The sequence below is a fragment of the Mustela nivalis genome (genome assembly GCF_964662115.1).
Source record: "Mustela nivalis genome assembly, chromosome: 3".
NCBI lineage: Eukaryota > Metazoa > Chordata > Mammalia > Carnivora > Mustelidae > Mustela > Mustela nivalis.
In genome coordinates, this window is record NC_139022.1 from 95,199,689 (window position 1) to 95,271,777 (window position 72,089).

Here is a 72,089-nt window from a genome sequence, read left to right on the forward strand (position 1 = left end):
CAATTTTTAAAAAATGTTTATTTATTTGAGATAGAGTGAGATTGAGAGAGAGGGAGAGAGATAGCAGCAGAGGAAGAGGGAGAAGCAGGCTTTCCACTGAACAGGGAGCCGGATGGATAGTTTGATCCTGGGACCCTTGGATCATGATCTGAGCCAAAGGCAGATGCTTAATCAACTGAGTGACCCAGGCTGCCCTGGCAAGGCAATTTTTATTTTATTTTAAGATTTTATGTATTTATTTGACAAACAGAGATCACAAGTAAGCAGAGAGGCAGGCAGAGAGAGAGAGAGAGGGAAGCAGGCTCCCTGCCAAGCAGAGAGCCCGATGTGGGATTAGATGCCAGGACCCTGGGAAGGCAGAGGTTCTAACCCACTGAGTCACGCAGGCACCCCAAGGCAATTTTTAAAAATATAAGACATAATGAAGCAAATGAAAAGATTTTCCTCAATAGATAATGTATCGTTAAGTGTCAAATTTCCTAAAATTATTTTGTAAATTTAATTCGATACAATTTTTTTTCTTTTAATTAGATCCTAAAATTTGTATGGAAGAATAAATATAAGGAAATAGCCATAAAAAGCATTGAGAGAGAGAGAGAGAGAACTGTTTTTACATGTTACATGTCATGTCTGTCCAGGGACTGCCCAATGGGAAAACTCACCTACTCAATATTGGAATACATTACAAAGCTAACATGAAATTAAGTCCAAATTGTACCAGTGAAGGACAAAATTTAAAAATTTAGAAATAGATACAGTATAAATGAAAATTTAACACATGGCAAAGGTGATAATTTACCGAGGAAAGTCTGAATTTTTAAATAAATACTGTTGGTGTAATTGGGAAGAAAGTAGAATGATTTCTATATTTTATAATTAAAATAAATTCTGGTTGGATTAAAGACATAATTGTAAATGTTAAAATCTTATAAGAAGCTAATAATACATTATATGTTAATAAAAAAAATAAAATCTTATAAGAAAAGATAGGAGTTTACATGAGCCATTGAAGGGCATGAGGGACTTTAACCAAGCCCAGAAATGCAAAAATAACAACAGAAAAGGCAAACATATAAAAATAAAAAACATTCTGTAGCAAGAAGGTAGCATAAATAAATGAAAAAAATAGTAAATCTGGAAACATTTGTAAAACATCATAAATCCAAATAACCAACAAATAAAAACTTTTGATTCATTGATATGAATTGCAAATTAAACAACAATAAAGTATCACTATTCACTCATCTGATGAGTGAAACATTAAACATTAAAAGAATCAATAGTGTTCTTTACTTTCGGGAATTAGTGGATAACGTTTCATGCATGAAACATGAATTTCATACTCTGGACAACAATCTAGTAACATCTATCTTAACAAGTTGACTCAGAAAAAAAATTAAGTAGTGGGATTAGGTGAGTGGGAAGCTATGGACTTTGTGAAATAATATATAACATTAATACCTAAATTTAATAAGAACAGTGTATTGGCTTCCTATTGCTACTGTGATAAATTACCATAAACTTAGCAGCTGAGAACAACCAGACCTATTATCTTGTAGTTCTTAAGGTCCCAAATTTGAAATGGGTCTTGTGGATTTAATCAAGGCATTGGTTGGGCTGTGTTTTCTGGAAGCTCTAGGGGGAATCTATGATATAGTGTCATAATCTGAGGAGTATGACCAGTTCAATTCAGTATACTTGGAGTCACAGAAATATAAATACCTCATTCTTTGACACAGCAATCCCACTGTTAGTAATTTTTTAATAGAAACGAATGTATTGGGGCGCCTGGGTGGCTCAGTGGGTTAAGCTGCTGCCTTCGGCTCAGGTCATGATCTCAGGGTCCTGGGATCGAGTCCCGCATCGGGCTCTCTGCTCGGCGGGGAGCCTGCTTCCCTCTCTCTCTCTGCCTGCCTCTCCATCTACTTGTGATTTCTCTCTGTCAAATAAATAAATAAAATCTTTAAAAAAAAAAAAAAAAAAGAAACGAATGTATTAGTATAGAGGATCTATGAACAAGAATGTTTATTGAAGCATTTTTTTTTTTGTAGTAAAAAATTAGGACTTGACTTGTACATCTATCAACAGAATGGTTGAATAAATTACAATCTGTCCATTTGATGGAATATTATGCATCTATTGAGAAAATTAGAGTTATATTTACTGACCTGGAAATGCTGTCCCTGAAACATTAAGTGAAAAATGCAAGTTGCAAAGTCATGGGCGTTATCCCATTTATTGTAAAAAATACATACATAAATAAGGAAAATGAAAAAATTCCAACATATGACCATTTCTGTGTCCATGACTAGTAGGAAGAGAGAAATCGTATCAGATTTATGAAGTGGAGAAAACTAAATATAAAATAACGATGAACTGGGTATCAATCAGTTAACTAGAATGGGCCAACAGATAACGAAGAGAGAACTTGAAGATCTCTAAGTGAGAGGGTGTGATGAATCTGGTTCTGCAATGTTTCTGTTTCTAAACTGTTGAAAAAAACTGCAAGCCTTATTCAGCCACTGCCTGGGGTCACAGGTGCAGCTGCTGGAGTGAAAATGCTTTCCGGGGTGATGTGAGAGAACTGCATCCAGTCAGTTAGCAAACTGGAAACAACCAGGGTCCTAACAGGAAGCCAGAGAGCAAAGTTACAATCCCATCATCACAAAACAGGGAGCAGCCTGGAGCTAAGAGACAAGCAGATACTAACTAGCACCGTATGCACATAATTATGCGGATTTGAAGAAAAGCTTTGAATGGTTCAAATGAACTTGTTCATGTGAACAGCAGTCACCTCAGAATTAAGAAGAGATTGAGATCCTTCAAAAAAGAAAAAAATAGTAACGATTCCCATGTAGTGATTGATGGAATACAATGTGTGCATACTATTTACGTAATAATTTTTAAAGCTGCACAGAGCCGCACCTCTGGCTTGGGCTCTGCAGTCAACAGAGTTTGCTTAGGACTCTCTCTCCATCTGCACCCCCCCCCCCAACCCCTGGTCGCAAATGAAATAAATAAATCTTAGAAAACAAAAACAAGGGGGCGCCTGGGTGGCTCAGTGGGTTAAAGCCTCTGCTTTCGGCTCAGGTCATGATCCCAGGGTCCTGGGATCGAGCCCCGCATCGGGCTCTCTGCTCAGCAGGGAGTTTGCTTTCCTTCCTCTCTCTCTGCCTGCCTCTCTGCCTACTTGTGATCTCTGTCTGTCAAATAAATTAAAAAAAAAAAAAAAAAAAAAAAAAGAAAACAAAAACAAAAAAAACCCCTACAGAACCAATGAAGCATAAGAATAAAAAGTTTTTTTTTTTGACAATTTTATTTATTTATTTGACACAGAGAGAGACAGTGAGAGAGGGAACACAAGCAGAAGGAGTGGGGGCCAGAGAAGGAGGCTTCGGGCTGAGCAGGGAGCCCCATGAGGGGCTTGATCCCAGGACCCTGGTCATGACATGAGGCAAAGGCAGATGTTTAACTGACTTAGCCACCCAGGTGCCCCAAGAATAGAAAGTTTAAATCTTCTAGAAATAATTACCCTGAGGTGTGCCCTGGTGAGATAACAGCTCTGTCACTGTGCAGTGGTAGATGCCTGAGCTGTAGGGCCCTTGGACCTAAGAGGTAGCTGCTCAGGGGACCAGTTTGCACTGCTAAATATATAGCTAAATGTATGTATTTTTGTTTGTTTGTTTGTTTGTTTGTTTTGTTTTGCTTTTACCCTGAGTGCTCACAGCTTCACTTCAAAATTCCCTTCAGTGCTCACAGCTCATCAGTGAGGAAGCTGGGCAGTGGGTCAGGGCTGCATACTCCCCTAGCATGGGTATACTATGAGAGGCCCCCAGAGAAAGGCCCACCATCAATCCATCCCTGTGTGCTTTCGCTGGCTTTTAAAAGCATTTCTACGATTGTGACAGTTTCTTCTTCTTTTTTAAGATTTTATTTATTTATTTGACAGAGAGGGATCACAAGTAGGCAGAGAGGCAGGCAGAGAGAGAGGAGGAAGCAGGCTCCCTGCTGAGCAGAGAGCTCGAAGTGGGGCTCGATCCCAGGACCCTGAGCCGAAGGCAGAGGCTTAACCCACTAAGCCACTCAGCCGCCTCTGTGACAGCTTCTTGATGATTGTCAAATCAGAATGATGGGCACATGGCAATTCATTTTATTGTTCACTTTACTTTTGTGTAGTTGATTTTTTTTTTCACAATAAATACTAAAAAAAAAAAAAAGATTCTGTTATATTCATAGCTTATTTTACAACTGCAGCCATGAAAAGAAGAAAATAGATGTATTTTTCCTAACTCTGAGAGGATCTCACAATCCCTTTGTGTTTGTCTGGATTAATTGCAATAAGATTAGTTACAGTGTTGAAGAAGAAATTCAAATTGAACTTCCTGTAACAAACAATGAGGAAATAAAATTTCTCAAAACAAACAAGCAAAATAAGCATCATCGTTTCAAAATTAAGGGTAATATAACAATAGACCATTGTAGCTAAAGGTCAAGATGTAACTGTTGAACTTCTTAAATGCCCACTAGCCAGAAATCAATTTCATCATGATAAGAAACATAATCTGTCAAGAAGGACATTCACCCCAACCTGGCTAATGTTTACATTTTTAGTGTCCTCAACACATCTCAATGCTTAATGGAGTCCATCTTTGATCTTTATCTCTGTAACAAGCTGCAATGGCCAACTCAGAGTTTTAAAACCTTAAAATGTCTATGTCAACATCTCATCTGCCCAAGATTCCTATTATTAAAACACAAGACACCTCTGGTAGCAATATGGAATTCAATTTGATCAAGGCTGACTCAGATTTTACCTTTTATACATTTTTCTTTCTTTCTTTCTTTCTTTTTTTAAAGATTTATTTATTTGACAGAGATAGATCATGAGTAGGCAGAGAGGCAGGCAGAGAGAGAGAGGGAAGCAGGCTCCTTGCTGAGCAGAGAGCCCGACGTGGGGCTCAATCCCATGACCCTAGGATCATGACCTGAGCCGAAGGCAGATGCTTAACCCATTGAGCCACCCAGGTACCCCTGACCTTTTACACATTTTTCTATTTTCTCTGCTCTAAGTCTGTAACATGAAAAACCTAAGAGTGGGAAGGCTTGGAAGAGATTAATACTAGGTGAGGGAGGTTTCCCTGTCTTGAATATTCCACACAGCCCTTACAGGATCATCAGGAGAGCTGGCAGCAGTGAGATTTCGTGTCAATAATACATGTGCCAGTAAGAAGTGGGTTCTGATCAAACTCCAGAGCCATCTCTACTTGGGTGTGGAAGGCAGACTGTGAAATTCTCTAGGACTTTCAGACAATACAGGAATATGGAGGGAGTCTTCAAGAAAGAGGTACTGAAGTTCCTGCTAAGAAGGCGTATGGACTGTGGGCTCTGCAGTGCCCTGATGCCCCAAGTATGCAAAATGCATTTGTGAAATATAGTGAAGTTCTTCTGAGGTTCAAGAGACATCTGTATGGCAGGGGAATCAAGGAAAGTGGTAAAAGTTTGAAATAGCTTCTGTGAGGAATAGGAGAAAAATGTGACAAAGCATTTACCAAAGAACTGGGGCTATGAGGAAGAATAAGTTGAGGTTAGAGAATTTTGCCTGATATTCTCAGCAACTTGCATTCAAGGGCTGAGAGGATGAATGGAGGAAGACTAAGGGACGATGGGAGGCAAAGGGGCAAGGGTGCTGAGATCACTGATGAGACAGTGAGTGAACAGATAGAACACAGGATCTAGGCTGAGTTAAAAAAGGAGAGACGATGGAAGGGTAGGAAAGTTAGTGGGAAACACAGAGGCAGTCCCTGGGGGCTTAACTAGATCAAAGGTCAAGTGAAGGACTGAGATGTGGGAGAGCTAGAAGGTTTTGGCCAGTGAGCAATTTACTGGAATTCTGTGTATCAGAGGTGGAGCCACATAGACGTGCAAAGATCCCCAGGTGTGGCTCTGGGAGGAGGTAGTTGTTATGGGATAAAGGTCATTGTATGTATCAAGCCACCATGAAGCTAGAGTGTGGGATGACTAATCCATATGGTTGTTAACACTGATGACAGCAAAGAAAAAGACTGGCATGAATTTCGGAGAATACTGAAATGTTGACAGATGACTGGCTGCTTTTGTTTGGGAGTACGGGTCCCAGCCTCTACTCTCTACCTGTTGCATTCTGGCAACCTGTTCACCTGTTCTCTGAGTATTTCCCACCGCACCTACTCCCCCATACCCCACCCCATCCATAAGGAAAGTCCTCCCCCAAGAGGCCTATTGTCATTCTAAATTAGGAAAGAGCAATTGAAAGGACCTGATGTAAATCTTTCATATATTCAGAAGAGAAATAAGTGAAAATGACAATAATTTATAAGGAAGATGAATAGTTTATCATCATGAGTCAAGAAATCGGGACATTTATTGCAGGTTTACTTTGTGCTTAGCTTAGAGTTTAAATGTATGGGCTTTGCAGTTCAGCAGTCCAAAGACCAAACCTGCCACTTAATAGCCACATGAGCAGGACAAATATTACTTTACCTCACGAAACTTGAGATTGTTGTCTTAAAGTTAAGATAATACTTCCTACTGCACAGAGTGGCTGTGAAGATTAAACTAGAGGTTTCTTGTAAAGTATAAAGTACTGAGAATAATCAGTGCTCCCTTTTGGCTGGCTATTATGACCATTCTTCTCCTTCCTCTGCCCTGAAGCATTTTTCTCACAGGCTCCTCTTTCCTCATTCGAGAATGAAGAGAAATCCATCCACATCTAGTGCTTGCCAAGGCATGTGGTGGATCCAACTTATTCCAACACAGGCTTGTACGCTGCTTGTCCTCACTTGTGGTTCAGTGATGTTGATGGCTGAGATCCACCATCACAGGAGTGTTCATACCATGGCAATTGGCACATACTTACAGAGTGGTAGTGGTGGGGGTGTCAGACTCCATTTACCAGCACGCTACTGCCCTTGGTTGTCAACTCATGTTTTCCCTTCTCAGGTCTGCAGCTGATCTGCTGGGCAGCTCCTAGCCCATTCCCAGCTTCTTACAAGTTTTCATCTAGTGAGACTCCCCTGGCCTGAGAAGGTATTTTTCCTGGCCCCCACTATCTCTATCGCCCTCTGACTTTGGTGGGCTCTGTGAAAAACTACAATTGCCAGATGTCTATTTTCACAGCTCTTCCTGTCTTGGTGTCTCTACAGTGTTTACAGAGGAGACCATGAAACCTACAGTATTACCTCCAGTTCCTGCCTAGTTTTTATTGTGGAATTTGAATGTTTTTATTTAATTTTTGGAGGGAAGGGCAGCAAAAGCAATGTTTATGGAGAATACAAAACTCCCAAAGTTGGAAGCGGGGGGTGAACCAAGAGGGTTGCCCGGAATTTGAATGTTTTTAGAAAGAGAAGGAAGGCAGGACTAGGAGAGAAGATTCTGGCTTCCTTAACCCATGAAGCAGAAGGCTGGCTAAGGTTTCTTGTTGCTGCAGTCTTTTCTTTCTTCATTCAGGACACAAGGAAGAGTTTTTATTGCCTAACTTCTTGCCGACAAGTGACACTCTTTCCCTGGTGTCATAGGAGAAGGGAGCAATTGATTAAAATTTCCCGTTTTCAATGGACTTATACTTAGTGGAGTTTTCCCCTTGCTTCTGCCCATAGGTAAATTATCAGTTTCTTATTTTGGTCTTGGTATTCATCTTCTTTCTTCTTAAGTATTTCATTTGGAAGTTGAAAAAGTTTATGCCAGGATCTGCTAGTTAAATGCCATTTTATGTTGGAAATCATCCTAACAGAAACTCAGTTTTACTTACGAACTTTATTTTTGTTCCTTTTTCATGCCGCACCCAAAAACTGTTATTATATAGGATTGTTTTGTATTATTTTTCCTTATAGGAAGTACAGATGGTGAAGACAAAATCCAATTTAACCTAGAATTTCTAGGAATTTTTTGGAATGTATGATAGTGCCCTGAATAAAAAGATTCCTCTGACATGCCCAGGTAATTAATAGAATTATGAACTCTGCCTGGAAGGAGAGCTGAGAGCTAGGGAATACTCAGGATCTATTATAATTATGTTTTCAAAAATTACCTTTTTAATCAGAATAGATAAAATCTACTTCCAAATTGAAATTTAACATCCCCCCAACCACAAAAACTAATAGATTTAGGTAAGGAACAAAATCAAGTATTTTTTGGCTACCGTCTCCCAGAATAATTCCTGGCAGAGAAAAATATTATTAAAAGCTATGCCATAAAGACCTGTATTTTAGGGACACCTTTAGGAATGACTATTACACAATTGATTGTAAACTTTTTCTCAGTCAGACTCGTGATTAGATAGTGAACAGAGAAGGCAACCTTATTTAAAGATTGGTCTTGTGTTATGGAGTTCTGGGAACTATGTTTGGGAGCTGGAAACAATACGAGTGAGAGTCTACACTTCTCTCTGAATTTCTCAGCATTGAGCAGTCTAGGAAGATAAGTTATGTCAGTTTGGTTTCTTTACCATCATGCTGCCAGGTTGTGATTAGCTGTCAAGAAGAGGAACATTCCTCCCAGGGGTGAGTCACCAAGTTTAATTGTTCCTAAAGGAGTAACTAACCTTCCCTTTGATTGGGAGAGAGCCAGGTGAGTGTGAATGCTCAGCTTTGTTAAACAAATCCGAATCCTTTTATATGGCAGTAAGTGCCAGTTTGGGTTCATCAGGAGCTTGGCAGGCCAAAGTAAACTCATTTTCATCCTTCCAGGAGATTGGTAGAAGAGAGGGAAGCTATTGATAGTTATTTTTGGTTTAATGAGATGTGACAAAGATAATCACGATATTCTTCCAGATGAATCCAGGAAATGTGATGTGGAAAATAATACAGTGGATTATATGGGTTAGATTCTTATGTAATTTATTTATTTATTTAAATTTTATTTATTTATTTGACACACAGAGAGAGAGAGATCACAAGTAGGCAGAGAAGCAGGCAGAGAGAAGGGGGGGAAGCAGGCTCCCCACTGAGCAGAGAGCCTGATGAGGGACTCTATCCCAGGACCATGAGAGCATGACCTGAGCTCAAGGCAGAGGCTTAACCCACTGAGCCACCCAGGCACCCCAAATTCTTAGGTAATTTAATAACAGTGGTCAAACCTCTCTAATTAATCAACCCATGTTGGCTTGGAGGGGTGCTTTTTTGGGTTTTGTTTTTGATGAGGATTCATGAAATTCTCATATTTTTATTATCTACCTTCATGAAGACCTAGAAAAGAGGCTTACCAAATACAGACTAAAAGCTGGAGGAATGGATTACAGGTTGAATAATAGAATCAAGATCTCCACAGACTCCATGATAGACTCTTTTTCTTTTTTCTTTTTTTTTAGTAAAATATATTTTCTTATGGTGACAACAATATATACATACATTCACATGTAATATAAATTATATATATATATATACACACACATGAATGTATACACATACATGTATATATGAATGCATGTAGTATACATTATATATCATCATATTCATATTATATACCACATATAGCCTTTGTAGTTTGTTATAGATCACTATTGAATTTTTATTTTTTTCCTTTAAGAAACTAACATATAATGTATTATTTGCCTCAGGGGTACAGGTCTGTGAATCCATCAGCCTTATGCAATTCATAGCATTCACCATAACACGTACCCTCCCCAATGTCCATAACCAACCACCCTATCCCTACCCTCCACCCCCAGCAACCCTCAGTTTGTTTCCTGAGATTAAGAGCCTCTTATGGTTTACTCTCCCTCCTGGTCCCATCTTGTTTCATTTTTTCCTACCCACCACACCCCCTGACCCTGCCTCTCAAATTCCTCATATCAGAGAGATCATATGATAATTGTATTTCTCTGATTGACTAATTTTGCTTAGCATAATACCCTCTAATTCCATCCTGTTGTTGCAAGTGGCAAGATTTCGGGGGTTTTGATGGCTGCATAGTATTCTATTGTATAAATATGCCACATCTTCTTTATCCATTCATCTGTTGATGAACATCTAGGTTCTTTCCATAGTTTGGCTATTGTGGACATTGCTGCTGTAAACATTCGGGAGCATGTGTCCCTTTAGATCACTACAATGGTATCTTTAGGGTAAATACCCATTAGTGTGATTGCTGGGTCATAGAGTAGCTATATTTTCAATTGTTTGAGGAACCTACATACTGTTTTTTGGAGTGTCTACACCAGCTTGCATTTCCACCAAAAGTGTTGGAGGGTTCCCCTTTCTCCTCATCCTCGCCAACATCTGTGGTTTCCTGACTCATTAATTTAAGTCATTCTGACTAGTGTGTGGTGGTATCTCATTGTGGTTTTGATTAGCATTTCCTTGATGCCAAGTGATGTGGAGCACTTTTTCATGTAGGCCATTTGGATGTCTTCTTTGTAGAAATATCTGTTCATGTCTTCATTTCTTTTTTTTTTTTTAAAGATTTTATTTATTTATTTGACAGACAGAAATCACAAGTAGGCAGAGAGGCAGGCACAGAGAGAGAGGAGGAAGCAGGCTCCCCACTGAGCAGAGCGCCCGATGCGGGGCTCGATCCCAGAACCCTGGGATCATGACCTGAGCCAAAGGCAGAGGCTTTAACCCACTGAGCCACCCAGGCACCCCTTCTGCCCATTTCTTGATTGGATTATTTTTTCTTTGGCTGTTGAGTTTGATAAGTTCTTTATAGATTTTTGGATACTAGCCCTTTGTCTGATATGTCATTTGTGACATTTGTCAGGTGTCTTTTGGTTTTCTTGACTATTTCCTTTGTGTGCAAAAGCTTTTGATCTTGATGAAGTCCCAATAGTTCATTTTTGCCCTCGCTTCTCTTACCTTTGGCACTATTTCTAGGAAGAAGTTGCTGCGGCTGAGTCAAAGAAGTTCTGCCTGTGTTCTCCTCAAGGATTTGGATGGATTCCTCTCTCACATTGACGTCTTTCATCCATTTTGAGTTTATTTTTGTGTGTGGTCTAAGAAAATGGTCCAGTTTCATTCTTCTGCATGTGGCTGTCCAATTTTCCCAACACCATTTGTTGAAGAGACTGTCTTTTTTCCATTGGACATTCTTTCTTGCTTTGTTGAAGACTAGTTGACCACAGAGTTGAGGGTCTATTTCTGGGCTCTTTATCCTGTTCCATTGATCTATGTGTCTGTTTTTGTGCCAGTATGATACTTTCTTGATGATGACAGCTTTGTCATAGAGCTTGAAGTCTGGAATTGTGATGCCACCAACTTTGGCTTTCTTTTTCAACACTCCTCTGGCTATTCAAGGTCTTTTCTGGTTCCTTATAAATTTTAGGATTATTTGTTCCATTTTGTTGAATAAAATTGATGATATTTTGATAGGGATTGCAACACATGTGTAAATTGTTTTAGGTAGCATAGACATTTTCACAGTATTTGTTTTTCCAATCCATGAGCATGGAACGTTTTCCCATTTCTTTGTGTCTTCCTCAGTTTCTTTCATGAATAATTTATAGTTTTCTGAGTACAGATTCTTTGCCTCATTGGTTCCTAGGTATCTTATGGTTTTGGATACAATGGTAAATGGGATTGAGTTCTTAATTTCTCTTTCTTCTGTCTTGCTGTTGGTGTATAGAAATGCAACTGATTTCTGTGCATTGATTTTATATCCTGATACTTTACTGAAATCCTGTATGAGTTCTAGCAGTTTTGGAGTGGAGTCTTCTGGGTTTTCCACATAAAGTATCATATCATGCAAGGTGTGAGAATTTGACTTCTTCTTTGTTGATTGAGATGCCTTTTATTTCTTTTTGTTGTTTGATTGTTGAGGCTGGGACTTCTAATACTATGTTGAATAGTAGTGGTGATAGTGGACAGCCCTGCTGTGCTCCTGACCTTAGGAGAAAAGCTCTCAGTTTTTCCCCAATGAGAATGATATTCGTTGTGGGTTTTTCATAGGTGGCTTTGATGATATTGAGGTATGTGCCCTCTATACCTACACTGGGAAGAGTTTGATCAAGAAAAGATGCTGTACTTTGTCAAATGCTATTTCAGAATCTATTGAGAGTATCATATGATTCTTGTTTTCTCTATTATTATTATTATTATTATTATTATTATTGGCTTCCTTTTTTTTTTTAAGATTTTATTTATTTGACAGACAGAGATCACAAGTAGGCAGAGAGGCAGGCAGAGAGAGAGGAGGAAGCAGGCTCTCAGCCGAGCAGACAGCCCAATGCAGGGCTCGATCCCAGGACACCAGGATCATGACCTGAGCTGAAGGCAGAGGCTTAACCCATTGAGCCACCCAGGTGCCCCTTGTTTTCTCTATTATTAATGTATTGTATCACACTAAATGATTTGTGGATGTTGAGCCAACCTTGCAGCTCAGGAATAAATCCCACTTGGTCATGGTGCATAATCCTTTTAATGTACTGTTGGATCCTATTGGCTAGAATTTTGGTGAGAATTTTTGCATCCATGTTCATCAAGAATATTGGTCTGTAATTCTTTTTGATGGGGTCTTTGTCTGGTTTTGGTATCAAGGTAATGCTGGGCTCATAAAATGAATTTGGAAGCTTTCCATCCATTTCTATTTTTTGGAACAGTTTCAGGAGAAAAGATATTAATTCTTCTTTAAATGTTTGGTAGAATTTCCCTGGGAAGCCATCTGGCCCTGGGCTCTGGTTTGTTGGGGAATTTGATGACTGCTTCAATCTCCTTACTGGTTATGGGTCTGTTCAGGTTTTCTATGTCTTCTTGGTTCAGTTTTGGTAGTTTATACGTTTCTAGGAATGCATCCATTTCTTCCAGATTGTCAAATTTGCCGGTTTATAGTTGCTCATAATATGAGCAGAGGAGTTGAGAGCTTGGGGCCCCACTCTTCAGTGCACCCTCAGAGAAAAGCAGTCAATCCCTCCCATCTCCCTGATCTCCGGCGCACTCCGTGCTCACTTGACCTGTGACCAAGCATTTCTATCTCTGGTGCATGGCCCTGTTTGGAGTCTCCAAACCCAGCAGATTCCTGTAGTGTGCTCCCACACCTCTCCTCCTGAGGAGGAAGGAGGGTGTCTCCCCAGATCTGTCATTTGTGGAGTCCCAGCTCGAAGATCAGTGGCCTGACTGTGCCTCAGATCATGGTTTAAGGTAACTCTGAGCTGAGAGCTCACTCCTCAGCTCCATCTCTGCTGCCAGCTTCCCTGCTCTGATACCTGGGAGCTTTGCCACATTCAGGCAACCCTGGTCTTTCTGTGTCCCCACATGTCCTGAGACCACACTGTCCCTGTGAGGGCTCCACCCCGTGCTTAGCTCCTGGGGTAGCATCCCTCAGTGGAGCAGACTTCTAAAAGTTCTGGTTTTATGCTCTGCTGCTCTACTGCTTGCCAGGAGCTGGCCTCTCCCACTGTGGTCTATCTTCCCGTATATCACCTCAGATTCATTTCTCCGCATGTCCTACCTTCCAGCAAGCAGTCGCTTTTCTGTTTGTAGAATTGCTGCTCTTCTTCTCTTTGATCTCCTAAGTTTTTCTCATCTAAGTTTTTAGATGTTCAGAATTGTTTGATAACTATCTAGTGGAACTTCTGGGACCTGCTGATATTTAGGTCTCCTATTCCTCTGCCATGTTGATCCTCCCCTCCATTATAGACTCTTAAGAGAAAATTTGTCCTGGATAACAAGTCTACTTAAATTTTACAGATCAGCTTCACAAATAAAAGTCAAAGGAGACCTAGCATAGAAAAGAACCTTCTTAAAAAGTATGAAGGGATTTGTTGTTTTTTTGTTGTTTTTAAGATTTTATTTTTTATTTGACAGACAAAGATCACAAGTAGGCAGAGAGGCAGGCAGAGAGAGTGAGAGGGAAGCAGGCTCCCCGCCGAGCAGAGAGCCCCATGTGGGACTCGATCCCAGGATGCTGAGATTATGACCCAAGCCAAAGGCAGCAGCTTAAATCACTGAGCCACCCAGGTGCCCCATTTTTTTTTTTAAGATTTTATTTTTAAGTAATCTCCACACCCATCACGGGGCTTGAACCCACAACCCTGAAATCAAAAGTCACATGCTTCACCAAATGGGCCAGCCAGGTACCCCAATACAAAAGGGTTTTGCTGATTTTAAGTATATGTTACTTAGTAGTTTACCAATAAGAAAAATCAAGTGCAAACTTAGGTTCTGTTAATAAAAGGACAGCAAAAGAAGAGCCCAGTGTTTTCTGTAATGATCAGACCACAATCATTCATGACTATTTATTACCATGGATCAGGACATCATTTTAGAATTTACTGAAATTCAAAGATGGGTCAGTCTGGGTTGCTTGAGGATGTTTAGTCATTAGATAAGTCTTTGATCACTATAGCAGAAGGTAGGAAGTGTAGGTAAAGTCATGTGTAAATTTGGAGGAGCCAGGGATTACTTCTTGGAGTAGGGATCAAGAAATGCACATCGAGCAGAAGGAATTAGAGTAGAGAACATTGTCAGATCTCTTGTTTGGAATATGAGTCTTATAAGGATCTTGGTGTCTGTGGCCAGCAGATATTTGGCTCATGACTGCAGAGGACCAACTTAAAGTGTCAGATGCAAAACATTTGTAAAATACAAAAATTTTGAAATCCCAAGTACAGCAATGGTGCAGAAAGTTAAGTCTGATGAACTTTGTCAAGGGTAAGATGGGAAAGGTAAATTGGAGCCTGATAATTGTACTTTATTAATATCAGTGACAAAGGACTTCAGGATCTCAAAGAGGTCCTTCTCTTTGAAACAAGAGTTGCAGTTCTCAGTTTTGCCTCTGTTCTGTGACTGTCACAGTCCTAACCCTGGATCATTATTCTCCAACTCCAGCCACTGGGGATCTGATGTCTCCTGCTAGCAGATCTCTGTATGACCCTGATTTCCCTTATCTCTGCTTTTTAAAATTTTTATTTTTTAAAAGATTTTATTTATTTATTTGACAGAGATCACAGGTAGGCAGAGAGGCAGGCAGAGAGAAGGGAAGGGAAGCAGGCTCCCCACTGAGCAGAGAGCCTGATGTGGGGCTCAATCCCAGGACACTGGGATCATGACTTGAGCTGAAGGCAGAGGCTTTAACCCACTGAGCCATCCAGGCGCCCCTCTGCTTTTTTAAAAAAGTATTTATTTACTTGAGAGAGAAAGAGCACAAGTAGGAGAGAGAGAGCACAAGCAGCAGGGAGGGGCAGAGAGAGAAGGAGAGAGACAAGCAGACTCCCTGCTGAGCAGGGAGCTCAACAGGAAGCCCAATCCTAGGACCCTGGACCATAACCTGAACTGAAGGCACACACTTATCTGACCGAGCCACCCAGGCGCCCCTCTTATCTCTGCTTTTGCATCACACCTATAGTCTCTCCAAAGCCCAATGCCAATCCATTTATGTCTTATTAATACTTGTAACAACTACACCTTATGCACAAGGTGTCACATGCCAAGCAAAGGTGTTTATATTTTATAGGATATACACAGAAGTGATTCAAACAATGTTATCAGCCATGAAGGGTAGATAGAGTGGAAAGAAGATTAAGGCACAGAGAGAGGTAATGAAAGTCAGATTTAGAATTGTACTTAGAGGAATATGGAGGAGAGAGAACTTGGAAAAGATGTACGTATTTCTCTCTAAAGCAGGATATCACTGGCGAAACACGGTAGACACTCTTGCTCTTCACAACAAATTAACTCTGTGAGGCTTTAGCCTACGTAAACACTTGGTGGAAAACAATTAGAAGATTAAAAATGGAAACGGAAGAGGCACAAGTGCCGTTCTTCCCAGATGTGATAGTTAACTTGGGAAAAAAAAAAAGAAAGAAAGAAAGAAAAAGCCCTCCAAAATTGAAAGTAAAGTGACACAGTTCAATCTAAGTGTGTACCAAATTGGTGATACAACCAAAAAGAAGAAAAAAATATTTCACTTGTCTTTACAAGATAGGAGTATACCTGTATAGTCTTAGGACAATAGATCATAAGAGTTGAAAAAAAAAAAAGGCAAATCCTGTGCTTTACTTAGTAGCAACTTTGGTATTGAGAACATAATTTTGAAAACATTGCATCTACATCACAGCATAAAACAACAACAACAAAAAATCATCTTCACATGATTAGGTATCAGTGTTTGTTGCACAAGAGAAGGGATACAAATACAAGAATCAAAGAAGCTGAGAGAAGCTTATGTCATTCAGGAAAAACTAGAAAGGGATCTTCATCAGTTTGGTAAGGAGCACACCCAAAACACCAATAACAACAACAGGTAATGTCACTTCAATGGTGAACTATTTGAATGCTTCTCCACTAAGTTAGGAACAAGACAATGATATCTATTCTACGACTTCTATTCACAGTGTACTGGGGAACCTAGCCAGTGTAATGAAATGATAAAAGGAAATAAAAGGCATACAGTTGGAAAAGAAGAAATAGAAAATTTATTTTATTCACAAGTGACTTGATTTTATAGTTAGAAAATCCAATTGAGTCTACAGTTAAGTTTCTAGAATAATAAGTTGAATTTAGCAATGGTATCTAGATATAAGATCAATAGGAAATATATTTTTATATATTAACAACAGTAAACTAGAAAATAAAAATGTTAAAACTGCATTTATAAGAGCACAGAATGGCATCAGATACCGCAGAATGAATTAAAAGTTATATAAGACTTCTATCATGAGACCTACCAAACATTGCCAAGAAAAGTTGAAGACTTAATTAAAAAGAGAGATATACATCATTTCAGGATTTGGAAGACTTGATTTGGTTAAGATGTTTAGTTTCCCAGAAATGACCTATAAATTTAATTAATTCCTTAAAAATCTTAGCAGATTTTTAAAAATTGAAACTAATGAGCTGATTTTAAAAGTTATGTGGAAAAAAATAAAAGCTCTGTTATAGTAAATCTTGAGAAGAATGGATTTGAAGGACTAACCTACCGATACCAAGAATTAATTTTTAAACAGTCTAAAACAATAATTAAGGGGCGCCTGGGTGGCTCAGTGGGTTAAAGCCTCTGCCTTTGGCTCAGGTCATGGACCCGGGGTCCTGGGATAGAGTCCTGTATTGGGCTCTCTACTCGGTGGGGAGCCTGCTTCTTCCTCTCTCTCTGCCTGCCTCTCTGCCTACTTGTGATCTTTGTCAAATAAATAAATAAAAATCTTAAAAAAAAAAAAAGAGTAATTAAAACACTTTTCTGTTAGCATAAGCACAGACAAACAGATCACTGAGTCCAGAAATAGACCCATACCTACATGGTTCCTTGATGTACAACCAAGTCACCAATGCAATTCATTGGGAAAATAATGACATTTTTCAATGAATGGTATTGGAAAAATTTAATATTGATATGGAATAAAAAGACTGTAGTAATATGCTTCACCTTATAACATGCACAAATATTAATTTGAGATTAAATCATAGATTTAAATGTGAAAGACAAAACTATTATACTTACAGAAAATTACATAACAGCTTTGCGCAGTGGCAGTATCGTAGCCAATGAGGTTTATCCGAGGCGCGATTATTGCTAATTGAGAAAATTACATAACATAATATATTCATGGAATTAGGGTAGGTAAAAAATTCATAACTAGGAAACAAATGAATTAACCATTTAAAAAGTCCACAAATAATACTTCATCAAAATCAAAAACTTCTGTTCATCAAGAGCACCATTAAGAGAGCAAAATAAAATTATTTATCTACAAAGAGAGTTGTACTACAATATTTATAGCAATTTTACTCCTGGTAGCCAAAATGGAAAGGTCCCAAGTGTCCATCAACAGAAGAATGGATGAACTGTGTGTGTTTGGATGATCCTGGACAATCCTTTAAACTTTTCTACATTTTGAAATTTTTTATAATAAGATTTTTGGTCAGGAAGGTACAACAGAGAAACACAGTGAAGTACCAAATATGCTGTTTAATTATCCCTGGGTGTTTAGATTTGGAATGAATTTATAAACTTTCATTTCTATTTTATGTTTTATATAGCATATCTGGGTATTTTTACACTTAGTGTATGTATTCTAATAAATCATGAATCTTATTTTGTCAATATGGTGTAAAAGAAAAAAGAAACATATGTACATCCTGTTATTACAGCTGCACCTATAATGATCCTATGCCAACACGATGTTTGCAATGAGATTTTTAGAGGTATACAGAATTGCCTGACTTTCTCATAATTTCTCTTTGAGTGCCTGTCACCAAATAAGATAGCTGTTTTAAAAACATGGAAAATATAGAAATAACTACAGTCAGCAGTAATTGGGATATACTTCTTTGCTATTTAAGTTGGAAAAATTTTTAAAAGATTTTATTTATTTTAGAGAGAGAGAGATGGCAAGAGAGAGCATGAGCAAGGGGTGTGGAGAGAGGAAGTAGACTCCCCACTGAGCAAGAAGCCCAACACGGGGCTCGATCCCAAGACCCTAGAATCATGACCCAAGCTGAAGGCAGGGGCTTAACTGACTGAGGCATCCAGGCACCCCACCCCCAATTTTTTTTAAAAAGATAATAATATGAATTGGTGGGTGCCTGGGTGGTTCAGTCAGTTGAATGTCCAACTCTTGATTTCAGCTCAGGTCATGATCTCAGGAATGTGAGATCAAGCCCGGAATAAGGCTTGGTACTGGTCATGGAATCTGTTTAAGATTCTCTCTTCTTCTCCCTCCCTTGCCCCATCCCCAACCTAAAAAAAAAAAAAAAAAGATTACGAATCATCCTTAGGGGATAAGACACCAATAGAGTCAAAGATAGTACCGAGCTTTTAATTTCTTTTTATTTATTTGTTTATTTGTCCAAGGGAGAGAGAGAGAAAGAGCACAAGCAGAGGGAGCAGCAGGCAGAGGGAGAAACAGGCTCCACAGTGAACAAGGAGCCCAATGCAGGACTCGATCCCAGGACCCTGGGATCATGGCATGAGCCAAAGACAGACGCTTAACAGACTGAGCCACCCAAGCATCCTGAGATAGTGCCACGCTTTAAGCCTGAGTGAACAAATGTACACGTCATGGACCATTGCTCACAGTGCTAGCTTTACCCCCATGTCCCTCTGATATCAGAGTTCCTTCCCTGAACCCCCACAGAGGGGAGCAGCCCCCAAAGGGGTGCTCTTGACTCAAGGGACTACAATAAGTTGTCTCAGAGGGCTTGTGCTGTTTTTCCTGGACCAATCAGAATCTCTATCGTGGGGATTTTGGCATGTTTCAAGAGGTAGCTGGGCAGCTGGAAGATCGTAGTAGAAGCCAAATTCACACAGGATGAAACAACATGCAGATGCCCTAAGGGAGTGGAAGCCGTGAGTAGGCCAAAGACATCAGTGAGCAGAAAGGACGAGCAAGAGAAACGAGCGCACGTAGTTGGTTGACAGGAGAGGGAAGAAGCAGAAATGAATTTGAGCTCTGTTGATAATGCTTATGTAATGCTTCCTGCTTGCCTGGCAATGTCCTAAGTGTTTCACAAGCACTAACTCATCTAATCATCCTTTTAAGGTAGATCGTTTTATTATTCTCAGTTTTAAAGACAAGGAAACTAAGGCAGAAAAGCAGTAAGTGTCTTGGCAGTCTGGTTCCAGGGCTCTGCTTTCTGCCACCATGCTGTGTTGCCCTAGTAGATGGCCCTGCAGGAGAGCGCGGCCGGGCTGCTCAGGCAATTCCTATGCTGGGTGGCAGAGGGGTCAGGCCCAGCTCCAAGGCTGGTCCTATTTTTCCCCTTAATGTCTGCTTGTGCAACTTGTCCTGGTTTCTGTTTTGTGTTGTTTTTGTTTTTTAAAGATTTTATTTATTTATTTGACAGAGAGAGATCACAAGTAGGCAGAGAGGCAGGCAGAGAGAGAGGGAGAAGCAGGCTCCCTGCTGAGCAGAGAGCCCCACGTGGGTGGGGCTCCATCCCAGGACCCTGAGATGATGACCTGAGCCGAAGGCAGAGGCTTAACCCACTGAGCCTCCCAGGCGTCCCTTGTTTCTTCTTCTTCTTTTTTTTTTTTTTGCTTTGTTTTTTTGTTTTTTGTTCTTTGTTTTTTTTTTTTTAATTTTTAAATTTTTTTAAAAAGGTTTATTTATTTATTTATTTGACAGAGAGAGAGAGAGAGAGATCACAAGTAGGCAGAGAGTCAGGCAGAGAGAGAGGAGGAAGTAGGCTCCCCGCCGAGCAGAGAGCCCAGTGCGGTACTCGATCCCAAGACTCTGAGATCAGGACCTGAGCCGAAGGCAGAGGCTTCAACCCACTGAGCCACCCAGGTGCCCCTGTTCTTTGTTTTTAAAGGTTTTATTTATTTACTTGAGAGAGAGAGAGAGCATGAATGGGGAGGAAAAGGAGAAGCAAACTCCCCGCGGAGCAGGGAGCCGGATGTGGGACTGGATGCCACTACCGTGGATTTCTGACCTGAGCCTAAGGCAGACACTTAACTGACTGAGCCACCCAGGTGCCCCTGTTGGGCTTTTGTTTGTTTGTTTGTTTGTTTTGTTTTGTTTTTTAATGAAGTCTGGCTCTAGGCCTGAAGATCCTATCTCCTATCAAACACAGACAGTGGATAAAGAATTTCCACCAGGAAACCAAGGGGAGGAGTAGTGAGTTGAAACTTTACAAGCAAGCAGGGACCTCATCAGAAAGGGCCTTTAAGCCATGTTAAGGTGTAAGATCTTTTCCTAAAAGCAGGGGGTATCATTGAGGTGTCATAAGCAGGGAGAGCAGGGGGAGGATCAAGATGAGAACCACATGTTTATTTTTAAGTAATCTCTCTGCCCAACTTGGGGCTCAAACTCACAACCTCAAGATCATGTATCCCATATCCTAACTACTGAGCCAGCCAGACGCCCTGATATCCATGTTTTTAGGATAATTATCCTGGCTGCCTTTGTGGGGGAGTGAGATAAGACCCAGTGTGAGTGGTGGGAGGCCAAAGCAGACTTGGGTGAGCAGTGATGATAGCCTGAGACAGGGAGGTGAGCAGCGGGGATAAAGGGGTGTGGACAAGTCTGAGAGATATTTAAGTAGGAGAATTCAAGATGAGGGAAGGCAACATCTACAGTGATAATCCGTGAAACTGGGTCAGTGTGGCCAGTTATTGAAACATAGGACAGTAGGAAAGAGTTCATCAGGTAGGTAGATCAGCTTCAGAGCTGTGTGACACTCGGGCCCTGTGATCAGAAGGGCCCCATGACCGCTGCCTTCGGCTCAGGTCATGATCTCAGGGTCCTGGGATCGAGTCCCGCATCAGGCTCTCTGCTCAGCAGAGAGCCTGCTTCCTCCTCTCTCTCTCTGCCCGCCTCTCTGCCTACTTGTGATCTCTGTCTGTCAAATAAATAAATAAAATCTTAAAAAAAAAAAAAAAGAAGGGCCCCATGATTGGCCTAATGCTCTGCTAATGTTGCTCCCAATAATTTTTTTTTTTTAAGATTTTTTGTTTATTTATTTTTGGAGGGCAGAGGGAAAGCACAAGTGGGGGGTGGGGTGGGGGGAGGAACAGAGGGAGAAGCAGATGTCCCATTGAGCAGGGGAGCCTGACTCCAGGCTCGATCCCAGGACCTTGAGATCATGACCTGAGCTGGAAGGCAGACACTTAACCGACTGAGTCACCCAGGTGTCCCTGCTCCTAATAATTTTTGAACAAGGAACTCCACACTTTAGTTTTATACTAGGCCCCACAAAATATGTAGTTGGTTCAGCCATCAAGCATTTGGAAATGCAGCAATGGGGCTCAGAGAAATAAACATTTGAGTAGTGTTCCCAAAGTGTGTTTCCCAAGTGTGCTAAAAGGTATGTGTGGGGAAAATGTAGGGTCCGTGAAATGGGGCTTCATGGCCAAGTAAACTGAGGAAATACCAGGTGAAGCAAGTTAAATCTCTTTTTAAAGTACAGAATATCCCAGAATTATTAATATGTTAACTACGGTGTAATACAGAATATCTGGTCTTTGTCCCCAGTCCTGGTGCAGATCTTCATCAACCTTTGGAATTTCCTGAGTTGTAGGAGTATCCTGGTTATGCTAATGACATAATCTGGATGTGGAGATACCCAGCTGGCCTCAGGACGGGGGCTGAATGATCACCAGAAAGACCAAACATGTTATTAGAGAGCTGGAAATTTCAGGCCCATGACTTCTGAAGAGGAGAGAGGGGCCTAGAGATGAGGTTTGATCGCGTGGCTAGTGATTGAATCCATCACATAATGAAACCCCAGTGACAACCGGGAGGGTCTATAGAGCTTCCTGGTCAGTGAACACACTAATGTACTGGAAGGATATCATGCTCAGATTCCACAAGGAGAGGGCATGGGAGTTCTGTTCGCCACCTCCCTCCCCCAACACCCTCTACCTTACTTTGTGTGTTTCTTCCTTTGGCTCTTCCTGAGTTCTGTCTTTGAGAATAAAACTATAATCATAAGCATAGCATGCTTAGTGAGTTCTGTGAGTTGTTCAAGTGAATTATTGAAACTGAAGGGATCATGGGAACTCCTAAATTTATAGTCAGTCAGAAGTACAGGTAGTCCCTGAGATTTGCAACTGGTGTCTAAGGGGGAGACAGTCTTTTTTTTTTTTTTTTTTAATTAACATATAATGTATTATTTGCTTCAGGGGTACAGGTTGTGAATCATCAGTGTTAACAGCATTTGGTGAAGCATTCGGTATTACAGAAATTACTCGTGTAATTTCCTGGCACTTACCATAGCACATACCCTCCTCAATGTCCATAACCCAACCTAACCCAACCCAACCACCCACCCCTACCTACCCCCCCACACTTTGGGAACATTACTCAAATGTTTATTTCTCTGAGCCCCATTGCTGCATTTCCAAATGCTTGATGGCTGAACCAACTACATATTTTGTGGGGCCTAGTATAAAACTGAAGTGTAGAGTTCCTTGTTCAAAAATTATTAGGAACAGGGACACCTGGGTTTCCTGAGATGAAGAGTCTCTTATAGTTTGTCTCCCTCCCTGGTCCCATCTTGTTTCATTTTTTCCTTCCCTACCTCCCACTACCCCCTACACTGCCTCTCAAATTCCTCATGTCAGAGAGATCATATGATAATTGTTTTTCTCTGATTGACTTATTTCACTCCGCATAATACCCTCTAGTTCCATCCACATCATTGCAAATGGCAAGATTTCATTTCTTTTGATGGCTGCATAGTATTCCATTGTATATATATACCACATCTTCTTTATCCATTCATCTGTTGATGGACATCTGGGCTCTTTCCATAGCTTGGCTATTGTGGACATTGCTGCTATAAACATTTGGGTGCATGTGTCCCTTAGGATCACTACATTGGTATCTTTAGGGTAAATACTCAGTAGTGTGATTGCTGGGTTGTTGAGTAGCTCTATTTTAAACTTTTTGAGGAACCTCCATACTGTTTTCCGGAGTGGTTGCACCAGCTTGCATTCCCACCAACAGTGTAGGAGGGTTCCCCTTTCTCCGCATCCTTGCCAACATTTGTCGTTTCCTGACTCGTTGATTTTAGTCATTCTGACTGGTGTGAGGTGGTATACCACTGTGGTTTTAATATGTATTTGAAGGGGAGACAGTCTTGAGGAGGACTGTAAATTGTGGGGTCTTCACTAACTTCAGCTTGTTAGTACTGGATTCAAATCTAACTGTAGGACACTCAAGCGGTGTCAGAGAATTTGTGTCAAATAGTTGAACTGTAGTAGATACTTGGTTGTACCATCCAGCCCAGGGTCCCCCTTCAGCACTGAAGTGCTCATTCTTGCAGCTGAAGGATCAAAACAGCCAATTGCTGATGGCTTACGCCTCTCTCCCTCCCTGAGAGATGTCCTCTGGCAGAAGAGAGATGACTTGCCCATGGTTATTCTTCTTCATTCTTGACACACCCTGCATCCAATGACTAGAGAAGCCTGACCTCTCTTGCCCCAATGCACGACAACTCTGACCCGGTATCCCAGCTCCAAAGCTCCCTGTGGCATCAGCCATAGGCTCTATGGCCAGTGTACTGCAGTGAAACTTCTCCTTCCACCCAGTCTTACTTCCCTCACTCCCTCACAGGTGATATTTCAAAAAGGCACCCCAACTACAATACCTGTACACAAATTTCCATTTCAGTCTGTTTCCTAGGGAACTGGATTGAGGATAGAGCCACTGTGAACCTCTAAAAAGGAGATTAAATATGCAGCCTTTTACCAAATTTATTTGACCATGGAATACTTTTCCTAGAGAATCATGTGGAGTGGGAGTGTTCCTGATTGGCTGGCTTTCAGAAGTGTGGGGCTGGCACTGATTGATTGGCTTGCAGAAGTGCATTTGCTGAGGCAAGTTGTCTTTGATTCATTAAACTTGTAGAAATATGATAATCATGGCAACACAATTCTATGGCTACAGAAAAATCAGGGTTTTCCCCCTGCCAGGACTGTAGAAAGTTATTTTTATAATCTCAAGGAGATACTCTTTTTACCATCATTGAACAGAATAAGAAAACTAAAAATAGAAGTTTAGTAACTTGTCCAAGGTCAAAGTAGCAGGGACAAGATTCACATTTCCAGATTTTAAAACTTGTTACAAAGCTACAGGTAATCAAGGCAGTATGGTACTGGCCAAGGGAAAACGTATAGATCAATGTAACAGAATGGACAGTCAAAAATATACCCTTAGTTTTGGCTCATGATCTCAGGGTCCTGGAATGGAGTCCTATGTCAGGCTCCATGCTCAGCATGGAGTCTGCTTGAGATTCTCTCTCCCTCTGCCCTTTTCACTCATACTCTCTCTCTCAAATAATAAACAAACCTTTTTTTTTTTTTTAAAGAAGAAAACTTAAGGATAAATCTTTATGGATTCAGATTAGGCAAAGCCTTCTGAGCTGTAACACCAACCACCTGTAACAAAAGAAAAAAAAACAGCTTTCATTGGGCTAAATTGGATTTCATCCAGATTAATAGATTTTGTGCTGAAAATTATATCATCAAGAAAGTGAAAAGACAACCCAAAGAATGATGGATAAATACTTGCAAATCATATATTTGATAAGGAACTTGTATCAAGAATGGATAAAGAACTCTTATAATTCAAGTATTAGAAGGCAAATGACCCTATTGAAAACATGGACGAAGGACTCAAAGAGGCATGTCTCTAAAGAAGATGTACAAATGGTGAACACATGAAAAGATGCTAAGCATCGTTAGCCTTCGGGGGAGGATCCAATGAAAGTGGAGGCAAATCCACATAGGAGAATTTACAATTAATGAGGCAAAGTTTTGAGAGAAAGAAGGATTTTGAAACAAGGACATGAATGGAGGATTTGCTTTGGGGAAGCAGGCAGGATATTTCTTTAAGACAATAGGAAAAGCCAATCCATTATGCAAACATGTTTGCAGGTGATACAAGAAAACCTGATGGATTCCTCTTCCCATGGTTCCTACCTTCACAATAAGTCATGAAGCAAGGTGACCCAAAAGAAGTGAAAAATTGAATATTTCATTTACCTCTGAATAATGAAGATTTTTAAATGAGATCAAAGTTTTAGTGGAGTATATAGAATTCTTTTTTTTAACCTTCTAATTAAAAAGTTATATAGCCCCTTTATAGAAAAATTTAAGGCAATTAAAGAAGAAAAAAGTACTTGTGGTCTTATGACCTTAATGTAACCACCATTAGCATTTTGATGAATTTTCTTCTGGTCATTGTAATGCATTAAAAAGAAATCTCAAGTGCTTGAAGTATACAAGTAATTAGTATCTTAAAGTTTTGGTTTTAGGTTTTTCTTTTCTCATGAGTTCCCCACCCCTTCCTTCTGCCCTGCCACCCCATATGGCATCTAACCTTAATATAGCAGCCATTGGGGGGGCTGCATAAACTTGATAAATAAACTTATTATAATTAAACAGTAGGTTCCCACCAACTGAACTTCATTACAATTTTCCAGCATTATAATAACTCCAGAAAAAATATTTTTATACCTAGAATGGATTATTTCTTGAGAATAAGTTAACAAATAGAATTGTTTGGTCAGTAACTATAAATAATTTTATACCTATGATAAATAGTGTTGATTCAAATACATACGTGAGAAACCATTTCAGCTCAGCAATAATTAAAATGAAAACAAGGTATCATTTTTGGCCTACCATCAGTTTGGCCTACCACATTAGCCCCAAAAAATTAATAAATGAAAACATTTACATTATTAAGTTGTTATAAAGTTTTTCATAAAGTAATTTGACAGAGAGTATCAATGATAATAAATATTTTTACACCCTGATTGTAATATGTTTTAAGGACATTGCCAAATTAGAGCATCTTCTGCAGAGGTATTCAAGATTTCTAAGTTTGGAAAGAGGTGGTCTGCTCAAAATTTTGAAAGTCAAAAATAAAAAAAAATAAGTAGCCTTCAGTTGGGTATGACCACATGAATTTAGCAAACAGGATATTACAATATAATTCTATTTTAATTAAATATCAGAAAAAATTAAAATGAGCAAGAAACTTATTCTCATCAAAAATGCAACTTGAACAAATAGATGAAATTTCTGCAACTTCAACTTTTGTAACAAATGGAGATTTTAACTATTGACCTAAAAAATGAAAATAAAGGTAGACTCCATTTGTACTCTTGCCCTAGTCTCTGCAGATGTCAGGGATGGGCCTGTGAGGGCAGAGAAGGTGTGTTGAAAGGAAGACATTAACCAGCGGGTCAGCATTTCAGTGGTGGAGGATCTGTTTTTTTAATTTACTAAGCTCTACTTTTGCATTTTTCATTTCTAAATCAAATATAACAATATTCAAGGAGCACAAACCTTAAATATATTTATAAAAATATAAATTAATATAAATTTTAAAACATATTTTTTGTATTTTATACAAATTTATGTATTTTATGTATAAAAATAACGGTTTGTCTTAATGTGTCAGCTTAGCTAGGTTATACTACTCAGTTATTCAATCACACTAATCTAGGTGGGGCTCTGGATGTATTTTGTGAATGTAATTAACCCTTATCATCAGTTGACTTTAAATAGAGATTACCATTGAAAGGCTTTCAGAGCAAAAACTAGGGTTTCCCCAACAAGAAAAATTTCTGCCTCAAGAACACATCAATTCCTGCCCATGAACTTCTAGCCTTGCTGGTCTGTCCAGCAGATTTCACTTACCAGCCTCAACAATCACCCAATCCATTTCATTAAAGTTAAGTCTCTCTTTCTCTCTAATCCTAACTAATATATTGTGTTTGAAAAGTAAGATATTTTTCCTTCTAAAATATTCAAGATTGTTTATTAAAATTAAAATGTCCAATATACATCATAATTCATTAACATAAAAATTAAAACTCAAAGTGTTTAAATAAATTGTACTTCAGTTTTTGAAAGTTTATTTAAATTCCAGCACTCGATGTCCATCCAATTGCCTTGTAAAGAATTGTTATGCTTCATTCCAATCTATTGTGTTGGTTAGGGTCAGTTAGGAAAAGAGAAACCACACCAATTGAATTTAACAGCAAATATTTAAGGAGTTGGTCAAACCAGTATCAGAGAACTAAAACACTGAAAGAGGTCAGAGAGGTAGCATTGAAGATAGTATTGGTAGAAGATACCATGCCTAGGGCGGGGAGAAAGAAGAAGAATCTAGAAGTTTGGAGGAGGGCAGTACAGAACTGGGTGGAAACTTCTGGACAGGGAGAGCTTCCTGGCTAGTGGATGCTGTGATTCTGGTTCTGGGGCCACCACAAAAAGCTGGACACAAACCAGGTATCACTGCCAAGCTGACAGGGACACCCAGCAAACAGGAAGGAAGAGCAAGCCCCCCATCTCCAGGCTTGCAGCTGCACCCCTCTCCCCATAGTGTTCCCTATTGGCAGAAAATAGAAATGTAGTTTGCAGGAATTTAGTAACTGCCTCAGAGCAAAATACAGAAGGTGGTTTAGTATCTGAGAGTCAATACAAATTTAAGAGTACAACAATTTGTGTGATGTTATAAATGTTCCTTTGCTACCATATGCAACTGTTGTGAATACAACCTCTATTTGTCGCTTCCTCTGGAGCCACGAACTGGAACACAAAAACAAGCAAGAATGCTTGGCACTACTGGGAAATACTTCACTGTGAAAGAATCTGTTGCCTTCCTGCTTTCTGAGAAGAATTTGACAAGTTAACAAATTTGTCTTTTTCTAACCTAAGCACTTCTGCTTTTCAAATCTGCCCTCAACTCCAAAAGGGTGTTGGCCTCCAGTATTGGCGGCGGAACAACCCACAAATTTTCATGGCGTTTTGACACAGTTGCCTTTTGTTTTGAGGATATAGGGCAAGCCATGAGAAGAAGGATTCCCCTGGGGTCCGAACAGGAGCAGATGTTTAGGGTTACAGGTTGTGCTGTGCCGGGGCTGATGGTAGGATCCCAAGTGGCAGACACGATCTCTAATATTTGGGTGTGTGTGTGTGTGTGTGTGTGTGTGTGTGTGTGTGAAGCAGGGTTTGTGTTATGCAGGGCAAGTCAAGAGCCTCAAGTCCAAGGCAGAAGTTCTTCTTTTCTGGATTTAAGAATAGAACTCCTCAAGGGTACGCTGGCAATGTGGGGGAACTAATGCCTCACAGGGAGAAATTTTGACCACTGAAAGATGGGAACCTATGGATAAATCCTTCCCTTTCCCCCCCTGCCTTTCCCAAGATGATGCTGAGATGACATTTATGTGGTTTCTCAGGGGCACAATCTCATGGTTTTGAGTGATCAGTTATTGGTGGCCAGCTTGCTAGATCTTCTTCATGTTGGTTCTTTCTCTTTCTCTGCCTCGCTGTCTTTGAGGCTCACTCCTGCTCCCTGGGACTGAATTCCCTGGTAAAATGCCCACAAATAAATCTGTGGCCTCAGGCTCTTTTTTCTGGGAACCTTGACTAGGACACTGTTAGCTCTCCGTGCATGCAAGCCATCATTGGAGAGTATTTGGGTTCTGGTAAGGAAGAGTGAGATGAGTTCTGTCAAGGAGAGCTGGGTCTAGGGTGAGGCATTCACTTCCAGGGGACACCCAGGTGGGCTGGCCTCAACAAGAAGAGTCTCTTCTTTGTGTCCCAGGAGATTCTCTTCATCATATCCACCTGGCCTTGCTGGTGGAGGTTAGAGCAGAGCCATCTGTCCCTCCTGCATTAGGGGGTCCCAGTCAGTTGGATGAAGCTAAAGAAACAGCAGAAGCCTTCCTAGCAGCTGGCCAGTGTCCAGGAACTCCAAAATATAGAGGTTTGAGCAGATTGTGTTGGAGTATGTGGAACTTGCATTGTTACTGATGTTTTTCTCAATTCTTTTGTATAAGTAGATGAACAAGTTCACCATTGTTTACTAGCCAAAATGATTTTCCTATGATTAGATTTCAAATGCAGAGAACCAAGTTAATCATTCTCCATGTGCAGCTCACTATCACTGTTGGTTGTAGGACTCTTTTAGGCATTGATGCTTAGCTTTCTTTTAAATGACATTTTATTTTATTATTATGTTCCTTTTCAAGTTTTCATGTAAATTCTACTCAGTTAACATATAGTGTAATATTGGTTCCAGGAGTAGAATTTAGTGAGTCATCACTTCTGTACAACACCCAGGGCTTATCACAAGTGCCCTCCTTAATGCCCATCCCCCATCTAGCCCATCCCCAGCCCATCTTCCCTCCAACAACCCTCAGTTTGTTCTCTATAGTCAAGAGTCCTTTAAAATGTCATTTGAAGGGACTCCTGAGCCTTTCAGCTCAGGGCATGATCCCAGGATCCTAGAATTGAGCCCCGTATTGGGCTCGATGCTCAGCAGGAGGCCTTTGCTTCTCCCTCTTATACTCCCCTTGTTTGTGTTCCCTCCCTCAATGTCTATCAAAGAAATAAATAAGATCTTTTTAAAAATGTCATTTTCAAAACACTTTTTCATTTACCAGTTAATTCCTTTTAGGGGCACCTGGGTGGCTCAGTGAGTTAGGCATTGGACTCATGATTTCGGCCCAGGTTGTGAGACTGAGCCCCACATGGGGCTCTGTGCTTAGTGGGGATCTGCGGGAGATTCTCTCCCCTTTGCCCCTCCCCCCAGCTCACTCTCTCTCTAAAAACAAAAAGCAATTTTGTTTAATTATAGAAAATTTAGGAATTTTAGTAAAATAGAAAAATATCCAGGATGCTGGTTGGCTCAGTTGGTTAAGCATCTACCTTCAGCTCAGGTCATGATCCCAGGGTCTTGGGATAGAATCCCACACCAATCTCCTTACTCAGTGAGGAGCCTGTTTCTCCCTCTGCCTGCTGCTCCCCCTGCTTGTGCTCTCTCTCTCTCTGAGACAAGTAAATAAATAAAATCTTTTTTTTTAAAAAAAAAAGGAAAAATATCCATAGCCGTACACCTAAGTGGTACCATTGTTAACATTTTGATAAATGTTCTAGACCTTTCTCTATGCATTTTACTTTTTAGGATACATTGTGAGTATACTTTTAAATTTTCTATCATGCTTTTTTACTTAAGATTATACCATGATCATTTTGCAATGCCATTAAAAACTTTTTGTAAAACAGTAATCTGAGAATAATAAATAATAAACTATATAGGCACCCAATGCTATGTCCATTTTAATATTATGATATATCGATACCATAATTTATTTCAGTAATTCCCTAGCCGTAAACACTTATTTTCTACTATGCAAAAGCCCTTGGGACACCTGGGTGGCTCAGTCAGTTAAGCATCTGCCTTCAGGTCATGGCTTCAGAGTCCTGGGATGGAGCCCCCATCAGGCTCCCTGCTCAGCAGGGCGTCTTCTCCTCTTCCCTCATGCTCTCTCTCTCTTCTCTCAAATAAATAAAATCTTTTTTTTTTTAAAGTCCTCAGTAACATCCTATAGTTGCATTTTTGCAAATTTGTGCTACTATTTCCTTCGATTAAGTTTTTAGAATTATTATTATTTTAGAAGATTTTGTTTTTAAGAAATCTCTATACCCCACACGGGGCTCAAACTCGTAACTCTGAGATCAAGAGTCACGTACTCTATCGAATGAGCCAGCCAGGTGCCCCTGGAATTACTGGGGTCAGAAGCCATGTATATTTTTAAGGATATTAACATGTTGCTAAACTGCCCTCTGGAAAGCGGACACCACATTGCCGATTCTGTTCTTTATTGTCCCCATTATGGATTTCAGTTCTGCTGTTTCAGAGTTGTTTCACCCCCTCCTTTTCCTTTTCATTCCATTGTTTCTCCATCTTAATCCATCCTATGTTTTTCTGAATCTGTTTCAAAGAGGTCAGTTACTGGGGCGCCTAGGTGGCTCAGTGGGTTAAGCCTCTCCTTCAGCTCAGGTCATGATCTCAAGGTCCTGGGATCGAGCCCCGCATAGAGCCCCGCATCGGGCTCTCTGCTCAGAGGGGAGCCTGCTTCCTCCTCTCTCTCTGCCTGCCTCTCTGCCTACTTGAGATCTCTGTCTGTCACAAAAAAAAAAAAAAAAAAAAAAAAAAAGTCAGTTACTTTGCATTCTTTTGAGGAGGTAAAACTTCCCAAACTGTTTTTGTTTTCTTCTCTGATTCCTGTGGATTATCTTCATCTGAGATGATACCCCTTCTTTTGTTTGAATATTTTTTCATGGGCTTTATTTTATTATTTGTTGATTATTCTCAATATCCTCTGGGGAATAAGAGATCTCAGAGATCTCACTTGGTGTGTTTTTTTGCCCTCATGCTGCTCTCTCTTCACCCAGAGTCAGACCTACAGTGAATGGCTGGTGCATGCATGCTGCTCTGGCCAGTTCAAGGAGTCTTCCCCCAAATGTGTCTGCTAGAAGGTGGCAGGATCTTCCATTTGTTGGCCATCACACCTTCTGAACAGATGTGGTTCTTCAAAGATTATCATCTCAAGCATGCAGTTCTCAAAGGCTCCTGCTCTCGCTCTGCCCTCACCTTAGAACTATCCTTGAGGGGCTGTCACATCACAGCTTAGCTGAGCTTTATGTCAAATGGATCTCTAATTAGGTCATCATATAAAGACATTTGCATTGGATTGCCTGGGTGGCTCAGTCAGTTAAGTGTTGGACTCTTGGTTCCAGTTAGGGTCATGATCTTAGGGGCCTGGGATTCAGCCCCACGTTGGGCTCTGTGCTGGATATGGAACCTGCTTGGGATTCTCCCTCCCCCCTCCCTGTGCCCCGCTCACCCTCTCCCCCCACCCACATGCACATACACTCTCTCTCAAAAATGAAGTGAAGTAAAATGAAATGAAATAAAATAAAGACATCTGAATTAAAAAGTGATGGAAAAGATGCCCCTCTGTCTTTCTAGGGCCCAGTGTCTGCTGGGACTTGACAACCCATTTGTGCTTGCTCTCCAGCATCACTCCCCATCCTAAGCTCTTGGCCAGCATTCCCTACTGTCCTCCAAAAAAACTTTACAAGGCAGCTAGAAGTCAGATTTTCCTGTCCCTGAACTTCATGGGGAAACAGAGGCATGGAGGGACATGACGATTCATCTGCCTAGTTAATGAGCGTCTATGGTTCCTTTACTTCTCCTCCAGTGCTTTCTGCCATGGCATTATGCTGCCAGTTTTGCCCATCCCTTGAGGTTAGTTGGGCTGCTGTGGAAGGTCAGTTTAGATGAATCAAATATTTGAATTGCCTTGCTACTGCTTAGAAAGTGCCCAGAATGTAGGCTTCCCTACTGAGCATTTGAGGTGTGGTACAGAATAAAACTGCGCACACCTAGCGCCCCCCCCACCCCGAAGCTCTGAATCATGTGTTTACCATTCAGGCTCCATCAGTCTTAATCCACTCCATCCTCAGTGACAGCTTAGTCAGTATGAAGTGCTTCTAATAATAGCAGCAGAGGAACATACACAATACCTGTAATCTTGAAGGTGCTTTAGAAAATTATGCTCTGCCATTTCTGTGTCTGGTCATAATGTTAACATTACATCTGGAACTTCATTCGCATGGTGACATAGACAGACATATTTAGTAACTGGGAAGTCATGGGGTTATACTTGAGGGGTCTAGCGCAGAGTTTAACCAGCCCCAGCTAACCACCTTGGACACCTCACCTGTCATGAACTTGCACTTCTAGGAGAATGGAAACCAGCATTTACTAAGCATCCTTTAAGAATCTTTTGGTTTCCATGGAATTTAGAACTATAATGGTCCAGCAGGTGTAGAGGGGAGCCAGCTGTGAAAGGGTTAATAGGTCAGGTGGCCTAAGGGCTAATATTAGAAACTCTGAAGGTGATCATCTGTTGGACTTACAGAAATAGAAGCTGGTAGGAAAAAGAAAGAAGGAAAGAACGAGAGGCAGTGAGATAGAAAAAAAATCTCATTGACATGTTTCAGGAAAGGGGCCATTTAAAGTATTGATTGAAGAGATCCTGAGGCTGGTGGGTTCCCAGGGGGTGAGGAGAGTAAATAAGACAATTTGCTGGCAAAAGAAAATGCAGCTACACTGTTGTAGGATACAGAAGGACTGGGAAGCTAGCTTTAGCCCTTCACCTCATTCTGCTGTTGAGATGTGGTCCTTTGTCCAGAGCTACCTTTCAAGTATGAAAGGCTGAGACAGACACAGTGGGGTTTGGAGAAGGAGGATGATGACAGGGAGAGAGGAAGAGAGAATCTGAGATGGGCTAATTTCTTCAAGTTCCTGAAACAGAAGTACACATGAACAAATACACTTAAACATCTGTGACCCTTTCAGGAGAAAATTGTGATTCCATGATTTCACTCCATGAATAAATCCACTTTGTCATTTATTTTGATGAATAAAATGTTATTCATGGACTCAAATTTATTTAGAAACCTTTTACTATTTTACAATCTCATGGATTTGAAGACAACATAAAACCTGTTCTCTGTAGAAGCTTCTCATTTTGATCTCCACATGATGACAGTTCAGTTGCTAGTCAATCATGCAAAGAGGGAAAATCTTTTGAGAATGTGCCTAAACCATCGTAACATTTAGTATACTGGTCGTACTTCTGCAGGGGAATATACTCAGCATCAAAAGAATTGCAGAGGGCAGGGCAGTTTTGGGTTTTACTTCCATCTTCTTCAGCCATAATTTTCGAGTAGTGCCATGCTAAGTCATAAAATCATAATTATACACTAAATTGTACTCACAGACTTGGTTATGATTACAGAGGTTTCTGGAGTGACTAAATATTTTCACTAAGTGGCTAAATTGTGTATTCCTTTTTTTCCCTTCACATTTATATTATAAAAATTTGCAAACATCAGAAAAGATGAAGGACTCCTCCAATAAACACTCATATATCTGCTTTTTAGATTCAGTAATAGTTAATATTTTGCTTTATTTGCTTTTTCTTTCTCTGGACATTAGATATATTTATAACCTTTGAAATTAAGTTTTAGTTATCATGATATTTTGCTTCTAAATACTTCACCAAGCTTGACACTTTGTCATGCCATTAGAGAATGAGATTTTTTTTTTTATTTTCAGCATAACAGTATTCATTATTTTTTCACCACACCCAGGGCTCCATGCAATCCGTGCCCTCTATAATACCTACCACCTGGTACCCCAACCTTCCACCCCCCTCACCCCCCCGCCACTTCAAACCCCTCAGATTGTTTTTCAGAATCCATAGTCTCTCATGATTCACCTCCCCTTCCAATTTCCCTCAACTCCCTTCTCCTCCCTAACTCCCTGTGTCTTCCACGCTATTTGTTATGCTCCACAAATAAGTGAAACCATATGATAATTGACTCTCTCTGCTTGACTTATTTCACTCAGCATAATCTCTTCCAGTCCCGTCCATGTTGCTACAAAAGTTGGGTATTCGTCCTTTCTGATGGAGGCATAATACTCCATAGTGTATATGGATCACATCTTCCTTATCCATTCATCCATTGAAGGGCATCTTGGTTCTTTCCACAGTTTGGCGACCGTGGCCATTGCTGCTATAAACATTGGGGTACAGATGGCCCTTCTTTTCATGACATCTGTATCTTTGGGGTAAATACCCAGGAGTGCAATTGCAGGGTCATAGGGAAGTTCTATTTTTAATTTCTTGAGGAAAAGCCAAGTTTTGTTTAGAAAAGGTAGGCAAGAGGAATTGTCAGCATAACTTTTGGTAATGGAGGTTTCTAGCACTTAGCTAATTCTCACATTGATTTTCTCGTACATGGTGCCATTTTATGAACCATGCATAATAAATTCCATCTTGGTAGTTCTGGTTTCAATAATTTCAAGAGACAAAGCAAATCCACTTTAATTCTGTACCTTTATGTCCATTTTCTTCATTGTTTCCTTCAAAAACACACCTCGGTTACAATGTTCTCTTGCACACACTAGAAGACAGAACTTGCTTTTTTCCTCCCAATATAGGAAGTACTAGAATTATTTTGTAATATGTATTTGGGTGTGCTAAGGAGAAAGTTAGAGATTTCTTTAACAGAGTTAATATCTCCTTTGAGATTTTTCCTTATTTTTCCTGGGACTCAAATCACCTTGCAAGGTGGAGGATGTTAAACATCACATTAATACTTGCTGGTGATTATGAGACATTAATGTATATGCTACTTCACAATACTTTACAACCTTCTGCAGAAAAATAATTATATTCCTTTAATGTATTCATAATATCTCTGCAATTTCTTTTAAAAAATATTTATTTATTTATTTCACAGAGAGAGAGAGAGATCACAAGCAGGCAGAGAGACAGGCAGAGAGAGAAGGGGAAGCAAGCCCCCTGCTGAGCAGAGAGTCTGATGTAGGGCTCGATCCCAGGACCCTGAGATCATGACCTGAACTGAAGGGAGAGGCTTAATCCCCTGAACCACCCAGGTGCCCCATCTCTACAATTTTTAACTGCTGTTTTGTTCCCAGCCTATCTTGTACACAAATGGAAATCTTCATACCAGTTAATCAGTGGCTAGATTATAGATTATAGAAATTATTCATTAGAAAGCTATAGATGTCCTGCATTTGTTTCAGAACAAACCAGAGAATTTAATTCAAAGTTCTAAAAAAAAAATAGTTATAAAAAATTTTTGACAGTTGAGACACCTGGATGGCTCAGTCGTGGGCATCTGCCTTTGGCTCAGGTCTTAATCCTGGGGTCCTGGGATCAAGCCCCACCAGGCTCCCTGCTTGGTAGGAGGCCTGCTTTCCCTCTCCTGGTTCCCCTGCTCGTGTTCCTACTATCGCTGTGTCTCTCTCTCTGTCAAATAAATAAATAAAATGTTTTTAAAAATTTTTTAAAAATTTAGACAGATAGATGGCATATGAACGTAATGAACCGGCTAGAAACAACACTCTTGAATATGTCAAAGTACTCTCTGGCACTTTTCCTTCTTTTTATCAACCTCCTCTCCTTCACAACAGATCAATGTGTGGCACCCATGACAAAGCCTCAACAATATTGGTCTAAAATTGGACAAAAGCTATTGTAATTGGATAATAATGATCTATAAAACAGTGAGAGCTAGCTGTTTTAGGTGAAAAATAGTTAAACTATGTGTCAAGTCCCCGGAACCTGTGTGTCCTGCTGCCATTTCACGTAGGCAGCCGTTCTAGTCCAGTGGTTCTCAAAGCTCAGGATGCCCAAGGTTGACAGGGTGCCTGCAAACATGTTTATTTCTTGATCCTGATCTTAGAGGCTCTGATTTGGCAGATCAGGAATGGAGCCCAGGAACCTACATTCTGTTCCGTTCCCTATGTGATTCTGATGCAGGCCATGATGGAACCTGCTTTGACTTATATTGTTACTGGCACCTAACATGCCAAGAGGATGGGTCACAGCTAAGCCCAAGCCATTGTGTGTAAGCTGACTTAATACTTGTCTTCGCTGGTTGACCAGGGCTAATGGTCCCCATTGCATCCCAGATCAGTCACTGCTCAGAAGGAACAAAGGACTGGAATGCTGTAAATAACAGTCATTGTGTGGACTGACTCTGAAAAGGAGGCTTTGTTCCCCTGTCAGCTCTGAAACAAACTTATATGACAGGACACCTGGGCAGTAGTGTTTAAACAAAACTGTATGTGTGTGTATGCACACGTGCATGGACATCGCTATTAGACCCAAGGTTAGTATTTCAAGGGACTACCCCACACTTCTGATAAAGTTCAGCTACAATGTGACATATGCACTCACAAAAATCATCATGCTATGCACAACAGTGCAAGAAAAACCACAGGGTTTATGGGAAAAGATGGGATCAGAGAGACAATACTCCAAAACTTTAACAGTGACACATTAAAGAAAAAGGTATAGGAACCTAATAAAAATTCTAGCACAGTTTTACACGTGTTAAATGATCAAGAAATTCATAAGTAGCCTCATAACTTAAGAAATTCATAAGCAACCAGAAAAAAAGGTATAGAATTGGAGAAAAAGAAGGTTCCTGCTTTGCCAGAAATCATTAAGATGAAGAAAAGGAATATTGTAGAGCTGAAGATCAAGCACCTGAGAAATTTTCCCGAAAGATGCCTCAAAATGCAAGAGGAAGCTTATCTATGAAAAAGCTAAGCACCATAATAGGGAAAATTGGAGAATTCACAGAAGAAAGATTTGAATTGTGAGGATGGCAAGAAAAGTGAGCAACGTCTTTTTTTCTTTTTTCTTTTTTTTTTTTTAAGATACTATTTATGGGATGCCTGGGTGGCTCATTTGGTTAAGTGTCTGCCTTCAGCTCTAGTTATGATCTCGGGGTCCTGGGATCAAGCCCCACTGTTCAGCAGGGAGCCTGCTTCTCCCTCTGCCCCTCCCCCTGTTTGCACTTTCTCTCAAGGAGAAAGAGAAAGAGAGTGAGCAGGGAGTGGGCAGAGGGAGAGGGAGAAGCAGACTCCCCACTGAGCAGGGAGCCAAGATTATGACCTGAGCCTCGGGCAGATGTTAACTGACTGAGCCACCCAGGTGCCCTGTAAAGTGAGCAACTTCTGTGTAACTGTGGGACCCAAATGGGCATTTCTTTTCAGGATCAGAGGTATCAATGGTGTGAGCCCAAAGATCCAAAAGTTCTTCACCTGCGTCAGCTCTTCAGGGGCACCTCTGTGAAGCTCAGTAATGCTTCTGTTAACATGTTTAGGATGGCTGAGCCTTAACTTGCATGGGGTAGCCAAGCCTGAAATCAGTAAATGAGTTCCCTCCTAGCATGGTCACAGCAAAATCAATGAAATAGTCAATTGTCCTGACAGATAACACTCTGATTGCTCTAAATAGGGCACCACCTGCATGGAGGATCTTATTCATGACATCTGTACTGCTGGACAATGCTTCAGAGAGGGAAAGAACCTTCTGCGGCCCTTCTAATTATCTTCTTCATGAGGTAGAATGAAGAGAAAGATTACAGATTTTGTAGAAGGTGGAGATGCTGCCAGCAGGGAAGACCAGATCAATTGTCTTGTTAGAAGGTTGAGCTAAGATGTCTGCCATGACTATAATCTGATCAGTTAATAAACAGTGACCAATTTCACGTTAAAAAAAAAAAAAAGGAAATTCACAAGTAACCCAATAAACATGGCCTTAAAAATACTTCCAATTTGAAAGGGTTGCAGCTTGTGATTCACTGTTAAGTGGTGGGAAGGTGGGTTATCTAAGCTCAGAGGAAAGAGTATAAGAGCAGATGTGGATGGGCACGACGTAACACCTGCATGAACTGAGATACATGGTAGGTACTTGGGGTGGTGTGTGTGCATGCAAGTGCGTTTTGGGTATCCCAGGCCACTTAGTTCAGCTGAGTGCAGTGTTCTGCTTTCATCCAGTTTCTCACTTATAAGAGCTCATCTCACACAGCAAAGGTAAATGTGCTCCGTACTCATATTGTTTCCTAACATATCAGTCACTACTGGGCCAAATTTGTGTTTTTAGTATAAGCATTACTGCAGAATGGACACTGCCTGTAAGAAATTCACCTCAGAGGTAATAGTTTCAAGTTGCCTGACTTTGAGGGTAGCCAGGAGGACATTACTGGCCTACAAGGAATGGTGTCTGTCTAAGAAGGGTTAGGGACTGAAAATATGAGGGTAGAGGTTGTGCTGTTCCCTGCTACCTTCTCCGCTGTCCCCATGACCACGAAAGATTCTCATAGGTATTATCTCAGAGTCTCATAGTTGTTACGTTTTCCCATATTTTCTTAGACTAACTTAGATTAACAAATACCCAAGGGTTTAGGATATCTCGGTATAGAAAACAAAACAAAAAACACCAGCATTAGGGTAGGCTTCAGAGGGCTCATATTTTATGCTTAGCTCTGCAAGCTATGTGACTTAACGCAAGGCCCTTCATTTCTCTTGGATTCATTTCCTCATCTGAAAAGTACAAAAACTTAACTGCATTTTCTTTCTCTAAGATTTTTCCTGGCTTCAGTATCTTTTGACTTTGAGGCCTTCTATGTTGATTAGATGTAGATAAAATGAACACTTTTTGACCTCTTCAAAACTTTTCACATTGCTCAGCAATATATATATTTTTTTCATCACACATTGTCTCCCTTGGTCATTTCCTAAAGTGAAAATTCCATATTGTTATGCCCCTCAATCTCTGCCTCCACTAACAGATGGAATTCACTGAGGCAGATCAAGTCTGAGCTTATAAAACTCCTTTATTTATTTTGTTAACAGCTTTATTGAAGTGAAATTGACATACAATAAACTGTATATATTTAAAGTAACAATTTGATAAGTTTTGACATATGCATACACCCATGAAACCACCCCACCAAGATAAGGAATATATCCAACACCCCCTGATGTTTGCTCATGCCCCTTTATAATTAATTCCTTCCTCTCCTATTCCACCTTGTTCTTTCTTTCCATGCCCAGGCAACCACCAGTCTGCTTTCTGTCATTGTAGACTACTTTGTAATTTCTAGTATGGTGTGTAAATGAAATAATACAATATGTACTATCATTTTGTCTGCTGCCTTTCACTAAGCGTAATTATTGTGAGAGCTATCCATGTTCCTTTTGTTAATAAAAAGGAATAATAAAAGGAGGGAGGTAACAGTCTATCACATGGATATACCACATTTGTTTATACATTTATTTGTTGATGGACATTTGAGTTGTTTCCAGGGTTTTAGCCATTACAGATAAAATTGTTATGAATATTATTTTATAGGTTTTTGTATGGTCATATGCTTTCATTTCTTTCGTGTAAATACGTAGAAGTTGAAAGGCTGGATCATATATGGTAAATGGATATTTCCCTTCTTTGGAAACTACCCAACTGTTTTCTGAAGCAGTTGTACCGTTTACGTTCCCATCAGCATTATATGAATAATCCAAATTTTCCATATCCTTGCCAGAAGTTAGTACGGTCAGCATTTTAAATTTTTGTCATCTAATAGGTATGTAGTGATCTCTCATTGTGGTTTTAATTTGCATTTCCCCAGTGACTAACAATGTTGAACATCTTTTCATACGTTTATTTTCCATCTGTGTATCTCCTTTGGGGAATGTGCATTCAAACATTTTGCCCAGTTAAAAAAACTGGTTTTTCCTCTATTTATTGAGTTTGCTTAAAATTGTGATAAAATACATTTAATACAAATTTCATCATCTTAACCGCTTTTTTAGTTTAAAATTCAATGACATTAAGTAGTGTTGTGTTACTCTCGCCACCATCCTTTTCCAGAACCCTTTCATCTTGATAAAGTGGAACTCTGTATCTTTTAGACAATTAACTGTTAATTTTCCCTCACCCCCAGCTATGGCAACTACCATTCTATATTCTGTCCCTATGAATTTGACTACACTCAGGTATCTCATTATCAGTGGAATCACATGGTATTAGTTTGTTTGTGACTGGCTCATTTCATTTAGCATCATTTCCTCAAGATTCTGCCAACCTGTAGTTTACTGAAATCAATGAAACAGTCAAGAAAGGATTTCTTTCCTTTTTAAGGCCAAATATTTCATTGTGTGCATATAACACTTTTAAAAATTTTTTAATTTTTTAAAAAAGATTTTTATTTTTATTTTTATTTATTTGACAGACAGAGATCACAAGTAGGCAGAGAGGCAGGCAGAGAGAGAGAGGAGGAAGCAGGCTCCTTGCTGAGCAGAGAGCCCTATGTGAAGCTCGATCCCAGGACCCTGGGATCATGATCTGAGCCGAAGGAAGAGGCTTTAACCCACTGAGCCACCCAGGTGCCCCAACACATTTTTTTAATCCATTCTTCCATAAATGGGTTGCTTTCACCCTTCAGTTTATTGTGAATAATGCTGCAATGAATAAGAGTGCATAAACATCTGAGTCCCTGCTTTCATTTTATTTATCTTTGAGACAGAAAGAGAGAGAGCATGAGCACAAGCAGGGGGAGTGATAGAGGGAGAAGCAGACTCCCCACTGAGCAGGGAGCCCAACATGGAACTTGATCCCAGGACCCCGGGATCATAACCGGAGCTGAAGGCAGGCATTTAACCAACTGAGCCACCCAGGTGTCCTTGAGTCCCTGATTTTAATCTCATTACTGGGTTCTGAGAGTTCTTTATAGTAATCAATATAAGACATTTATCAGGAATAGGTTTCACAAACATTTTCTCCCAGTCTGTGACTTTTCTTTCTTCTTTCTTTCTTTCTTTCTTTCTTTCTTTCTTTCTTTCTTTCTTTCTTTCTTTCTTTCTTTCTTTCTTCTTCTTTCTTCTTCTTCTTCTTCTTCTTCTTCTTCTTCTTCTTCTTCTTCTTCTTCTTCTTCTTCTTCTTCTTCAAGATTTTATTTTTATCCACAACCAATGTGGGGGTTGAACTCACAACCCTGAGATCAAGAGTTGTGTGTTCCCTCAAATGAGCCAGCCAGGGGCCCCATCTGTGGCTTTCTATCTTCATTTACTGAAAAATATCTTTTGGAGACCAGAAATTTTTAATTTTGGTTTAATATAATTTATCTATATTTTTTTCTTCTTGGTTTTATATCTAAGAAATTTTGCTTAACCTGAGGTCACAACAATTTGGGAATTTTTCCTATTAGCATATAAATTTTATCATTTTAGGTTTTACAATTCTATCTACAATCCATTTTGAGTTAATTTATTATTGACCCAAGATACTGATCAGAATTAATTTTGCAGTATATGAATATCCACTTGCACCAGCACTACTTGTGAAAAAAAGCTCTTTTCTCCACTACATTGTTTTTGCACCAAAAATAAGAAATCAGCTGTTCATATATATATGTGTAGTTCCTTTCTGGATTTTATAGTATGACTCCTCGATCTATTTGTCTCTCTCAGTGCCACACTATCTTGATTATTGTAGCTTTACAAAAAGTCTTGACATGAGGGGACACCTGGGTGGCTCAGTTGGTTGGACGACTGCGTTCGGCTCAGGTCATGATCCCGGAGTCCCAGGATTGAGTCCCACATCAGGCTCCCAGCTCCATGGGGAGTCTGCTTCGCTCTCTGACCTTCTCCTCGCTCATGCTCTCTCTCACTGTCTCTCTCTCAAATAAATAAATAAAATCTTTAAAAAAAAAAATGTCTTGACACGAGGTAGTGTAAGTCTTCGCTTCTTTTTAAGGGTTTCTGGCACGGCAGGAACCTTCTTTTTCTTCTCCTCTGCACCCTCCATGGTTCCAGCTGGAAAAAGAGGCGCTTTATGTTTATTTTGAAGTTCTGTTACTGCATAAATGTTGAAGACTGTTGTGTCTTTTGGTAGGCTGATGATTGTTAATTGTTACAATTTTTCTTCCTCTACTGTGGCTTCCATAACAAAGTGACATAGACTGGGTGGCTTAAATGACAGAAATTTGTTTTTCACAGTTCTGAAAACTGAGACGTCCAAGACCAAGGACCCAGTCTATTCAGTCTCTGGTGAGGGCCCTCTTCCTGACTTGCAGATGTTGCCTTCTTGCTTTTTTGGGTGCAGCCACACACACACACACACACACACACACACACACACACACACTCTCTCTCTCTCTCTCTCTCTCACACACACACACACACACACACACACACACACACACAGGGAGAGAGAAAGATAGTGACAGATATTTCCTCTTCCTCTCTTTATAAGGTCACAGTTCTATTGAACTAGAGTCCCACCCATATGACCTCATTTAACCTTAATTAGCTCTTAAGAACCTATCTCCAGATATAGTCACTCTGGATTAGCACTTTAACAAAGGAATTTGGGGGAGGGGGACAAAATTCTGTCCATAATACAACTGATGAGCCAAAATTGATACATTATCATCTCTGTCTTTTAATTAAGGTGTTTAACCCATTTACAATTATGATTATTGATATAGTTAGATTTAAATTTATCATCTTGCTAGTTGTTTTGTATTTGTCTTGTATGTCTTTTGTTTCCTCTTTGCTCTTTTATCTGAATAATGTTGTGGGGGTTTTTTTGAGCCTAAAAAAATTTACTGGGTTTTGCCCTATTTTCAGTGACCAGCCTTGGGTCTGGAGTATGACTCTCTAGCTCTAATCCATTCCTCATCTCAGTTACCCACTTTTCTCCCCCCCCCAGCTCACACAGGTGGTGGTTCAATATGTCCTGGCTTTAACAGTGACAGAAATCTGACAAGAATAATGCAAGCATTTTGGAATGTCAATTTAAGGTTTTTCTTTATTTTGTTTTGTTTTAGCACATGGTTCTATCTACTTATCCACCTTAATTTCCCAAAACCACCTTCAGATATTCTCCCTATTTTATCTTCAACCTTACACGTAATGGTGCTCATATCCCAATTAGTTTATCTTCAGGCTTAGCTTCCTCCTACCATACATTTGATCATGTCTCTTCCTTTAAATACAATTCTTGTCCTCTGTCCTTTGTATGATGAAATCTTACTGACCTTTAAAAACTCAGTTCATGTTTTGTTAGTTCCTTGTGAAGCCTGACCTGGACCACGGCTCCACTCAAGAGGGAAAAGATACCCCCCACTGGGTGCTCAGAGTGCTTTGTAGGTGTGTCTGTTACAACACCTCCCGTGTTATTTATAGTCAGGTCTCTATGTGAATGTTTTTCCCACCAGGTGCCAAAGTCTTGAGGCTCTGGAACCTATATATTATTTTAAAGTATCTTTCAGCTTCTTCCTTTTTTTTTTTTTTTTTTTTTAATATTTACTTGTTTATTTTAGAGAGAGAGAGAGAGCTCATGCGCATGTGGGGGGAGCAGCAGAGGGAGAGAGAATATTAAGCAGACTTCCTCCTGAGCACAGAACCCCATGTGGGGCTTGATCCCATGATCCCAAGATCACTACCAGAGTGGAAACCCAGAGTCTGTCGCTCAACCAACTGAGCCACCCAGGTGCCCCTCTTTCAGACTGTTCTTATATACGTCAGGGTTCTTGGTTGTAACCAACAGAAATGGATTCAGGTTTTGCTTGTTGGTTTGTTTGTTTTTACTTCCCCTCCCTCACCCTCAGCTTTATGGTATAACTGACAAGCAAAATTTTAATGTATTTAAAGTGTACAATGTGATTCCTTTTTAAAAGATTTTATTTATTTATTTGTCAGAGAGAGAGAGAGAACACAAACAGGGGGAGTGGCAGGCAGAGGGAGAAGCAGGCTCCTGGATGAGTAAGGAGCTGAATTCGGAACTTAATCCCAGTATGCTGGGATCATGACCTGACCAGAAGGCAGATGCTTAACCAACTGAGCCACCCAGGCATCTGTGCAACATGGTGTTTGATATATGTGATCCTCACAATCATATTATGTAACATATCCATCCCATCACATAGTTAGCGTTTTGGAGTGTAATGAGAATATTTAAGGTCTCTCTGGTTCTATACCTCATACTTAGATTTCAGAAGTGGTCCCACTATTATTGATAGTGATCAGAGTGGCTCTCTCTGCTTAAATTATACAATTGGGTTTATGATAAACGCTTATTTTCCTTTTCCTTTCGAGAGTCTGGGATCTGTGTATTAGATAGGCAGAGGATAACTTCCTGACCAAGTGCCTGATTAATATCCTAGACTCTGAGTCTCTAATGAGCTTCCCTGGTACACAATATTTCACATTCTTCCCTGGTACACAACATTTCACATCCTTTCTGGGGGAAGTAAGTGTGTTCTATGTGACTTTACTGGGAGGAGACTCTTGGAGAATTGTAGCTAGTATCCTGTGAATTTTCCCCATGTTATGCTTTGCCAGTTGTGCTTTGTATCCTTTCAGGGTAATAAATCCTAGCCATGAAAGTGAGTATATGCTAAGTCCTGTGTATCCTCCTAGGAAATCATTGAACCTGGGCATGGTGTTGGGGATTCTCAACATGGAAGAAATCTCTTCAAGATAGCTTTATGATGCCTCTTCTAGAGCCCTCATTGGTTCTGGAAAAGTTTCCAGATTAATCTTTTGGCTTGGTGTTCACACTTCCACAGGATAGTCTGAATTTGTAGCCTCCCACACTCATGACACAAATTTGGGGCCCAGGTTTCTGATAGATGCCACTTTCTGTTAGTGGATTAATAGCTTCATTGACCCTTTCCTGGACAGCAGGCAATGTCCTTGCATTTCTTCATCACAAACAGAGCAGTCTTGTGAGCCTGGTTTTTGTGGGAAGCCCAAATCCTCACTTCTCATCTCAGAACATTGAGGCTAATATTGACTTATCAATATTTTGACAAGAGGTTGGCTCCAATTCCTGTCTTGTGTCCCTACACCTGGGACTTTCCTTCACTTTCTTTCAAGTTTAGTTATGTATTACAATTTCTTGTTAGATTTTTTTTTTTTTTAACCAGCACTATTGTTGTTTGAGGGTGATCTTTTCATTTCAGCTCAATTCAACCTATTGCTTAGAAATTGGAGCTACATCCTTTTCACATTGAGTCTTCTTTAGCATGCAACCCAAAAAAGTATGCAGAAGAGGTGAACAAATGTTGCACGTCTGAATAAAATGGGTTGTAAAGAACTCTGGTGATCCCCTCATCCCAAGTTTTGCTTCTCCACATCTTTGGTCATACCAGGTCTCCTTGTTCATGATCTAACAGGAAATGAGAAATTAATATAAAAATCAAGAACTTTCCCAGTTTGTGGGCATTGTCTTAGCTGGTCAAGATTAGAGATACTGATGAGTAAATATGCCTGAGCAGTACCAGTTCTTCTAACCCCCAAGAGACAGCAGACACAGAATCTGGCTGTGAGCATTTCACATGAAGTATCATCTCACAGAGGCTATCGTGACACTCCCAAGAGAGGGCTCTTCGAGGGGTGAGCCATGGATTACTCTTACTTAATGTGGGGCCTCTCACACTGCAATGTGTGGAGAATGCAGATTCTGTTTTAGAATGATAGGAATCTGAAGAATTTTGTCTGGGATCATCCACAGTGATAATTTTTCTGATTAGCTCTGTCCAAACTAGGATACTATGCAGAAAATAAATGTTGGTTTTTCCAAATTTTGGATGCATAAAAGTGACACAAGTGCAATGATTGCCAGAACTCTGGAGAAGGGAAAGCTGAAATACATAAAACTGACATAATGAGTAAAAGGAAGAGTGAAACAAGCTGGGGACTAACAGTAGAGGTATATATTGAAAGTCTGGAGGCCAATAGGTGAGTTGGGTTTGGACTCCTGTTATACAATCTCAGACTACACTGTGTGCATCTCCTTTGTAGTGACTGTTTCCACCACAGCAGGGTAATCATCTGTACAATGATTTGTTACTTATTTCCTTTACTGAACAATAAATTCTATGAGGAGAACAACTATGTCTTATTTACCCGAGACCTACAGTGCCAGACATTTAGTAACTACTTGTTTAATAAATGAATTAGTCATGCAGTCATCCTATGTGGAGTGTTCTTTCACAATCCTTTCCTGAATCTGGATTGAATTCTGGATGGAATCTCCAAACACACTCACAATTCCATTAATAAAGGGCTTCCCCACACTTATTTCACCTCTGTGTTTATATAGTTCTGATCTGCTGCCAAGTCAAAGTAAAGGAGGTAAGCTCTCTGTTTTATTTTTCTATTTTCATTTTGGTTTGACTTGGTCTTATAATTTGCAAACAAAAGGGGCAGGAAACATTCAAGATACAGAGAAAAATGAAAGCAAACACTACTTTATTTATAATTTGGCAACATTGCTGTCTAACATAAGGTGACCACAGAAAATTCCAAAACTTAATCCTTCTTCCTTTTTTTTTTTTGTTTTTTAAAAATTTAAATTCAATTAATTAACATATAATGTATTATTTGTTTCAGGGGTACAGGTCTGTGATTCAACAGTCTTACATAACACCCAGAACTCACTGCAACGCATACCTTCCCCAATGTCCATCACTCAGCCACCCCATTCCCCCACCCCTTCTCTCCAGCAACCCTCAGTTTCTTTCCTAAGATTAAGAGACTTATGGTTTGTCTCCTGATCTGGTTTCATCTTGTTTCACTTTTTCTCCTCTCTTCCCTATGATCCTCTGCCTTGTTTCTTAAATTCTGCATGTCAGTGAGATCATATGATAATTGTCTTTCTCTGACTGAGTTATTTCACTTAGCATAACACCCTCTAGTTCCATCCATGTCACTGTAAATGGAAGATTTTATTTCTGATGGCTGAATAGTATTTCATTGTAGATATATGCCACATCATCTTTATCCATTTATCTGTCAATGAACATTTGGGCTCTTCCTATAGTTTTGCTGTTGTGGACATCAGGTGCCCCTTTGGATCACTACATTTGTCTCCTTGGGGTAAACCCCTAGTCGTGCAATTGCTGGTTCATAGGGTAGCTCTATTTTCGACTTTTTGAGGAACCTCCATTTCGTTTGCTAGAGTGGCTACACAAGCTCATATTTCCTACTTTTTGACCACATAACATTGTGCCAATCAATCACTCCAGGCCTTCAGATTTTGACCTGAGAGGTAAAGGAACCTGTGTCCAACCTGTTGAAAAATACTTGGTTTTTGGAAATTTCTATCTAAAATTTACTGCTGTGTATTTACAATACAGTATTTATCTCCTGGCTACCATCAACAGTATTGATCCTTATGTAATATTTGTTATAAGTTAATAGACATTCTTAATTTTAGCTTTTGAGGGCAGGGTGTTATCTATGTAAAACATAGTTTCATTGGTATTCAATTCATTGTTAAGGTAAGCAACATTTTTAGTTGAGGAGACTTAGTGTGGTCATCCATTCCTTTGAAAGATTCATAATCTATAAACCTGAAAAAGAGACTACTGTTTGGGATAACAGAATTTGTGGCAAGCTCTGCCCCTAGTTGGAAGCATTGTTCAGGGTTAATGTACTTTATAGATTTGGCTGGAAAAATTTCTTAGATGGGTTTTGTTTATATATTTATTGAATATCTACTATGAATCAGGTACTATTCTCTACACAATAGGTGATGCAAAGATTGTTATCTATTACTATAAATACCATATATGACAAAAATCTATAGCAGAGTCCTAATATCGTGTGTCAAAAGAGAAATGTGTCAGAGAAAGCTGAGAAGTAATTAAGGAAAACTTGTGGTAGAGGTGACCTGAATAATGAAGAGTATTTCAGCAGATAAAGATAGGAGCAGAGCCAAGAGGCATATCAGCAGAGCCATGAAATGATCAAGGCAGTTCAATGGGATTGCTGTGTTGGATACATAGAAGAGAAAGGAAGACATGTCTGGAAAAAATGGGATAGGGACAGAGAACCTGCGGTACTGAATGCTAGTCTAAGGAATCTGAACTTAATTTTCCAAAGGTTATAAATAGCCATTGAGTAATTTTGGGCATGAAACAAACAGGAAAGTTTTGAGCAAAGCATAACACAATTAATATTCCATATTTAAGTAATTGCTACCCAAATCAGGGGATCTTTAAAATCACCTTGGGGATCATATTTTAAAATACAAGTTTATAGGTCACACTTCTGGAGGTCCTGAATCATTAGGAGCTTTCATTCTGATTCATCCTGTTCTCAGAAGAGACAGCTTCTCTAGTGATATGGACAGCAGTGACAGCCCTCAGGGCTCAGTGGTAGCTGAGCTATTGGCAGAGTTCAGTTTATAGCAGTGGTAGCTGCAGCAGCAATGGCACAACCAGGTTGGCATGACCTTGGCAGTGGGCCTAGCTGTTTGGCCCACCATGGTTCACGTTCCTTTTCTGAGCTAGATTCTTCAAGTTTCCTGGTGATAAATTCCTATTACGCTTAATTACCCCAAATCTTCATCATGTAAAACCAAACCCTCTGTCCAGTACAAAACCCAAAGATTTTTGGAATGTTCAGTCCCTGTTCATTCTTCATCACCTGCCTCTAACAGAGAGAAGAAAACACAGAGTTTATCTCATTGTCGCCTGGGAGAGAGTCTAATGGCCTGATAGAAGAGTCTGCACTTGGCCTTGAAATATCCTGGAAAAGGTCTTCAAGTGCTAGGATGTAAAAGTATATCCATTCCCCTTTCCCAAAGCCATTGCATTGCTCCCCTTTTTGTTTGTTTGTTTGTTTGTTTGTTTTTAAAAGATTTTATTTATTTATTTGAGAGAGAGAGGAGAGAGGTCAGTGGGAGAAGCAGTCTCCCTGCTGAGCAGGGAGCCTGATGTGGAACTTGATCCCAGGACTCCAGGATCATGACCCAAGTCGAAGGTAGTTGCTTTACCAACTGAGCTACCCAGGTGCCCTGCTCCCCTGTCTTGACATAGATTTATTTAGTGTGAATTACTTGCCTAGTCAATCAAAATTCCTCTCAACTTTCTAATGCTTTGGTATTTTAAAGTCTTGATTCTTTAGCCCCCAACTTTCTTTCTGAATCTGATTCCTCAGATTTCAGAAAACTTGCAGCTGTGATCCTGCCAAGACATTTCGGGAAGCAAGCAGCTGTCTAGTGCGGGTTTTAATTCTTTCTATTTGATACCAGAGGAAACCTATGTGTCTTTTTTAAATCCCTGTTTGCCTTAAATAGATTTTTAGGAGGAAATGCTCTCCCCTCGCTTAGCTGTGAACCTTTACTCCTAGACAAGAATGTGTGATTACATGGAGTCCAGAGCTTTTGTTTTGACAGGGCACTTTCTTCTCATTCTTTACCATTTGCAGGAGACAGAACTGTAACAATAGGAGTTTTATTTCAAAGTCAGAACATCTGTACTTTTCAAAAGACCTTCATTTTGACCATAAGACTCTCAACTCCGTGTTTTCCCTCCATATGAAACTGCATGGGTCACCAGGTACATCTGGAGAGGTGAGCAGAGATGAAGGTGTTAGGCACACAGGAAGCGGGAGGGTATGTGTTCCAATAGGCAGGGTGTCCTATGAAATAGCAGGAGCCAGGCTTCATGGGAAGATGTTTGCCTAGAAAAGCTCAAGGACTTTTCTGTCCTACCACTGACACCGCATGGTCACTTAGAGGTGACCTTGGGATATTAATTTAGATTGATAGGGAAAGATGCCAAATTTTACCTAAATAAGTATTTTAGTGTGTATCGGAATTAGCTCATTGCTAGAAATATAGATTTCTAGGCACCCCACTAGACCTGCAGAGGACGAGTATTTAATATCTAGGTAAATGTGTGAACACATATGAGTATATGTATGTGGGGTGAAGGTAGGGAGCTTGGTTATACTTTTAGCTCAGTAAATTGATTTTAATAAAGGCATAGCAGGTAAATTCAAAGTAACTAATGGTCAATACTGGTAAATTTTTCCATCATTGAACAATTGGTGAATTTTAACTAGTACTTTTCCATTATTAAATTAAACTTTTTATTTTGAGATTAGAGATCTACATACAGTTGTAAGAAATAATGCAGAAATTCCATAATCCTTTAACCCAATATTCCCTACTGGTAATATCTTATAAAACTATTACTACCAGGATATGGACATTGATACAGTCAAGATACAGAAAAAAACATTTCCATCACCACAAAGATCTCTCATGTTGCTCTTGAGTAGCCAAACTGACCTACCCTCTATCCTGTTCCTCGACTCCTGCCTACCACTATTCTTTGTTTCGCGAATTTGTCTTTCAAAAATGTTAGATAAATGGAAGCACCTATTCTGTAACCTTTTGGATTGTTGTTTCCACTCAGCATAATTTCCCAGAAACGTATCCAAGTCGTGTGCATCACTAGTTTGCTTCCTTTTGTTGTAGAGTGGTATTATATGATATGGAGGTACCACAGTTTGTTTAACAATTTACTCTTTGAAGGACATTTGAACTATTTCCAGTTTGGGGCTATTATGGATAAAACTACTGTAAACATTTGTTGTACACATTTTATGTGAACATCATTTTTCATTTCTCTGGTGTACATACCCAGGACTGCAACTGCTGGGTAGCAGGGTGGTTGCATCTTTTGTTTTTATTTTATTTTATTTTTTTAAGATTGTTTGTTTTAAAGAAAGAGCGACAGAGAAAGAGAGTTCACAAGTGCATGCATAAATGGAGGTTGGGGGGGTTGGAGGAGGAGGGAGGAGCAGAGGGAGAGGAACAAGCAGACTCCATGCTGATGGTGGAGCCGAGAGGGGATTGAAATACCCCTGCCCCCTGAGATCAGGATCCAAGCTAAACCAACAGTTGGTCACCCAACTGACTGAGCCACTTTAAAAATGTTTCATTTTTAAAGAAACTGCCAGACTCTTTTCCAGAATGGTTATACCATTTTACATTTTCCACCAGTATTGTTTGACTGATTGGGTTTCTCCATATCCTTGACAACATTTGGTACTGTCAGTGTTTTGGATTTTAGCTGTGTGTAGTGATATTTCATTGTGGTTTTAATTTGCATTTCTCTAATGGCTAATGATGTTGAACATCTTTTCTTGTGCTTATTTTCCATCTGTGTATTTTTCTCAGGGAAATGTCTCTTTATGTCTTTTGCTCATTTTTTAAATTGGATTGTTTGTTTTCACTGATGAGTTTTGAGATCTCCTTATATATCCTAGATATTTTTCATTTGTAAAGCTTGAAAATATTTTATCCTACTCCACAGAACCTGGGAACTGTGCAAATAAATCAGTCTACTGCTCTTCTAATTACATTAAGATCAAAAACTTGATCTGTGTAAAAGAGCCCATTTCTGTTACCTGTATCTGACCGCTTCAGTTCTGGTGGCTAGAGAGACCTGAGTGCCCCTAGAGGCCATGCCTGGTAGTGCCAGCAGCTCTCTGGCCTGCCAAAGGTTTAAGTTCAGGTGGCCCTAAGGAAGTTATGTTGGTGAGAGATTGCAGGGTTTGAATCAGGGACAGCTGCAATGGTTGGCCCATTCCTGCTTGGATATGTGTTTCTCAAGGACAGAGCAGAAGAATATTGGAAACCAGAATAGTCAACAGATTAGCTTGGCAGGTGATAATAGGATTGAGACAACTCTTACCTCAGCTTCTCACAGAGGAACCCAGATACAAAGTTAAAAAAATGTAAAATGAGAAAGAAGAAAGGCTGTGAAAGTAGGGCTCTAGTCATCTGGAAGCAGTAGAGAAAGCCCTTCAGAATCACTGCTTAAGAATTTAGAACAATCGGGGGGCACCTGGGTGGCTCAGTGGGTTAAGCCTCTGCCTTCGGCTCAGGTCATGATCCCAGGGTCCTGGGATCGAGCCCCACATCGGGCTTTCTGCTCTGCAGGGAGCCTGCTTCCTCCTCTCTCTCTGCCTGCCTCTCTGCCTACTTGTGATCTCTGTCAGATAAATAAAGAAAAAATCTTTAAAAAAAAAAAAAAAAAGAATGTAGAACAATCGGGGCGCCTGGGTGGCTCAGTGGGTTAAGCCTCTGCCTTCAGCTCAGGTCATGATCTCAGGGTCCTGGGATCGATCCCCACATCGGGCTCTCTGCTCAGCGGGGAGCCTGCTTCTCCCTCTCTCTGCTGGCCTCTCTGCCTACTTGTGATCTCCCTCTCTGTCAAATAAGTAAATAAAATCTTATTTTTTAAAAAAAGGAATTTAGAACAATCATATCAGCCATCATCTCTGACTTACAAAATAAGTACTGTGTAAGTGCTTTTTTTGGTGCCAGGATTTGTGTCACGCATTATAAATACATTATTGCTAATCTTTGTGTAACAGTAAAATATCGTGAGCATATTGAACCAATGTATTTTTGTCCCAGGTAATGTACGGGGCTAACTCACTTTATGGACCCCATTTCCAGTCAGATGCTCAGTCAGTGGAGCATCTGATTCTTGACCTTAGCTCAGGTCTTGATTTCAGGGTGGTGGGTTCAAGCTCTACATGCTGGGCATGGAGCCTTCTTTTAAAAAAAAAGCAAATATGTTTTTTAAAAGAGAGAGAAATAGTTTTTTTTCTCTTTTCTCCTCAAAGCTGACACTTGGGATAGGATTACAAACATCCAGTGAGTATTAAGAATATCCAGTGATCCAAAGAATATCAGGCTTGGTGAGCTCCTTCCCAGGCACTTTCTTGGGCTGGGATTCTTTCCTCACACCTGGGAAAGATTGTGGGATCAGAAGGGGTGATTGAAAGAAGCTGTGGCTCACTGGACACAGAACCAGCGAGTAAGGTCACCCTCACTCTCCTATCTCCCTCCGATGACCTTCTAGAGCTTCTCAGTGGCCAAATAATAACTGGAAGCCGGTAAGCAAGGAAGCCACAAAAACAGTCCATAGAAGTTAGCCTCTGGACAAAGAGCAGAGTGGAGGAGAGTATAAATAGGAGGGACAAATGGAAGACAGGTGGCACACCTGCTTACCTTTATCATCTCTCTCCATAGCCCTCCTATTTCCAACACACACATACACACACTACAACCCAGCAACTCTAACACTTTTCTACCGTGGATCACTGTCAACTGTGCTGTGGAGCTTTGCACACACAGTTGCTGTCTAAACATCTTTTCCTTCACCTACCATCATCCTTCCAGTATCAGTTCAGACATCATTTCCTCTAGGAAGTCTTTCTTGGTCCCGAAGGCTAGGCTGGATACCCCTCCTCTGGGTTCCACAATAATCATGGTTAACATATTTAAATTTATATAGTGGCAGACACTGTTCTGAGTAAGCCTTAACATGTGTTAACACATTTATTATTTGAAAACTTATCAGAAATGTACTATCATTAAACCCAAGTTAAAGACAAGAAAACAGAGGAACACCACAGGTCACTGATCAAGGTCATATAAGTAATGAGTTCAGGTGGACAGGAGCTGGAGCCCATGCTCTTAACCACTGTGCTAAATTGCTTTCAGTTCCAAACTGTATTTATCCCTAGAGCATTCACAATGCCTGGTACATAGAAGGTACTCAGTAAATACTAGAGGATTTAGTTAGTTAGTTAGTTAGCTAATTAGTTATGTAGGACAGAAGTTCTAAGTCATTTTTAAATTTTTTTTTAGAATGTCTGGGTGAGAAGGATTTGTTACCTAGCTTTTGCTTTGTCCCTAGCAAAAGCTTACACAAGATTGTATTTTAATGCCCAAGATCTGGCTAAGAACTTTTGATACACCAGAATTTATTATCTTGTTTGCTCTTGGGGAGCTCATGTGTCCATATGATGGAGGATCTGACAGTATGATTTCTGCAAAAACCATTAATGGTATCCACTTCAGCAATTATATTTATCATTTCCCACCTGGGGATTCAAGCCCTAGCCTTCGCTCACATGGATGTGCAGTAACTTATGGATCTGCTGCTGTGTCTGACGCCACAGTTTCTGCAAAAACCATTAGTGGTGTCTGCCTCAGCAATGAGGTACAGGAACTGGCTCATGGAAGAAATCAAAGAAAAGAGGAAGGTAGCTATGTGGATGAGTTGTGGGAAGATGGTCTAATATGCAGGAAGGAAACAGCTCTAAGGGGGAAACAATGAAGATGGCATATCAGATTCAATTAGATGAGGTGTTAAGCAGAGATCTGGCAAAAGTGAAGAGAATCAAAAAAACCTGGAATTTTAGGCACTGTGTTTTAGATAAAGAACCACTCGATATTTACAGCAATCTAGAGGCATTTTTTTTTTTTTCAGTTTACAAATGAGAAAACTGGAAGTTAAGTACTTGCCCAAGATTATCCAGAAATAGGCCTTGGTAAAATTCAAAGCCTGTACACTGTTCATAGGCCGTGAGGTACTTAGCTGAGAGCTCCAATGTACTAAGTTCTGGGGATAGTCCAGTGAAGAAGGCACATTCATACCCTGAAGGAGCACATTAATCTTTGTGAAACATGCAATGGTAGGATGTGATGGAATTGGTGGAAGTGGAGACATTGACCTTAAGGAAGGTGTACAAAGGAAGTGAATTCAAATGGTGCCTTGAGAGACTGGGGACTAACAAGGAAAGGAAGTAGGCAGTATATTCCAGGAAGAACTCAGAGCTGATACAAGAGATCTCCCAGAATTGCAAGTAGCTCAGCAGGAGGTAGGATGCTGACAACACTTAAGACAGGGGCTGATAAACAAGGGTCGAAATGTGTATGGCCTTGTGTAATATCTAATGGAATCTGTACTTTATTTTGTGAGCTATGAGGAGACGATAGAGGGACATTGTATATGTTATGGAAGGATGTGTGTGTTATAGAAGGATCCATATGTGTGTTATGGAAGGATCACTCCGCTGTGGTGTAAAGAATGAATTGGAGGGAACAAGAATGGGGGCAAGAATGATGGCTTGAAATAACAGAGTGACACTAGGGAAGAGAGAGATAGTCAAGAAGTATCAAGAGGACAGAATCAACAGGACTTGGTGCCTAAGAGGTGGTAAGGAGTAAGGGAAAAAGGAGTCAATCATGATGTGATGGCTTTTGGTTTGGACCACTGAAAGGTGGAAGTAATTGGCATTCACTGACATAGGGAATGCAAGAAAAGAAACAGGCTTGGGGCAGATTATATTGACTTTAATTTGGGACATCCAAATGGAAAGACCCAGTAGGCTGTTGATTATACGAATGTGGACCTCAAGGTGAAAACCTAGACTAAATAGAGCAATTCAAGCCATCAACTTGAAGATCTTTGTTTCCAGACTTGGCTAAGAATCTGAATTGCCTATGGAGCTTTTTGCAAAGAACATGTTTGACTTCATCTAAGACTAACTAAATCAAAATTCTCAGAAGGCAAAATCTAGATACATTTGTGTTTAAAGAGCTCCATCAGGATTCTGGCAGGTGGCCCTGCCAAGGTTGAAATTTACTGTCATGGATAATGGCCATACAAGTACACTGCTCAGACCTCCCTCAGAGATTGTGCTTTGAGAAGCATACTTGACTGATAGCCCCAGTTGACTCCCCCCCATTTGAATCTTACCTTGGGTTCATTCCAAGGCCACACTCCCCAGCTAGCTACAGGACTACTTAATAGGCAACTTTGGTTCCAAGATTCCCCTGAATGAAACTGTCTTAGAACTCCATGGCAATCTGAGACTCTTCCAACTCATCTTTCCTTCACCCACTTCTGTTGCAGGTGTCAAAATGACATCATGATCTAACTGCTTTTCCTAACCTACTACTGCTGTCTCCCTTTTATCCTTCACAGATGTTTCCCTCATTAAGTCTCTTACACATCTAATCACATCTTGATGGATGCTTCTTGGAAAACTCAACTGACACTATTTGGATGATAACGTAGGCTTAGAAACAGCAGAGGTCATCCAGAAGAGAAGAGAAGAGGACCCAAAGAGAGCTCTGAGGATCACTTATATTCACAGGCTGGGCAGAGGAAAAGATGCCTAGAGAAAGAGACAGATAACAAGTGGCCAAAGAAGCAGAATGGAAACCAAGAAACCATGGCCTCACAGAAAAGCAAGAAAGAGATCTTCAAAAGGATGAATGGTTAATATAGTCAAATGCTACAGAGCTCTAATACAGACTTGCAAGTGTCCACTGGATTTGCCAATATGGATTGGACATCTCAGTGAAAAGTCCAGTGAAAAGCCAAGATTGCAGCAGCTCAGGAGTAAATGACAGGTGAGGAAGGGGAGATATTGAGCAGACACCTCTTTAAAGAAACTTGTCTGTGGAAGGGAGAGCCTGGGTGGATGTGGAGTTGAAAATGGGTTTATTTTTTTAAGATGGAAAATACTAGGGCCCGTTTAAATACTTTCAGGAAGGAGATAGTGTGAGGCCAAGAATGAAGATACAATATTGAGAGGTGTTAAACCAAATGAAATCCGATTACAGGTAGAGGAAATAGATTTAGATAAAAAGGCAGGCCGTCTTTTCTAGTTTGGCAATGGGAAAAAGAAAAAAATTTACAAAAGTAAATTTGTGCATTGAGTAGAACAAAGTTGAGGGAGTTCCTAAATGATGAATTCTACTTTCGTTGAGATGAAGTCTCCTACAGAGAGTAAGAAGTAATGGAATATAGGCTGAGAAAAGGAGGGAGAAGTTTCAAATGATTTCTGCAGAGAGTAGGAGTCAAGAGCTACTCAGACAATAGAAGGATTATCATACAGCCCCTAAGGATCTGTTTGGAGGACATGTATTCATTGTGGCCTGACTAGATGAATTTGTATAATTGGGGTTTTCTTTCTTTCTTTCTTTTCCCATCATGCCCAACAGACAAGGTATGGAGCACAAAGGCAGGCGGTTGCATTCTCTAGACATGGAGATTTGCTGGGCATATGTGATGACAGGATCAAAGAGAAAGGCAGTAGAGGAAACTGGATGGAGAACGGTAGAAGTAATGGGTTATGGGGTCTAGATTAGATGCAAAAGGGAATACAGAGAGGATGAAGAAACAAGAGTCAAGAACATACAGTGGGAATTCACAATGAGAAAGGAAAGACAAAATAGTATGGGGAAAAGTCTAGGAGAAGGGATGACAAAAAAGTTGATATGGAAGTGAACCATGTTGTACTAAAAGTAGGGTATCTGGGAGACTTAGTCCCCAAAGTGAGTTTATGAATAGGAGGAACTTGGTTTTCTGTACCACAGGCATGGCCCAGGTTGATTATAGTTTCAAGGGAACTCTAGTTTAGAAGGCTCCATGAGCAGTAACAGTACAACAGTTACATTTTAAGACAATACAAATCATGAGAACAAGCAATGAATAACAGCTTTTAAGGGGGGGGGGGTATAAGGAAAGAATCTATTAATCACATATCCTGATTTCAGGAAACATTATAGTATAAAACACGCATGCCTTAGAGTTAAAAAAATATGAAAGCTGGTTCTGTATAACTTTGTTACGTTCCTGGTTGGTGGAGGTAGGAGGCACAGGTTTCAAAAGAACATACTTTGCTTCTTCTATGAAAAAATGAGGAAGTTGTTGAAAAATGACCATTCAAAGATAGTAAGAGGAAAAGAGGTGAAAGTGAAGTCTGCATGTTAACCAGACTCTCCTGTCACTGAACATTCTAGTTTGGTCTGCTCTTTGTAATTACAGTACTGTTTTTATACAAAAATTTGGTATCTCCTCCTAAGGGATTCTAAAACATGGAGGGTTTTCAGTCCTTTGAAATGGGTATCCCAACTTAAGCCAAAATCTTGGTAGTCTCTCAAATTCTCTATCCAAGTTGACATCATATTTCTTCTTTAATGCTTGTTTTTCTCTTCACCCACCCAGTTGGGTGGGTTTTTTGCAAATAAGTTTTTTGCAAATAAGGTTTCATTTAGTATTTCTCTGAACCTTTCTTCTTTAAATCTTAAAGTAAGAAATTAACCTAAGAAATTTCCTGTTTTTCTCTGCTTTGATATTTACATATCAAAATGAGCATAATGTTAGAGTGATTTGTATGCTCTAACAGGCAAAACCAAACCCCTACTTGGAGTAATTTACTCAAATGCCAGATTCTCCTGGGGAAACTGGGCTCTCTTTATAACTTGATTCAAATAACTACTCTGATTCTCAATAGCTTTTATGAAATTACCATGTAGAGCCTAAATTGGTGCAGCTGAATTAAATAAATATCGGAGCATAACATTCTTAATCGCAAACCTTCAATTTAACCAACCGTTTATTATCATCAAAAAGCAATCAATATGTTGATTGTGGTGACATGCAAAATGGAGATAGAATTATTAGTAATTACCCTATATTTGTAGTTCAGTGTGATGGAGAAATAACTGGAAAGAAATTTTAAAGCACTCTACAGTTAAAGGACTGGTTGCTATGTTTTGGAGCAGCATGCTATATTGATTGTAGTCTTTAAATAAATTGAATAACATAGGTTGCTGTCAAACATGTGAATTATTCATGAAACAGAGTTTGGGAACACTAAAACAGATACTGTTTATGAATATTCAAATGTGTTAATGTATGAACAACTGACCCAGCATTCACCAATTCTTGCATAAAGATAAGGTCTCAAAAACAAAGTAGAAATCTGTTAGGCAAACTCACTGTCTTGGGTCACTCACTTGAAACATAATCAGCCAGGGTGAGAGATGGGTAATGAAGCCTGAACCCCAAGTCAGAGAGGCATTGGGTCAAGGAGGGAGGCACTGGGGCCTTCCTTGATTGGGAACACTTGGTGACATTAAGTGTTTTGCGTGTTCCAGGGACCTTGGAGTTTCTGTGATCACATTTCTGGTGTGACTCTTGGATCCCTTCCTATCCATTTTTGGACCTACGAAGCAACACATCTTTGGTTCACTTTTTCAATCCTATTTATGAAAGGATGCAAGAAGGTTATAGAGCATTCCATCTCTGAGAAATCCTAAATGAGGGTTTTCTTCTTTCTGAATAAGTCTCCACAGTGTCCCGTAAGTTATATGTTTTAATATTTATGAGATCTCATTAGGAACAAAATCCTCATTTCCTACAAACTCTGGATATCACTGAATCTTGGGAAGATATATTTTAGTAAATGATAAAACATAGAATTTGTCTGAGGTTATCAGACTACGCAGAGTCTCATAGGGAGGCAGTGGTTTGTGACCAATTAGGGTAACCAGCTGAAACAGTTTGCCTGGTGTTGGGTCGGCGGCTCCGGGAATGCAGGAGAAACAATAGAAATGACAGCCGGGCTGCCATTTAGCCCCCCCCCCCCCCACCTTCCTAACCCTTGACTCTCCTGCCATAAGGATGTATGCCCAGGTCACGTCTCCACAAGTAACCCGATACCTATGCAAGAAACTGGAACATCAAGACTCCCCCAACCCTCCAATCCCCAAATACCATACCTTATATGGCTGTGAACCTATTCTCTGTTTTAACCCAGATAAAAGACCCACGTGACCCCCTCCCGGTGCGACTTCCCCGACTCCTCTCTGGAGTCCCGGAACCTTGCCCAAGGGTGCCCACCTCCTCACAGCGCGACTTTCCTGGCTCCCTTTCTCCTGAGCCCTGAAACTTTGCCGGAGAGTGCCTTGAATAAATCTTGCCTTGTGCCTACCTTGCCTGGTGTCCTGTTTATCTCACCTGTAAAACCTTACACCTGGGACTTAGGGGATTCCCAAGAAGTGGGACCTTAAATCTTTTTTTTTTTTTTTAAGATTTTATTTATTTATTTATTTATTTTTAAAGATTTTATTTATTTATTTGACAGACAGAGATCATAAGTAGGCAGAGAGGCAGGCAGAGAGAGAGAGAGAGAGGAGGAAGCAGGCTCCCTGCTGAGCAGAGAGCCCGATGCGGGGCTCGATCCTAGGACCCTGGGATCATGACCTGAGCCGAAGGCAGCGGCTTAACCACTGAGCCACCCAGTCGCCCCAAGATTTTATTTATTTTTTGACAGACAGAAATCACAAGTAGGTGGAGAGGCAGACGGGGTGGGGGGGGGCGGGATGGGGAAGGGGAAGCAGGCTCCCTGATCCCTGAACCCTGGGATCATGACCTGAGCTGAAGGCAGAGGCTTAACCCACTGAGTCGCCCAGGCACTCCTGGGACTTTCAGTCTTAAAACAGGGTGCATTCTCAGGCAAACTCGGATGAGCTGGTCACTCTACTAACTATACCAGTTTGACTGGAGGAACTTCCTGGGATGTGGGACTTCCAGTGTTAATACCAGCAAAGCTTTTGGACCATTGGTCACCCTCCAAAACCACAAAGTGAAATGGACAGATTTGGAAGGATCTACTCATGTTGATCGAGTTTCTAAAAGATGAATTTACAAAATTAAAAGCTAACCTTTTAATTTACAAAAGAGTAGAAATTTTACTGTGAGTGGAGTTTTATGCAAAGCATTGAGAATACCCTGTCCCATCATCAACATGGTTGAATTTCTAAATAGAACATTTCAAGTGTATGAATCAGTGCCAAGGGAGGGAAATTCTGGAATATGAATTTTGGAATGTTACTGCATATCAGAAGTATCAAGGGAGATTTGTAAGGAAATAGATCCGAAAACTCTACTCCTAGAGGTGTTCTTTTGGTAAGGGTTGGGATAGGGTTTGGGAACTAGAGTTTTACAGGCTCACAGATAATACCAGCCATGTTGAGGAACAAGTGATTGGGGAAATACTTCATTCAGGTCAAGGTGGGGCTTGATGAATTATTCCTGCCTTGCACCTCTTGAGCAACAACCATGGTTTTCATGTCCCGTGTGATGCAGCGAGCGGCTAGATCTCATCCCCTGTGATGCAGTGAGCTCACGAACTTTCAGCTTCTGGTGTCAGAAACCATTGGTCACCTCTGACTCTGAGGCTTAGAAACTGAAAACTTAAGGCAGGTCATTTGCACTCCCTGACCATCTGTTTTCTCATTTGTCGGAAGCCTACAACAACAGAAGCTATTTCATAGAGTTGTTATGGAATTAAATGATACAATATGCCTGAAATATTTAGAAATATGAGAGCCACGGGGTTCAGTGAATCTGATCTAACTTCTCTTCCTGAATAGTGATGCAGAAACTGCCAAACTCTTCCTGTTTTCTAGCTCTCTCTTTTACTGAATTCTCTGAAGATCATTTTGTATGAACACACTCTTTCTTCGGATAGAGTGCTTCATCTTGTTAGGTTTTAGGTTAAAATGTTGGACTCTATTAATGTTTGATGGTGTCACAATTTCAGGTGTGTTGGTTCAATCATGTTTCTGAAGGGTGGACGAAAGTCAACCGCACTCGTTCTGGGTGTTATCAGATTGTCAGTCACCTGTATCTAGCCAATCAATTAGATCTCTGTCAGGGATCACACAAAACATTCCATTCTGGCATCGTGATCATGAGTTGGCAGCTGAAAAAAATAAGTCCTGGAATAGAGAGCATAGGTGGGAATACCCGCCTATCTATGTCTGTCTATCTATCTATCTATCTATCTATCATTTATTTATTTGACAGACAGAGATCACAAGTAGGCAGAGAGGCAGGCAGAGAGAGAGGGAGGAAGCAGGCTCCCTGCTGAGCAGAGAGCCTACTGGGGGGCTCGATTCCCAACCCCAAGATCATGACCTGAGCTGAAGCAGAGGCTTTAACCCACTGAGCCACCCAGGAGTCCTGGAATGCCCTCCTTTTAAACATCCATTTCATTCACTTCTGTTCATTGCTCAAATAGGAGGGAATTTGATATATTTCATGAATTTGGGTTGTTGTCCATAGGTTAATTTTCATTTCTTCATTTTCTACTTCTTGGAAGGATGCCTCACTCTCATCTCCATATACCGAGTAGGGTTACCATTTAGAAGTTGTGCCCATCTTGGTGATGGTAGTGTGGCTGTAACTGGAGGGTTGCTTATCACATTATTTCCCTTTTTTTTTCCAGTCACATCACTAGATTTTTCTCAGTCTTCCTCCCCATTAGACATGGTAATATGACTGAGTTCTGGACAATGGAATTATGTGTTATATCTGGGACTGGCTAGGAAAACCTCCTGTGCAACCCTACAAATTCTCTCTTCCCTCCCCTGTTGACTTAATATAAAGAATCCAGTGACGCCAACAGATTGAAAGAGACTTGGTTCCTGGATCACTGCTCAGAGAAGAATTGCTTAAAGGAGCTGTCTAGGGACAGCTGTATTGGACCATTATATTTATAAAAACTAACCTCTCTTTGCATTTAGTCACTGAGTGGGACTATCTGTTTCATCCTGCTAGGTCATCCTGACTTTTCATGTAGGAAGAAGGACTTGTGGGTGTCTAAGACAAACATCTGGCAAATAGCATTTTTGGCTTCTGACATTGTTATTCTTTTCTATAAAATGGGTTTTTAAAAATAAATTTATGTAAGTCTTTGCATATTTGTTCTAGAAAACTTAGAAAGAAGGAAGAAAGTTAACATAACCCATAATTATACCACATATTCTTCTGGACTATTTTCTCTGTATATAACTTTTTTTTTCCTCAAAATAAGTTCTTCTGTCCTTAGTATTTTACAACTGTTTCCATAATTCAATGTTTAATGTAAACATTGTTACATTTCAATCATTTTTTATTACATATTTTTTTTATTTATTTGAGACAGAGAGAGAGAGAGAGAGTGAGCATGGAGGGGAGAGGGAGAGGAAGAGGGAGATGAAGACTCTCCACTGAGCAGAGAGCTGGACAAGGGGCTGGATCTCAGGACCAGAGCTGACTTGAGCTGAAGATAGACATGTAACTGACTGAGTCACCCAGGTGCCCCTCAATTATCATTTTTTTAGGCAGTATCATGGTCTAGTTAGTGACCTAATTTTGAGCATTAAAATTTGCCTCAAGTTTTTCCTTATAAGATAAATCCTGCCATGAATATCTTTGTATATTAATCTTTGCTTTTATCTTTATTTTCTCAACATAAATTCATTGAAGTGGAATTGCTAATTTTAACTTTTCTTTCTTTCAGCTAGTGCAAGGTTGCCAGATTTCATTGGCCTTGACCAAATCACAGCCATATTTTAATGTCATAGATTGTGTGACCAAGGGAGGGTTTGCCAGCTTTAACTATTATATCATGGGCTATAGAAGAAAATGTCTCATTACTTAGAATTACAATCTCTCAGGGCACCTGGGTGGCTCAGTCAGTTAAAGCCTCTGCCTTTGGCTCGGGTCATGATCCCAGGGTCCTGGGATTGAGCCCCACACTGGGCTCTCTGGTCAGTGGGGAGCCTGCTTCCTCCTCTCTCACTCTGCCTGCCTCTCTGCCTACTTATGATCCCTGTCTGTCAAGTTAATAAATAAAAAATCTTAAAAAAAAAAAGAATTACAATCTCTCACCACAAAATATTTTTAGAGAGAGTTCACTACAATGGAAATTCCTTGGAAAATGAGATGTGAACCTAGGACAAGCTTCTAGCCATTCTTCCACATATTCCTATGTCAAGGTCTGTGTGGAAGGATGCAGTTAAATACATATTAACCTAAGTCACATGGACCCATGTTAACCTAAGTGTTGCATTTACCCTTCTGTGGAAATCATTCTGGTCAAGAAACTTTTTATTTTCAAGTTTGCTTAAGTACTTAAATGATTTTTTAAAAAAGTCATTACAATTTGATTATTTTTACTATTAACACCAGCGTTAGATGAAAATATGAGGGATGGGGATGATTTTATCTTAAGATAAACTCATAGAATTTGTATATATTGCAAGTCTTGCCTTCTGAAGGTTTTTAAAATCTTAAAAACTAGTGGATTTCAAAATCAGTTCTTTCAGGGAAAACAAGGCAGTAGAATGCACTTTTTAATTTCAGAAAGGATCCATGGTGGCTTCTCTGCTCTCAATGATACTGTGCAATGGGGCAAGGCCACACACCGTTACAAAGACTATTATCTTGTATCTGCAGATGACTTTGTGTAGCATTGTCAAATGATCCTCTTTGGAGGCTAAGTGACCTCGCTCTTAATGCCCTTTAACAGCTGGCTTCAAAGATGAAGAACAGTGCAAGTGGTTGAAGGCACAGATAACACAGGTTGGGGTGCATTGTTGGCATATGTGAGAGATATTTTTGGAAATATAGAGGTTAAGAGCATGCTGCCCTAAACATTTTTAATCAGGATCATGCACATATTTTTAAAATATTTTGTATGGCAATGCTTGATTTTGGCTTAAACCATTTGGATTGGATGAATAAAATCCAAAGACAGATGATGGAACTTGTTTCTGGAGTCCAGTTTCATTAAGTGCTCCTACTGTCAAAGGACTGGGCCATTTGTTTGACACAGTTGTACTCCTTTTATATCACTGTTTCCTTCTGGTTCCTCAGTCACCAAAGCACAGTCCAAGAAGATGATTGTGCCTCATCATTACCTTCTCTAGGTGGTGTCTTAGTGGACCCATGGGAAGTGTCGCTCTTGATGGTGTTTTTGTTTAAAATGACATTCCACTCTCTGACAACCTAAAGCCAAGTAGACTTACGTACAGATCCTTGGACTGTGAAGTATTGAAAAGAATTTAACCTGCAAGCAGAAACTGTGGTTTTTATTTTGGCCTTTGCACAATGAAAGAAAATGTGGTTGTTTCAGTGTTGGGTGATTTCTTGGCTCATCACAGTAGACATAAGTAGCTTTTCCTTTGAAATCGATAGCCATGTTCTTAACACTTTGCTGTTCCTTCAGGAAAAGACATTTCAATGGTGCTGAGGATTTTCATAATAGAGATCATATGTCTTAAAATGGAATCTCATCTAAATCACTCCCAATTAATGAACATCTCTTTAAGACTCTTCTTTGAAGCACTGAATTGGTCTGTGACATTGGTTCTTTTCTCTTGCTAATGGAGATGCTTCCCTGATAAACCATGCCCATCTGCCATACTTTGTAGGGTTAGGGTTGTAGGATAAGGCTTGGTTAGCAGAGGGCTTTTCAGACTGTGGAGGGGAAGAACCTAAAGATAGGACAGCTCCATGGCCCCTACAACCCACATTTGATGTGTGATCCTAGTATGCTTTTTTTCCCTGTCAATCAGACCATCTGACTAGTTCTCTCAAACTAGTGCTTTGCCTTTTGCAGGAAACAGTTATGTTTGTCTTTTATACTAACTGCTTGGAATGCTCTTGTAATTTTTGTAGCCATGCTAAGTATTTAAATGTGTGATATTGGGAAAGTCAGTTCTGTCATTTCTGTCATTAAATAAGATGTCTGGCTGAACTCTAAGGTCTCTACAACTCCAGGTTCTGTGGTTATAAAAATAACTAAATTGATTTATCTATCCATTTATTCAGGAACTACATATTAAGCCGAGACTGAGTGGTAGGCATTGTATTGGACACAAACAACTTCAGCTCTAGTTCCTTGCCCTCTATCTAGTAGCTGTTGTCTCAGGCAGAGAGTAACAGAGTCAGGGCCAAGACTCCTGGGGCATGTGCAGTTTGACAAAGTTCCCCAGATGATGCTGGTACTCACCCCCTCTATCAGTTTAGAACTCCACATTCACTCTAAAAAGGTCAGCCACAATAGGTCATTAGGACACATTATTCCCCTATGGATTTGCTAGGTAAAATCCAGCTGGAGGTCACCCCACTCTGTATAGCCTCAATTTCACCATCCATCATGTAGCTCATGTGTAGAATATCAGTGTAGCCAATGGTAGGTAGCTGTTCTTTCAGAAGCACAGGATTTCTTTTGCATGAAAGCATTGTTTATATGATATGTGAGTGATTCTGTTTCTCTCATATTGTCAGGTAGTTAATATTAGGGACTGTCAGAGGAAGGACTGGGTGAGTGGTGAGTCCTTTGACTTGGGCCCCTCTGTTCCACACCCTATGGTTGGATGGGGGAAGGGGAGAGTTGAACATGACAGCTGCCAACTATGAGAGTGCACCTGCCACACACGTCTGTCACCATCCTAGGGGGCAAGGGTTTCCAAGGAACTTCGGGGCTTGTCAATCTCCTGTAATTTGTCACCAATTCCCCTGTCAGGGCCTGAGTAGCCCCTTCGTGTACTGATTACACCCATTAACTCTTGGATCTTTTCCCTCTGCTTACACACACACACACACACACACACACACACCCCTGTGTAATGATGGTTGCTCATTGCCATTTTCCTATCATCATCATTAATTCATTCATCAGTCCATTGATTTTTTGATTCATTCACTGATTTACTCATTTTCCTATTCATTTATTTGTTTCTCTTTAGACAAGCATTGAAAAGATTTATGCATAGGGTGACTCAATCCTACCACAAAATGCTTTGGAGCACACCTGAATTCTCTTTATACTACTTCCCTTTTAGTGTTCTTCCATCTCAGACCTCACTTAGAGCTGGTCCTTTTCTCTTCCTGCTTCTGTTCATCTCGCCCTCTTTCTATTTAGACATCTCTGAAAGGCTTTGTTCAAGGAGATTGCTCACACTAAATTAGGAGGTCAGAGCTGTGTGTGTAGAAAGAGCTCCATGCATTGGTGCAGGTGCAAGGTGGCACAAGGGAATGGAAGAAATTGACTAATAATCAACTGCAAAAAATGCTATAAATATTTAAAAATCTCAACCGAGAGAATTTCCCAAGTTTTCCCTTCTCTCTTTAATAATAGCTCTGTGGTATGACCTGTGACTCTGTTGCAGGGCAGCCTGTGGGAATGGAAGGTTCTGGAACACAGAGACTCCAGTGTGCTTGCTACTGTGCTCACAATGGGGCAACAGAAACCATCAGAGATCCCACAGCCTCCCGACAGTTGGTAATCCCCCGTCTCCTTTTGTCCAGTCTGAAGCCTGGTTTCTTCATTTCCCTCTCCCCACTGTGTAGTCTTTCTACTCCAGGTGAGCTATGACTGACCTACCTAGGGATCCTTCAGCAGCACCTACTTGGTTTCTGAATTCTCCATCTACTTTCAAAGGCTCCATTTCTTGGATGTGGGCTTCTGGATTTGGGCCCATTGTCAATAACCTGGCTGACGTCCCATCTCTTAGAACAGGAGCCTTCCTCGGCCATGCCAGTCCAGCTCCCAGGGATCAGAATCAAAGATATCCCCCAGGCTGACAGACTGCTGGCTTGCAGTCCTGAACTTTTAAGGGCGATCCTCTTTGAATGCTCCATTCCTGTGCTTTACACACCTGCTGGGCTCCTGTTCCCTCTCCACTGCCTGCTCAGGCTGTCTGCAGTTGTGCTTGCTTGCCCTCATGTAAACCAGAATTCACTGCTGTTGCAGCTGCTTCATTTCCTCTCCCTCCCTTGTGTTTGACCCAGGGAGACCAACCGAGAGGCATGCAAGGCCTACTGCCTCTCCCCTTCCACCCATCCGTGAGTATTGCCAAGCCTGGTTGAATCCCACGGAGTGACACAGGCGACAGTCATGCGTGAACTCAAGTTTATGGCATTTGCTGTTGTGTAGATTGGTGCCATAAAAAGAAGAGCCAAACTTGATGAACAGAGAAATTTTAGGACCACATACAAAACTTCTCTCTGTGACATGTCTCCAAGCAAAGAAAAGACAACTTGTGTGTACTTTGATGATTTCCCAATTTTACATTCTGGAATGTGAGCATAAAAATGTCTTTAAGATGTGTGCTGTGCAGTTCCCTTTCATGCCAACCCTCTTTATAGTGTGATTATTTTGTATGACTTTATCAAAATCATTTTCATGTGTCTTCAAAGAACCTGCTCAGTAGCAGGGTGTCCTAGTGGAAACGGTACTGACCTGTACTCTGGTCCAGCCTCTCTGGAACATACTAGCTATTTGTGTTTTGTTCCATTTTGTTTTTATTGAAGTGTAATTGAAAGACAATATCGTATTAGTTTCAGATATACAGCATGGTGATTCTATGTTTTTTGTTTTTTGGTTTTTGTTTTTAAGATTTTATTTATTTATTTGAGAGAGAGAAATCACAAGTAGATGGAGAGGCAGGCAGAAAGAGAGGGAAGCAGGCTCCCTGCTGAGCAGAGAGCCTGATGCGGGACTCGATCCCAGGACCCTGAGATCATGACCTGAGCTGAAGGCAGCGGCTTAACCCACTGAGCCACCCAGGCGCCCTGATTCTATGTTTTTATACATTATGAAATGATCCCCACAAGTCTAGTTATTGTCATGATACAAAGTTATGACAATATTATTGACCATATTCCCCATGCTGTACATAACATCCCCATGACTTAATTATTTCACAGCTGGAAGTTTGTACCTCTTCATCCCCTTTACCTATTTCACCCACTCAACCTCTCCTCCCTCTGGTAACCAACAGTTTTTTTCCTGTATCTATAAGTCTGTTTCTGTTTTGTTTTGTTTCTTCATTTGTTTTGTTTTTAGATTCCACATATGAGTGAAATCATATGGTTTTTGTCTTTCTCTGACCGACTTATTTCCTTTCGCATAAAACCCTCTAGGTCTACCCATGTTGTTGCAAATGGCAGGATTTCTTTTTTTTTTTTTTAATGGCTAGATATATATATGGTGTTTATGATATATATATATATATATATACCACATCTTCTTTATTTATTCATCTGTTGATGGACACTTAAGTTGCATAAGTGGTCTGGATTAACTTTCTGGAAGTCTTAGAGCCCGACTATGAGGGTGTACCCACACTCATCTCAAAAGGCTTTCACCCATGTAACCAGTTTGCATGAATGTCACAACACATATTTACTGAATATTTACTCTAGACCATGAGGTGTGTTAGGTGCTAGAGATACAATAGTGAATGAACACCTGTATGGTTCCTGTTCTTGTGAAGGGGTCTTCACCTGGGCATTTTTGACATTTTGTTTTGAGACTGTCCTGAACACTGTAGCATGTTTATCAGCATATCTGGCTTTCCCAGTAAATCCTAGAACCACCTCTCCAGCTGAGACCTCCAAAAAGGCCTCTAGCCATTGCCAAATGTTTTTTTAAGGGAAAGGGGAGGAGGGGGTGCAGATTATCTGGGGCTAAGAACCACTGGTCTAGTATTATTAATGATTAACAATTACTGAGCTCTTACTAGGTACTGTGTTCAGTGTACAGCACAACTAGCCAAAAGTAGACAGCAGTTGAAACTTGTCAGCAGACCCTACTCAAACACCTATCACAACAATATTTACTAAATGTGAGAACATATGCATAAAAAACAGTAAGACTCCATATGCAAGCATATACATACAAACCAAAAGGTATTCATCATGCCCATCAGAAAGGTTGCTTGGGTAGGTTTGGGGGGTAAAAAGGAGTAAACATAAAGGAACATAGAAAAAAAGGCCTTACATGGAATCAGTGAAGATAAGTGTCTCAAACTGGGTATGTGTAACTCAGATCCGAGACTCTGAAGACCTAAGTAAACAGATCAAGGTAGTATCCACCAAATGCCTCCTAAAAAAAAAAAAACCCTGAACAAAGAGGCAGCCTCTTTGGAGTTCTTGACTAGCAAGTATAGAAGCAGTCTTCTGTTTTAAAAACAGTAGATGCCCAGCCCACCCCTGGTCCTTTAAATTCAGCTCAACCTATCATTGCCCTTGTGTTGCGGCAAATACAGACCTCCAGCAATAACATTTCCCAGTACCAGCCTAGGAGAGCTGACTTAGGCTCCCCGGCCTGCCTACTCTCTCTTTCAACCTTCCCTCTGGCTAGCTCCTGGGCTTTCCATTCCTGCCCTGGTCCCATGGTTCTTTTTTTCTCCCTCCTTAAATAACTTAATTGAAATGTAATTTACCTGCCATATAATTCACCCATTCAAAATGTACAATTCAATGGCTTTTAGTATATTCACAGAATTGGGCAGCCATCACCGTGGTCAATTTTAGAATATTTTTATCACCCCAAAAAGAAACACAGCAAGTCCCAGGGCCACCTCTTCCCTGCTCTAGGCAATCACTATCCAACTTTCTGAATGAATAGATTTGCCCATTCTGGAGATTTCATACAAATGGAATTATACAATATGTGCTCTTCTGTGACTGGCTTCTTTCACATAGCATAATGTTTTCAAGATTCATCCACATTGTAGCATGTTTCAGTGTTTCTTTTTATTGCAGAATTACATCCCGTCATATGAATATACCACATTTGATTTGTTTTTTCCTTCAGTTGATGAACACTTGGGTTGTTTCCAGTTTGGGGCACTTATATGTAATGCTGCTATGACATTTGTGTAGAAGTTATTGTGTGGACATACCTGTTCGTTTCTCTTGGGGGTCCATCTAGGAGTAGAATTGCTGGGTCATATGGTAACTCTCTAGTCAGCCTGCGAGCAACTGCCAGACTGGTTTTCAAAGCAGCTGCAACATTTTCCATTCTCACCAGCAGTGTATGAGGACCCCAGTTTTCCACATCTCTGTCAACACTATCATCTCTGTCTTTTCTTGAAAGTTATTTACTTATTTATTGATGAGACAGAGAGAGAGAAAGACAGAGATAGTGTCAGAGATAGCAGGAGAGAGCCCACGCAGGCAGGAGAGGGAGAAGCAGGCTCACCACTGAGCAGGGAGCCTGACAAGCAGGGAGCCTGACCTGGGGCTCGATCCCAGGACCCTGGGATCATGGCCTTAGCAGAAGGCAGACTTAACCAACTAAGCCACCCAGGTGCTCTCATCTCTGTCTTTTTTATTAGGGCCCCTTCATTCTCACTTTTGGTTCCTGGCTCCTGTTTGGCTCACTGACCTGAGGTGTCCTGCATTTCCTTGATCTCAGGGATTTTTTTGGTTTCTTATAAAAGGTGTTCTCCAATACACTGGCAGAATTAGCCCTTGACTTCCCCCACTAAGGAAAAAGGCTTGCAGATATTGGAGTTCTCAAATGCTACCCCCCCAAATAAAAGAATATAGAAAGAGGAAGGTTGAATATGACTGACAGTAATGCTTTTCTTTCTTTCATACTCCGTTGTTGGACTGACCAGCTGAGGGGCTGAGGAGGGTCTGACCTGGGGACACCAATCATTTTGGAATTCTAACCTGAGTGTGCCAAGGATGATGGTATGGCCAGTGCAATTATCAGTTTAGAGGTAGTCTCTCATTTCCTTTGTTCTTTTTATTTTCTGCAAAGGGAAAGATAAGGGAGCGGAGTCTCTGCACTACATATGGTAATAATAGAGAACTGTTTTACTGACGGTAACTTACAATTGATAATGTTAATCATTTCTCTTATCAGTGACTTCCCTTTTATGACTGGTTTATTTGGAAACAACTGTTGGCATTTGTACCATTTCTATGTGTTCCAGGCTGAAGAGTCCTAGTTCAGGGTAAGACAGATTTCAGCATTATCACAGTTAAAGAAGAAGATGCTGTCAGCACAAAGATGAAATCCATTAGAAAAGTCATGGATTATGCTTCTGTTTAACCCCCTTTACTTAGGCTGGATAGCTTAAGTAGTGTTTTCTGACTTGGAAAATTGACTTGAGTTTGGATTTCTCAAGCGTACTTGAATTTTACCCTAGGAAACCAGACTCAGTGAATGCACTTAATTTCATCAACAATTCTATACCCAGCAGAAGCCCTTACTTAACAACCATTTAGATTCACGAATAGATTAAATCCATTAACTGGGCCAGTGTTTTCTCCGTCACTGTGGTTATTAACCAAATTGCTAGGTTAGTTGTAACACAGATAACCATGTTTAAAGATAACCCAGACCTACTCTTTGCATTATTATTTTAATGGTCATGATTATTTAAAGATAACCCAGACCTACTCTTTGCATTATTATTTTAATGGTCATGATTAGG